At 43.7% G+C, this 72,089-nt stretch overlaps 1 long non-coding RNA gene across 1 annotated transcript; it reads right to left on the bottom strand.

Moving 5' to 3' along the window:
• Positions 1-36,577: 36,577 nt before the first annotated feature.
• Positions 36,578-65,960, bottom strand: LOC143809604 (uncharacterized). Its single transcript, XR_013222353.1, has 4 exons — positions 65,832-65,960; positions 47,428-47,785; positions 46,952-46,994; positions 36,578-36,602 (listed from the first exon to the last, which is right to left on the bottom strand). It is a non-coding gene; the product is annotated as an uncharacterized LOC143809604 (long non-coding RNA).
• Positions 65,961-72,089: the final 6,129 nt, after the last annotated feature.

Genomic DNA, 72,089 nt, shown 5'->3' with positions numbered 1-72,089 from the left:
CCAAAAACATTTTTGTTTCATTATGACGTTCTGTTCCTTTCATGATCTCAATGTATAACTCTGCAAAGCCCCATTTATCAACCATAGTTGATAGAAGCCAAATCAAAACTTAAATGATCCATCCATCCAATTCTTCATCTCAATATTTCCCTGACTTGACTCTTTTTAAAACAGCACCTTTGTAACTTTTTTAAATTGTCCTAAAGCATTTAAAAGTGCAAATAGTTTTGATTAAAAGTTTCCTACAGTTCTATATACAGTATACAGCTAATGTGCAGTGTGAACCAGGCGAATGCTGCGCCATTATTATAGAGTGTGAATTTGTATTTATTTTTGCTGAGTTTTTGGAGCAAAACAAATATTCAAAAAACAGAAGTCTTGAGTGTAGAGATGGAGAGTTTCTGCTCTAAAAGCTCATAAAAAAAGTAAACAAAAAGCAAACAAACATAAGGGTTGGTTTATATGGACCAACTGGCAGCATTAAACGACCTCCAATTGTTAAACATTACTGATGAAATGCCAGCTGTAATATCCATGCGGTATGTTATACTGTATATCCCTAAGGAAATTTCTGAGCTGCATTTTACCACCTAAATCTTTGTTTGAATAGTTAATGTTAGAGAGGGAGAAGAGAGGAAAGAGAGAGAGAAAGGATTTAACATAATTCACAGGTAACACCCACTGAACACTGAACCTGCAGCTGCACAAGAAATTGGATTACAAAGGGAGGTGCTAGAGGAAATTTCTGAGCAGCATTTTACCACCAAAATCTCTGTTTGAATAGTTAATGTTAGAGAGGGAGAAGAGAGGAAAGAGAGAGAGAGGGATAACATAATTCACAGGTAACACCCACTGAACACTGAACCTGCAGCTACACAAGAAATTGGATTGGAAAGGGAGGCATTATACTGTTACGTCTTCACTCCAACCTTATCCAGGTGCACCATGTAGAAGGATATAGTGGATGCTGTGCACATATATGGCAATTGTACAAAGGTTATGTTTGCCCCTACATGAATAAACTCATACCTCCCAACATTTGTATCCCTATTCCCCAAACACTATAGACCAGAAAGTCCTGGAACACTCAAAAAACAATGTGGAACGTTCACTTCCACCTAAATTCGCAAAAGCTCCACCCAATTTGTGGCGGTCAATCCAGTGGAAAAAAAAAATCAGACCAGTTGAGGGATGCAGAGAAGAACAGCTGGTCAATATGGTAACAATGTTTTTGGTGTTTTTTTCATGGCATATAAACATTTTTGTAGCCTATGGTAATGCTGGGAAATCTGGGTGAAAAACAATATGATGTCTCCAACATGGGGTAGTACCACGTTTTATTTTTCTCCCAGGTCACAGCGTTCGCTCACGCTCATCCTTACAGAACAAAGCAAGTTTGCTAGGGAAAAAGATTAAAACTCTGCTGTTATCATTTATGTTTTTATTTCGAGTACATTGGGCAATGACGAGGAATCTGGAGCTTGCCCTGCGGCACAAAGACTCGCGAGCTTCAGGTTCCTCATTACAGGTGGTGGGAGTGTCGGAAAGTGAAAATTAGGTCAGAACTGATGTGATGTGGGATATTGCTGCATTATGATAACTCATGCTGATCACATGCTCATCTAATAGTTTAATTGTTCTTAGTAGCAAAAATATAATCCGTTTTCTTAGAATATAATAACTGACATGAGAGCGAGAGAAGTTCACAGCGGAGAGTGTAATGTTGCATGCAGCGGGCATTGATTGCAAACTTTTCAGTAATTGGAATGTTTGGTTGTTTTAGCTTCTTGTCCGCCCTCCTGACCCTCTTAGTCATCCTCTATGTAATTTATGTGTCGAGGAAGTGATGGTCGACTTTGTGTTTTTACATCTGGACTTGTAAGTTGTATGTTCCCACTTCTTGCTTGTGACTATGCAGTGGTGTGAAGGTATTTGCCCCCTTCCTGATTTCCTATTCTTTTGCATGTTTGTCACACTTAAATGTTACCAATCAACAAATAAATTTAAATATTAGACAAAGATAACACAAGTAAAGACAAAAGGCAGTTTTTAAATGAATGTCTATATTATTAAGGGGAAAAGAAATCCAAACCTACAGGGCAAAGTGTGAAAAAGTAATTTCCTCGTAAACCTAATAACTGGTTGGGCCGCCCTTAGCAACAAAACTGCATTTAAGCGTTTGCGATAATTGGCAATTAGTCTTTTACAATGCTCTGGAGGAATTTTGGCCACTTATCTGTACAGAATTGTGGTAATTCAGCCACATTGGAGGGTTTCTGAGCATGAACCACCTTTTTAAGGTCATGCCACAGCATCTCATCTCATCTTGGATTAAGGTCAGGACTTTGACTAGGCCACTCCAAAGTCTTAATTTTGTTTTTCTTAAGCCATTCAGAGATGGACTTGCTGGTGTGGTTTGAATCATTGTCCTGCTGCTTAACCCAAGTGTACTACATTTTCAACTTCATTAAAAAATTTCTTCACGTCATCAAGCTGAGTGCCAAGTTTATTAATTTCTAGTGATGAGCGAGGGTGTTCGTTACTCAAGTTTTCCGAGCATGCTTGGGTGGTCTCCGAGTATTTTGGGAGTGCTGATAGATTATGTTTAAGTCCCCGCAGCTGCATGATTTGCAGCTGCTAGACATCCTGAATACATGTGTGGATTCCCTAACAAACAGGCAATCCATGCATGTGTTCAGGTTGTCTAACAGCGGCCAATCATGCAGCTGCGGGGGCACAAACATAATCTATGAGCATGCCCAAAATACTCATAGACCATAACGAGCATACTCTCATCACTATTAACTACACAAACAGATGGCCGGACATTTTACTTCTGGATTTTTTGGTAGACAGCAGAATTCATGGTTCCATTTACCACAGCAAGTCTTTCAGGTCCTGAAGCAGCAACACAGCCTTAGACCATCACACTACCACCACCATATTTTACTGTTGGTATGATGTTCCTTTTCTGAAATGCTGTGTTACATTTACGCCAGATGTAATGGGACATACACCTTCCAAAAAGTTAAACTTTTGTCTTATCAGTTCACAGAGTATTCATCCAAAAGTCTTGGCGATCATCAAGATGTTTTCTGGCAAAACTAAAATGAGCCTTTATGTTCTTTTTGCTCAGCAGTGGTTTTTGTCTTGGAACTCTGCCATGCAGGCCATTTTTGCCCAGTCTTTTCTTATGATGGAGTCATGAACTCTGACCTTAACTGAGGCAAGTATGGCCTGCGGTTCTTTGGATGTTGTTGCGGGGTCTTTTTGTGACCTCTTGGATGAGTCGAGGCTGCGTTCTTGGGGTAATTTTGGTCGGCTGGCCACTCCCGGGAAGGTTCACTACTGTTCCATGTTTTCGCCATTTCCAGATAATGGCTCTCCCTGTGGTTTTCTGGAGTCCCAAAGCTTTAGAAATGGATTTATAACCTTTTCCAGACTGATAGATCTCAATGACTTTGTTTCTCATTTGTTCCCGAATTCATTTTGATTGCGGCATGATGTCTAGCTTTTGAGGATATTTTGGTCTACTTCACTTTGTCAGGCAGGTCCTATTTAAGTGATGTTTAAATTGAGAACAGGTGTGCCAGTAATCAGGCCTACATGTGGCTAGGGAATTTGAACTCAGCTTCCCAAAGATGTGATAAATCACAGTTAATTTATGTTTTAAAGGAAGGGGCAATCACTTTTTCACACAGGGCCCTGTAGGTTTGGATTTCTTTTTCCTTAATAATAAAGACCTTCATTTAAAAACTGCATTTTGTGATTACTTGTGTTATCTTTGTCTAATATTTAAATTTTTCTTGTGATCTAAAACACTTAAGTGTGACAAACATGCAAAAGAATAGAAAATCAGGAAGGGTCAAACACTTTTTCACACCTGTTCTGTCTCCGCCATCTAAATTGTTACCTCTATTATCTGTTTGTATAATTTGCAGTTTCTCAGCCAGTATTCAGGACTTGATATATTCATACCTTTATCTGTAGTGCTTTGGCTCCCTCTAGCGGTCAGAGATATGTTGACTGTTCTATTTTTCTGCTATGTATTTTTTATGTCTGATCCTCCTTTGCAATGCATTATGGTAGCTCAGCCCACATTTCCCTCCAGTTTTCATTCACTTCCTCTAGTTTGCCTTCCAGGGAAGACGCTTACACTTCATTCCCCTTGCGATTGCATTGCCGGTATGTCTTTATGTTTTTCTCTAGATAATTCATGCTCTATATTAGCCTAGCCTAACCAGTTGCACTCCTAGTTCAGTTACTAGCCTTCTAAATGTAATGCATAACGTTTATCATCTGTAGTATGTATTTGTTCCCTACCATGCACTGATTCTATGTATATCATTGTTCACAGTTTCACCGCATCAATATACCAATACGTTTAATAAAGCACAGACTCAACCACAGTCTCCTTATTGGACCCGGTATAGCGGTTTAGCTGACTGGATAGCTACATGAGCCTGCCTCATTTAGTGAGGACAGAACAGTGAAACGGCAGCCATCCAACTAGTGGGATTCAAGTCACCGGCTACTCAGAGACTAAATACAGCTACAGCAATCTCTGCACAGCCAAGCACTTTCCCAAGACACCATGTCTCACAAATCGCATAGAACAAGATCTGTTACTTCCGTTTCCTCAAAGACAACATCCATCACCAGCGCGGTTGCCATTGCCCGCGCAAATGCTGAAGCCGCCAAAATACGAGCGAGCTTTGCTGACCAAGAGATGCAACTTAAATTAGAAAAAGCACGCCTAGATGATGAAGAGAGAAGGTCACGCTTAGAGAGAGCACGCATAGATCATGAGAGAGCCGATCAAGAGAGAAGGATGCAGTTAGAAAAGGCACGTGTGGATGCCGCCTTAGAAAGCCTAGCAGCAAAAAGGGAAGCTGCCGCAGCCCTCGCTGAAGCGGAATCGCTAGAAGCCGCGCAAAGCCCCAAGCTGCATAGCCAAAGCAGTACGTCAAGTCTGGAGTTTCCACTACAAGACACACCACAACGCACATCTCAGTATGTTAATGAACTTCCTGATCCAAACTATAACCCTGAACCAGCACCAGAACGAGAATACGACGTCTCCAGCGAAGTGAGCGAGAGTCACCACGAGGCTCAGCTCCAGGACAGAAACAAACTCGAAAACGTGAGACAAAACGACTCTGCTAATGACTACCTTGCCCCTCACCAGGTAACCAACGTGGATCACCCTGCTGACACACCGTACGTCAGACCGAAGCAATACGACACCGGCTGGCGCCACCCTGAGGACACTAACAGGTATGAACGCACCTCACATCACTATCAGGGCGATCCATCACCAGTGTACTCCACCGACAACCGGTTCACAACAGAATTTGCCAAGTTCTTCACACGACGTGAACTGGTTGCCAAGGGACTCATGAAATTCACTGACCAAGCTGAAGGTTACAGAGCTTGGAAAGCTTCCTTCCAAAATGTCATTAGAGACTTGGGGCTACAACACAGGGAAGAAATAGACCTGTTAGTCAAATACCTGGGAGGAGAGTCAGTCAAACACGCAGTAAGGATCAGAGACATTAATATAAACCGCCCTGAGACCGGCCTCAAAGAGATCTGGAAGAGGCTGGATGAGTGTTACGGCTCAGCAGAAGTAATAGAAAGAGCCTTGTTCAAAAGAATCGATGACTTTCCTAAAATTTCTAACAAAGGTCTCCAGAAACTTAGAGAGCTAAGCGACCTACTAAAGGAAGTCCAAGTTGCCAAATACGAGGACGACCTACAGGGACTTGCATTTCTCGACACAGCCAGAGGTGTTAACCCTATAGTCCAGAAGTTGCCCTACAATCTACAGGAGAGGTGGCTCACACATGGTTCCACGTACAAATACAAACACAGTGTTCCATTTCCCCCCTTCTTTGTTTTTGTAGACTTTATACACCAACAAGCGAGAATTAGAAACGATCCCAGCTTTGACTTTGCAATGCCATATGCCACACCGTCACCACCTGCAAATCCACGCAGAACATCTGTGGCAGTACACAAGACTTATGTTTCTTCTCCAGGTTCTAATTACAGGTCTGCTGGCTGCTCCCAATCAGAGACAAAGGTGCAGGACCCTGACAAGCAGTGCCCACTTCATCAGAAGCCTCATCCTCTCCTGAAATGCAGAGCCTTCAGAGGAAAATCTATGCCAGACCGCAGAAGCTTCCTGAAAGAGAACGGTATCTGCTACAAGTGCTGCTCGTCCATAACTCATCTCGCCAAGGACTGCAAGGTCAGTGTAAAATGCACAGATTGTGGCACCACAGACCATAACACTGCTCTACACCCAGGCCCAGCTCCATGGAGTGCACAAAACACGCCAGCTGACAGTGAGCATGGCGGGGAGGAAAGGAACACTGATACAGCTACGCCAGAGATCACTTCACAATGTACCGAGGTCTGCAAAGGGACAATAGACAGTAGGTCCTGTTCAAAAATATGCCTTGTCAGAGTATACCCAAAAGGCCATAGAGACCAGGCTGTAAGACTGTATGCTATCTTGGATGATCAAAGTAATCGATCCTTGGCTAGATCAACTTTCTTTGACCTATTCAACATCAAAGGGCCAAGCACTCCCTACTCATTAAAGACATGTGCAGGTACTGTGACAACAGCGGGCAGGAAAGCTACAGACTACCAAATCGAGTCATTAGACGGACAATTCTGCCTACCACTACCTACGATCATCGAATGTAACCAGATCCCAGACAACAGATCTGAAATCCCTACGCCAGATGTAGCAATCCATCACGCTCACTTAAAGCAAATAGCACACCTTATACCAGAACTCGACCATCAGGCCCAGATAATTCTGCTGTTGGGGAGAGATATCCTGCAGGTTCATAAAGTGAGACGTCATATCAATGGACTCCACAATGCTCCCTATGCCCAAAAGCTAGACCTAGGATGGGTCATAATTGGCAACGTATGCTTGGGACACATGCACGCCCCATCTTCTGTGACAAGCATGCTGACAAATACATTGGAGAAAGGACGACCATCTCTGTTTCAACCTTGTAACAATGAGTTCCATGTCAGGGAACTGCCACACAGCATCCAACTGCCCAATCATTTAATAGACTTTACTCACGACAGCAGTATAGTGTCGGGAAGCTATGAGGATCAGTTAGGGTGCACAGTCTTCCAGAGAACTAAACAGGACAACCAAGTGGCAATGTCGGTAGAGGACAAGTTGTTCTTAGAGGTAATGGACAAGGGACTCGTTAAAGATGAGACCAACAGCTGGGTCGCACCTCTTCCCTTCAAAACCCACAGACCACATCTACCGAACAACAAAAATCAGGCATTACAACGTTTCTCCTCTCTCAAACGTAATCTGCAAAAGAAACCAGAGATGAAAGATCACTTCTTCTCCTTCATGTCAAAGATTTTTGAAAACTGTCACGCAGAACTAGCTCCCACTCTCAAAGACTCTGAAGAATGCTGGTTCCTACCCATGTTCGGAGTATACCACCCTAAGAAACCAGGCCAGATTAGAGTCGTGTTCGATTCCAGTGCCAAATTTAATGATGTCTCCCTAAATGACGTTCTACTAACAGGACCAGACCTCAATAACAAACTGCTGGGAGTACTTATGCGCTTCCGTAAGGATTCCATTGCCTTCATCGCTGACATCCAGCAAATGTTCCATTGTTTCCTTGTGAGAGAGAGAGACAGGAACTTCCTAAGATTCTTCTGGTACAGAGACAATGATCCTACTAAAGAAGTCACAGAGTACCGCATGAGAGTGCACATCTTCGGCAACAGTCCTTCCCCTGCCGTCGCCATTTACGGACTCAAAAGGTCAGCTCAGGAAGGAGAAGCAGAATACGGAGAAGATGTCAGAAGATTCATAGAAAAGGACTTTTATGTCGACGACTGTCTCAAAGCAATGCCTTCAATTGAGACTGCCATCAGTCTTCTCAAGAGAGCCCAGGACATGCTTGCCTGCTCGAACCTTAGGCTTCATAAAATAGCCTCAAACAGCCAAGAACTCATGGAAGCGTTCCCTTCTCAGGACCTATGTAATGGTCTCAGAGACCTGGACCTGGGGTCAGACCCCGCACCAATGCAACGCAGCCTTGGGCTTCTCTGGAATCTACAGTCAGACACTTTCACCTTTCAGGTCAACCAGGAAGAAAGGCCTTTCACACGTAGAGGCGTCCTGTCTACCATCAACAGTCTGTACGATCCCTTGGGTTTCGCAGCTCCTGTTACTATACAAGGCAAGGCCCTACTAAGAGACTTAACTAGGGAAACATCTGACTGGGATGCACCTCTGCCACCTGATAAGAGGATCCAGTGGGAAGAGTGGAAGAACTCGTTAGCGGCACTCTCCAACCTGAATGTGCCAAGACCATACGCCCCTGTGCCATCTACTGAAATACAAAGCCAAAGACTGTACGTATTTGCAGATGCTTCTGTCAAAGCGATTGCCGCTGTTGCCTACCTGAGAACTGTAGATTCCAAATGTCAGTGCCACATTGGTTTCATTATGGGAAAGGCCAAACTCGCACCACAACCAGAGCACACTATACCCAGGTTAGAGCTTTGTGCCGCAGTCCTAGCCATTGAGTTAGCAGAGTTCATCACATCCGAAATGGATATCGACCTGACACAGGCCAAGTTCTACTCGGACAGCAAAGTAGTCCTGGGATATATCCACAACGAAACCAGGCGATTCTACGTTTATGTCAATAACAGAGTGCTACGAATCAGGAGATCAGTTCATCCAAAGCAGTGGCATTACATACCCACAGACCAGAATCCTGCAGATCATGCAACTAGAGCAGTTGACGCAAGTCGACTAGGAAGCACAACGTGGCTGTCAGGACCAAAATTATTGCACATTGAGGAATGTTTTCCAGACACCTTTGAACTAGTAGGAGAGGACTCAGATGTTGAAATCCGCCCTCAGGTGTCTACACTTCATACAATGACCTCTGTCATCCAGCTTGGATCTTGCAGGTTCGACAGATTCTCAAGTTGGAAGTCACTTACTCGAGCTATTACCTGCCTGACTCATATAGCTCGCTCATTCAAGACCACCAGAACTTGTGGCACAGAAAAATGTAAAGGTTGGCATCTTTGTAAAAATACCTATGTTACCTCCGACTTAGAGTTCTCTAGAAATCACATCATCCTCACTGTTCAAAGAGAATCCTACTTTGCAGAAATCCAATGTCTTATCAACAAAGCTCCAATACCAGTGAGCAGCGTATTGAGAAAACTCGACCCATTCATCGACAACAGTGGCCTACTGAGAGTAGGAGGCCGACTCAAAGAAGCTGAGATGGGGTTTGTGGAGAAATTCCCTCTTATACTTCCCGGAAAATGTCATGTTGCCTACCTAATCGTACAACATTACCACAATCTGGTCAAGCACCAAGGAAGACTATTTACTGAGGAGCCCTTGTTATTGACTCCAGCTACTCTACTTACCCAGAAAACGGGACTGTCCAGTGCCCCTCCAGGAGGATTCGACGCTAAGGACCTCTACAAGCGCCAATGGAGACAGGTACAAAGTCTTGCAAATACTTTCTGGGACAGGTGGCGCAAACAATATTTGTCTACTCTGCAGCCACGTACGAAGTGGCAATCTACTAAACCTAATCTGAACGTAGGTGACCTTGTTCTTGTGAAGGACTGTCAAATTCACCGGAACCAGTGGCCACTTGGTCTAGTTACCGCAACGTTCCCCAGCAAGGATGGCAATGTCCGCAAAGTTGAACTAAGGATGACCAAAGGGAATGAACCTAAGACATTTTCCAGACCGGTATCTGAACTGGTCCTATTGTTGCCTTCGGAAGAAAGGAGTAGTGACATCCGTTGATGTCAGACGGGGAGTGTTCTGTCTCCGCCATCTAAATTGTTACCTCTATTATCTGTTTGTATAATTTGCAGTTTCTCAGCCAGTATACAGGACTTGATATATTCATACCTTTATCTGTAGTGCTTTGGCTCCCTCTAGCGGTCAGAGATATGTTGACTGTTCTATTTTTCTGCTATGTATTTTTTATGTCTGATCCTCCTTTGCAATGCATTATGGTAGCTCAGCCCACATTTCCCTCCAGTTTTCATTCACTTCCTCTAGTTTGCCTTCCAGGGAAGACGCTTACACTTCATTCCCCTTGCGATTGCATTGCCGGTATGTCTTTATGTTTTTCTCTAGATAATTCATGCTCTATATTAGCCTAGCCTAACCAGTTGCACTCCTAGTTCAGTTACTAGCCTTCTAAATGTAATGCATAACGTTTATCATCTGTAGTATGTATTTGTTCCCTACCATGCACTGATTCTATGTATATCATTGTTCACAGTTTCACCGCATCAATATACCAATACGTTTAACCCTTGTCAGGCTGCATAATTTTACAACCTTAACAGGCTGCATAGGTACAATTGTACCTTCACATATACCTCCACTGTGGGAAGACTTTACTTGGTTTCAGAAACTAAAGTTCATTCAGCTACAAATGTTATGCTGATATCTATTGTTCAGTGTTGTTACTGGTCACTTATGTTGCTGTCAATTAAGTTAATTCAAAGTGGGAGTGGCTTCTACTTGTCTTCCTGCCTCCCTCCTCTCATTAGCCATTTTGCTGTTCATCTCATTGCTGTGAGCACACATTTCTAGGCTTGTGAAGTCTTCAATTTCTTGGAAACGAAGGTAGGAAAGTCTCACAGCATCTAACAGCCAGTTATACCTTTATTCTCATTATGTGGGGACAGAACAGTCAAATTGTCTTTCAGCCTGGACTTGGCTTACATATATTTTGTATGAAACTTATCACTATAGGTATAATTTTTATACGAAAAATGGATAATAATTAGTATCTACATATTGTTTTACGATGTTTTATTTATATTCAGCACAAAATACGAAGCCAAAATTCATCTAGCAAGTCATCATGAGTGATAGTAATGCTGGATCTAGTTTCCGCCATAATCCAAGAAAACGTGTTTGCAGGTTAGTATAATTTTGTGAAAAGCCAATAATGTAGTATTTCGGAAAATTATTTATTTTACATTTTTTCATATTTACAGATTTACGTCTGACGAAATAATGCGAATGCTAGAAGAATCTGATTCTGAGCATGAGGATGAACCATATGTTGCATCTGATGATGAAAACTATGTACCACAAGTGGATGTTACTGAAGAAGATTCAGACATTGAACAAGAAATGGTCATAGAGCATGAAAATGAATACGAATCAGACGAAAGTGTTGAGGATGATTCTGTGCCTCAAAGTGCAGGCGACATTTGGACTGCTAAGGATGAAACTCAATGGTGCAGTAATCCACTGCCAAATGCACAAACAAAATCTCGTAATGTCCTACGACAAAGAGGTGGCCCTGCAGCAATCAGCAACCTATATACAGCAAAAGAGCTATTCAAGTCCATCATGACTCCCGAGATGTGTGACATCATATTACGGGAAACGAATCGAAAGGCCAAGAGAGTTTGTGATGCTTACAACAACGAACTGGTACAACGTTTTCCTGATTCTTCCAAACGGCCACCACAAAAAACATTCAAGCAATTTACTGAAACTGAACTTCATGCATTTTTGGGCATACTGATTGCTGCTGGTGTGCACAGAGCCAACAAAGAGAATCTGGAGGAAATGTGGAATGTTGCTGCTCTGCCTCTTATACGTGCAGCCATGTCTCGTGACCGCTTCAAGATGATACTCAGATTTATCAGGTTTGACAACGAAAATACACGTGCAGAACGTGTGCAAACAGATAAAGCTGCACCAATACGGGACATCTGGACAATGCTGAACAGTAATCTGGAGAGAGCCTACAAGCCATATCATTGTATCACCGTCGACGAGCAATTATTTCCATTTAGAGGTCATACTAAATTTACCCAGTATATACCTTCAAAACCAGCTAAATATGGCATAAAGATTTTCTGGGCTTGTGACTCATCAAATGCCTACCCTTTACAAGGTCAGCTCTACACTGGGAAACCAACTGATGGTCCTCGACAAGTAAACATTGGAGAACGAACAGTATTGGACCTAGTGAGCTCGTATAAAGGCTCTGGAAGAAATGTCACCACCGATAACTTCTTTACAACCATGGAACTAGCTAAGGTATTGAACTCCTGGAACATGACACTAGTTGGTACAGTGAGAAAAAACAAAAGGTTCCTACCTAACAACATGCAGCCTGCCAAAGAAAGGCCTGTAAACTCGACCAATTTTGCCTACAATCATGATGCAACAGTCTGTTCATATGTACCAAAGAAGAACAAATCAGTCGTGCTTCTATCATCTATGCACATGACGGGAGAAGTTGAAGAGACACTAGCAGCCAAGCCAGAGATAATAAAATACTACAACATAACAAAAGGTGGCGTTGATGTTATGGATAAAATGTTGGGAGAGTACACTGTGAAACGACGAACATCACGTTGGACTTTGGCATTTTTCTACAATATGATTGATGTCAGTGGGTTAGCATCCTACATCATCTACAGAGAACACAATCCAAGCTTCAGGGCAAAGGATCAACGAAGAAAGTTCCTGAAAGATCTCGCAAATCAGCTGTGTATGATTGCAATTGAAGATCGTAGTACAAACAAAATGATAATGAGAAACCATTTTCTTCGAGGTGCAGTAGAAATGGTGCTTGGACGATGCATTGTGGTAGCATCGCAGCCAGCAGCTGGCCCCAACATACCTCATGGTAGTCGTGGACCCTCCCCTGTTGTTGGTAGTTGCTATGTCTGCAGAGACCTGAGGCGAAAACAACGCAAGACTAGAAAGTCTTGTGTGGTTTGTGTGAAACCCATTTGCGATGAACACTCTGTAGCAAAGCCAACATGCATTACTTGCAAAGAAAATCAATAAAAAAAAGTTTCTTACATTTTCTTTTATAATGTAAATGAACAGTTTTTTACTTGTTTATAATAGTTAAATAGCATTATCATTAAAAAAAAATTTATGCTTTTTCCCTTGCATTATCTTCATTCAAAATATATGAGGTACATTTGTACCTATGCAGCTTGTTATGGATGCAAAAAGATCTCGACCCCTTATCTCGGAAGCGGGTGGAGATATTTTATTGAAATTTGGCCAATATATTCTGGACCAAAAATGTAGAGATGTCACGAAATTTCAGCCCTCTACGTCTTTTCAAAAAAAAGTTATTGCAATTTTAAAACGGAATAGTTACAATTGTACCTATTCAGCCGGATAAGGGTTAATAAAGCACAGACTCAACCACAGTCTCCTTATTGGACCCGGTATAGCGGTTTAGCTGACTGGATAGCTACATGAGCCTGCCTCATTTAGTGAGGACAGAACAACACCACTGTATGGGATGTCATGAACCGAGAACTTGTTGTACAGGCAGGAAAGTGTTTGGCCGCCTTCTTAATGGACTTTGACCTTTAACTAATAATTACCCTATAAAATGCTCCACTACTTACAATGCTGCTTATGAACGTTCTTCGATCTAATGAAAAATGATACATGATTTATGTCAACTGAAACTAACTTACAGGATGTTAAAATAATTTTTGGGAAATTGTGCAGTGAGCGATAAAATAAAAACAAAATTTGCTTCCTCTCTATTCCCCCTCCCTACACCAATTTGGGGCTCTAGAGACATCTGTCAAAGACTTCTCACCCAGCCAACCAGTCTCCTACTTTGCGCCAATGAAGGGCAAGAATCCTGAAACGGCTTTCTGCAAATTGATGTTTTGTTGCCTTTAATAGAAGGTTTGGCTTTATAGATTGTCATGTGGAAAGGCTCTTTAAAGGGTCAAAAATTGACTTATAGAATTTCTACTTTAAATAGTTGGCATTAGGGACCAGGGGCGGACATATAGCTGGTGCAGCCGGTGCAGAGGCATCAGGGCCCAGAGGTGGAGGGGGGCCCTTGCAGGGCGGTAATAAGGAGGGCAATCTGGCCTGTTGCTCGCAGCCCAAGGCTCTGGGGGGCCCATTGCCAGATTGCCCTCATCATATGTGGCGGACAGGGAGCGATCCTTGCAGCTCTGCTGCCTACAGGAGAAAATGGTAGTGGAGCTGCAGGGATCCGTCCTCTGCTTCCTGCCAGACCCTTTCCTCAGACACAGGCGTGTGGCTTGATGACATCAGCATGCAGCACGCGCCTGTGTCAGAGAGAAAGTTGCCAGCGATGAAGAAAGAAGCAGCGATGCCTCGGGGGAATGTACGGATAGGTGAGTGTGTGAGTTGTTTTTTTTAATGCACTGGGGAAACTGAGGGCATTGGGTGTGGGAGAGGACAATGAGGGGATGGGGGGGTGGGAGAGGACAGTGATGGCATGTGTGAGAGAGGACAATGATGGCATATGTGGGAAAGGACAATGATGGCATATGTGGGAAAGAACAATGATGGCATGTGTGGGAGAGGACAATGATGGTGTGTGTGGGAGAGGACAATGATGGCGTGTGTGGGAGAGGACAATGATGGCATATGTGGGAAAGGACAATGATGGCATGTGTGGGAGAGGACAATGATGGCGTGTGTGGGAGAGGACAATGATGGCATGTGTGAGAGAGGACAATGATGGCATATGTGGGAAAGGACAATGATGGCATGTGTGGGAGAGGACAATGATGGCGTGTTTGGGAGAGGACAATGATGGCATGTGTGGGAGAGGACAATGATGGCATGTGTGGGAGAGGACAATGATGGCATGTGTGGGAAAGGATAATGATGGCATGTGTGGGAGAGGACAATGATGACGTGTGGGAGAGGACAATGATGGCCTGTGTAGGAAAGGACAATGATGGCATGTGTGGGAGATGACAATGATGGCATGTGTGGGAGAGGACAATGATGGCTTTTGTGGTGGGAGAGGACAATGATGGCATGTGTGGGAAAGGACAATGATGGCATGTGTGGGAAAGGACAATGATGGCATGTGTGGGAGGGGACAATGATGGCATGTGTGGGAGAGGACAATGATGGCATGTGTGGGAGAGGACAATGATGGCATGTGTGGGAGCAGACAAATTCATTATGATGCTATCAAGGACTTATTTTGAATGGGGGGAACAGAGGACAGGGCCTAAGGCTATGTGCACAGGTTCAGGATTTGCAGGAGAAAATTCTGCTGTATATCCTAATGTGTTGGCAGGAAACAGCTGCATATTTATTTATTTTTTAATGGGGGGCACAGTGCTGCTCATCACTTTATATTTTGATCGATGCGTGACTAATAGCATATTAATGGTGGCGTATATATCTGTATTCAGGAGCGCAGTGCAGGGAGACATATGTATGTATACAATGTATGTGACCTTGCTATTTTCAGGGCTGCAATGATCATCGTGGCTGGGAGATGTCGACATGAAGGTCTGACCAGATGGAGAAGAATCTGCAGAAAACGACTCTAATCAGACGAGACGTCAGCAGTCACTGAATGTAAATATTATTCTCTATCTGCACTGTGTGACGTGGAGTGATAATGTTATCCAGGTACGGACTGGAGCTAAAATTCAGTCCTGACATTTGAAATCACACAGGCCCATGTTGTCCCCGGCCCCATGAACCAGATAGGATATATTACTAATATTACCCTGGATGGAGGAAAGGAAGATTTTCTACAAGACCAATATTTCTAATGATATCCGTGGCCTGCTGGGGTAAGTGACGGAGTCAGCAACTTTGTGCTCCATCACAACTCTTAACAGTATGGGTGTCTGGAGAACATCGATTCTGTTAACAACGTAGCAGACAAGGCCGCCCATGACCAGACAGGCCCTTCTGGCATTTGCCAGAATTACCAGATGGCCAGTCCGGCCCTGATGTTATCTATAAAATCGCTTAGGCCACATTCTCACATTCATTTGATATGTTTGTATGATGCCAGATTTTTTTTATCGGACACACAAACTCGTAAAGTTTTATAGATCCATTCACACATCCATGAAAATCACGGCTCTAAGCATGAGAACCGTGAGGGTCAGAGAATGTTCTGTTCTGATCCAATTTTGAGGATCAGACTAGGATATGCTTAATGCGTCTGAAAAGTGCACAGCACACAACACTGCACATGGATACAGGAATGTAGCCTTATTATAGCGCAGTCCCTTACTATATAGTGTACTCACTTATTATGTATAGCACACTTCCCTAGTACATAGTGTACTCACTTATTATGGATAGTGCTGTCCTATGTATAGTTACCTAGTTTCCTCTTTTATTATGTATAACACCATCCTTTATTACGTACCATCCTCTCTAGTTATGTATAGGGCAGTCCCTTACATAGCGTAGTTTTGTTACTTTTGTTAATAACAGCACCCTCTTTTATTACATAATCCTCTCTTGTTAGATATATAATGACTGCTGATGGGGCAGCATCTGACCAGACGACCAGTGGCCCGCGGGCTCATGATGTGCAGCTCACGGCTGTTTTGTGCACAAGTCCTACCAAACAGTAATGATGAAAAGGTCTCCATATGGGGACTATTGTAAGTAGACCAGCCATGGGGTTGGAGAGATAAATGAAGTGCTAAACTGGATATAGGATTATACTGCCAGATATATGGAGTGATTGATACCAAATGAGGGTAAGGCGGGAAACCATAGATACAATGTGTGAGAGTCTCACGATGTGTAAGGTGATAGAATATAGTTAAAAAAAATGTAAATGACAGCTACAATTTAAGGCTACAATGAAACACAACGGAGCCAATTCATTAAAACTGGTGTTCATACGTCTTCATGAAGGACTCGCTGAAGAAGGAGCAAATTTATTAAGGGCCAGTAGCCATAAAACGTCGCATTTTTTTTGCAACTTCGCATTGGGCCTGTCCCACACGTCCAAATAATTCCGGTACCGGAAAAATCGGTACCGGAGTTATCCGTGTCCGTGTGCTCACGTGGCACATCAGTGTGGCACACGTGCGGCAGCCGTGTGCCGCCCGTGTGCCGACTGGGTACCACACGGACCATGCAGGAGACAGCGCTAGAGATAAGCGCTGTCCCCTGCATCTGGTGCTGAAGCCGCCATTCATTTCTTCTCTTCAGCAGCGTTAGCTGGAGAGAAGATATGAAAAATCTTTTTTTTTTGGTGTTTAAAATAAAGATCCCTGTCACCACCCCCCTCCCACCCCCTGTGCGCCCGCCCGCTGGAAATAAAATACTCACCCGGCTCCCTCGCTGCTTACTGTCAGCGCCGCAGCTTCTTCCTGTATGAGCGGTCACGTGGTACCGCTCATTACAGTGATGAATATGCAGCTCCACCCCTATGGGAGGTGGAGCCGCATATTCATCACTGTAATAAGCGGCACCATGTGACCGCTCATACAGGAAGAAGCTGCAGCGCTGAGAGGAAGCAGCGAGGGAGCCGGGTGAGTATTTTATTTCCAGCGGGCGGGCGCACAGGGGGTGGGAGGGGGGTGGTGACAGGGATCTTTATTTTAAACACCAAAAAAAAAAGATTTTTCATATCTTCTCTCCAGCTAACGCTGCTGGAGAGAAGAAATGAATGGCGGCTTCAGCACCACAAGCTGGGGGGACAGCGCTTACTGTAGTGCTGTCTCCTGCACGGCACACGGACTGCACACGGACAGCATCCGTGTGCGGTACCGTGTTTTACACGGACCCATTGACTTTAATGGGTCCGTGTGCGCCCACGAACACTGACATGTCTCCGTGTTTTGCACATGGACACACGGTCCGTGAAAACACGCTGACATGTGCAGAGACACATTGATTTTAATGTGTCTACGTTTGTCACTGTCTCCGGTACGTGTGAAAACTGACACCTCACGTACCGGAATCACTGACGTGTGAAACCGGCCTTGTGCGACTTTTCAAGGCATTTCACTCCAGTTTTCTGGCATAAAAGCTTTAACCCCTTCGCAACCTATGACGTATATGTACATCATAGGTCACCACCCCCTGTTTGATGCTGGCTCCGGTGCTGAACCTGCTTGTTTTGAAGCACATGACATGTGATCTGATCAGCTGTCATGTGCCCCTTACAGCTGCGGGTGGATTCGCGATCCACCCGTGGCTGTTATCATGTTATATGTTGCTATCAATCTCTGACAGCAGCATTTAACATGATTGCGCTGGAAGCACGTCATTAGCTCCTCCCATCAGCGCCCCTGTCACATGATAACGGGGCGCCGATGGGTTGGCATGACAACTCGGGGTCTGCAGAAGACCCCTGTGGTTGTCATTGCCGGTGTTTATAGCCAGGGCCGGACTGGCCATAGGGCACTTCTGGCAAATGCCAGAAGGGCCGGTGCCAGTGGTGGGCCGCTCAATCCGCCGCCCCCGCCGTCGCATTCAACTATACCGGCGTATAGACGCCGGTACAGTTGAATGCAATGATGGAGGAGAGAGCGTCTACAGACGCTCCTCTCCCATCATTCCCCGCTCTGCCTCTGACACTGCGGATGCGCGATGATGTCATATCATCACGCAGCTGCTGTGTCCCGGGCAGACTGCAGCTGCTGAGACAGGAGCAGGAACCAGGAAGCAACGCTGGGCACAAGGAGAGGTGAGGAGAGTTTTTTTTTTTTCTGGACTGTGGGGCCATTCTCGGAGGAGGTGAGGGGAGGAAGAGAAGAGATGTGGGCTGTATATAGTTCTCTGTGGGCTGTGCTCTGTGCTGTATACTGCTGTGGGCTGTATATAGTTCTCTGTGGGCTGTGCTCTGTGCTGTATACTGCTGTGGGCTGTATATAGTTCTCTGTGGGCTGTGCTCTGTGCTGTATACTACTGTGGGCTGTATATAGTTCTCTGTGGGCTGTGCTCTGTGCTGTATACTGCTGTGGGCTGTATATAGTTCTCTGTGGGCTGTGCTCTGTGCTGTATACTGCTGTGGGCTGTATATAGTTCTCTGTGGGCTGTGCTCTGTGCTGTATACTGCTGTGGGCTGTATATAGTTCTCTGTGGGCTGTGCTCTGCTGTATACTACTGTGGGCTGTATATAGCTCTCTGTGGGCTGTGCTCTGTGCTGTATACTGCTGTGGGCTGTATATAGCTCTCTGTGGGCTGTGCTCTGTGCTGTATACTACTGTGTGCTCTGTGCTATATATAGTTCTCTGTGGGCTGTGCTCTGTGCTGTATACTGCTGTGGGCTGTATATAGTTCTCTGTGGGCTGTGCTCTGCTGTATACTACTGTGGGCTGTATATAGCTCTCTGTGGGCTGTGCTCTGTGCTGTATACTACTGTGGGCTGTATATAGTTCTCTGTGGGCTGTGCTCTGCTGTATACTACTGTGGGCTGTATATAGCTCTCTGTGGGCTGTGCTCTGTGCTGTATACTGCTGTGGGCTGTATATAGCTCTCTGTGGGCTGTGCTCTGTGCTGTATACTACTGTGTGCTCTGTGCTATATATAGTTCTCTGTGGGCTGTGCTCTGTGCTGTATACTGCTGTGGGCTGTATATAGTTCTCTGTGGGCTGTGCTCTGTGCTGTATACTGCTGTGGGCTGTATATAGTTCTCTGTGGGCTGTGCTCTGTGCTGTATACTGCTCTGTGCTGTATATAGTTCTCTGTGGGCTGTGCTCTGTGCTGTATACTACTGTGGGCTGTATATAGTTCTCTGTGGGCTGTGCTCTGTGCTGTATACTGCTGTGGGCTGTATATACCTCTCTGTGGGCTGTGCTCTGTGCTGTATACTACTGTGTGCTCTGTGCTATATATAGTTCTCTGTGGGCTGTGCTCTGTGCTGTATACTGCTGTGGGCTGTATATAGTTCTCTGTGGGCTGTGCTCTGTGCTGTATACTGCTGTGGGCTGTATATAGTTCTCTGTGGGCTGTGCTCTGTGCTGTATACTACTGTGGGCTGTATATAGCTCTCTGTGGGCTGTGCTCTGTGCTGTATACTACTGTGGGCTGTATATAGTTCTCTGTGGGCTGTGCTCTGTGCTGTATACTGCTGTGGGCTGTATATAGCTCTCTGTGGGCTGTGCTCTGTGCTGTATACTACTGTGTGCTCTGTGCTATATATAGTTCTCTGTGGGCTGTGCTCTGTGCTGTATACTGCTGTGGGCTGTATATAGTTCTCTGTGGGCTGTGCTCTGTGCTGTATACTGCTGTGGGCTGTATATAGTTCTCTGTGGGCTGTGCTCTGTGCTGTATACTACTGTGGGCTGTATATAGCTCTCTGTGGGCTGTGCTCTGTGCTGTATACTACTGTGGGCTGTATATAGCTCTCTGTGGGCTGTATATAGTTCTCTGTGGGCTGTGCTCTGTGCTGTATACTACTGTGGGCTGTATATAGTTCTCTGTGGGCTGTGCTCTGTGCTGTATACTGCTGTGGGCTGTATATAGTTCTCTGTGGGCTGTGCTCTGCTGTATACTACTGTGGGCTGTATATAGCTCTCTGTGGGCTGTGCTCTGTGCTGTATACTGCTGTGGGCTGTATATAGCTCTCTGTGGGCTGTGCTCTGTGCTGTATACTACTGTGTGCTCTGTGCTATATATAGTTCTCTGTGGGCTGTGCTCTGTGCTGTATACTGCTGTGGGCTGTATATAGTTCTCTGTGGGCTGTGCTCTGTGCTGTATACTGCTGTGGGCTGTATATAGCTCTCTGTGGGCTGTGCTCTGTGCTGTATACTACTGTGTGCTCTGTGCTATATATAGTTCTCTGTGGGCTGTGCTCTGTGCTGTATACTGCTGTGGGCTGTATATAGTTCTCTGTGGGCTGTGCTCTGTGCTGTATACTGCTGTGGGCTGTATATAGTTCTCTGTGGGCTGTGCTCTGTGCTGTATACTGCTGTGGGCTGTATATAGTTCTCTGTGGGCTGTGCTCTGTGCTGTATACTACTGTGGGCTGTATATAGTTCTCTGTGGGCTGTGCTCTGTGCTGTATACTGCTGTGGGCTGTATATAGTTCTCTGTGGGCTGTGCTCTGTGCTGTATACTGCTGTGGGCTGTATATAGTTCTCTGTGGGCTGTGCTCTGTGCTGTATACTGCTGTGGGCTGTATATAGTTCTCTGTGGGCTGTGCTCTGCTGTATACTACTGTGGGCTGTATATAGCTCTCTGTGGGCTGTGCTCTGTGCTGTATACTGCTGTGGGCTGTATATAGCTCTCTGTGGGCTGTGCTCTGTGCTGTATACTACTGTGTGCTCTGTGCTATATATAGTTCTCTGTGGGCTGTGCTCTGTGCTGTATACTGCTGTGGGCTGTATATAGTTCTCTGTGGGCTGTGCTCTGCTGTATACTACTGTGGGCTGTATATAGCTCTCTGTGGGCTGTGCTCTGTGCTGTATACTACTGTGGGCTGTATATAGTTCTCTGTGGGCTGTGCTCTGCTGTATACTACTGTGGGCTGTATATAGCTCTCTGTGGGCTGTGCTCTGTGCTGTATACTGCTGTGGGCTGTATATAGCTCTCTGTGGGCTGTGCTCTGTGCTGTATACTACTGTGTGCTCTGTGCTATATATAGTTCTCTGTGGGCTGTGCTCTGTGCTGTATACTGCTGTGGGCTGTATATAGTTCTCTGTGGGCTGTGCTCTGTGCTGTATACTGCTGTGGGCTGTATATAGTTCTCTGTGGGCTGTGCTCTGTGCTGTATACTGCTCTGTGCTGTATATAGTTCTCTGTGGGCTGTGCTCTGTGCTGTATACTACTGTGGGCTGTATATAGTTCTCTGTGGGCTGTGCTCTGTGCTGTATACTGCTGTGGGCTGTATATACCTCTCTGTGGGCTGTGCTCTGTGCTGTATGCTACTGTGGGCTGTATATAGCTCTCTGTGGGCTGTGCTCTGTGCTGTATACTACTGTGTGCTCTGTGCTATATATAGTACTCTGTGGGCTGTGCTCTGTGCTGTATACTACTGTGGGCTGTATATAGCTCTCTGTGGGCTGTGCTCTGTGCTGTATACTGCTGTGGGCTGTATATAGCTCTCCGTGGGCTGTGCTCTGTGCTGTATACTACTGTGTGCTCTGTGCTATATATAGTTCTCTGTGGGCTGTGCTCTGTGCTGTATACTGCTGTGGGCTGTATATAGTTCTCTGTGGGCTGTGCTCTGTGCTGTATACTGCTGTGGGCTGTATATAGTTCTCTGTGGGCTGTGCTCTGTGCTGTATACTACTGTGGGCTGTATATAGCTCTCTGTGGGCTGTGCTCTGTGCTGTATACTACTGTGGGCTGTATATAGTTCTCTGTGGGCTGTGCTCTGTGCTGTATACTGCTGTGGGCTGTATATAGCTCTCTGTGGGCTGTGCTCTGTGCTGTATACTACTGTGTGCTCTGTGCTATATATAGTTCTCTGTGGGCTGTGCTCTGTGCTGTATACTGCTGTGGGCTGTATATAGTTCTCTGTGGGCTGTGCTCTGTGCTGTATACTGCTGTGGGCTGTATATAGTTCTCTGTGGGCTGTGCTCTGTGCTGTATACTACTGTGGGCTGTATATAGCTCTCTGTGGGCTGTGCTCTGTGCTGTATACTACTGTGGGCTGTATATAGCTCTCTGTGGGCTGTATATAGTTCTCTGTGGGCTGTGCTCTGTGCTGTATACTACTGTGGGCTGTATATAGTTCTCTGTGGGCTGTGCTCTGTGCTGTATACTGCTGTGGGCTGTATATAGTTCTCTGTGGGCTGTGCTCTGCTGTATACTACTGTGGGCTGTATATAGCTCTCTGTGGGCTGTGCTCTGTGCTGTATACTGCTGTGGGCTGTATATAGCTCTCTGTGGGCTGTGCTCTGTGCTGTATACTACTGTGTGCTCTGTGCTATATATAGTTCTCTGTGGGCTGTGCTCTGTGCTGTATACTGCTGTGGGCTGTATATAGTTCTCTGTGGGCTGTGCTCTGTGCTGTATACTGCTGTGGGCTGTATATAGTTCTCTGTGGGCTGTGCTCTGTGCTGTATACTGCTCTGTGCTGTATATAGTTCTCTGTGGGCTGTGCTCTGTGCTGTATACTACTGTGGGCTGTATATAGTTCTCTGTGGGCTGTGCTCTGTGCTGTATACTGCTGTGGGCTGTATATAGCTCTCCGTGGGCTGTGCTCTGTGCTGTATACTACTGTGTGCTCTGTGCTATATATAGTTCTCTGTGGGCTGTGCTCTGTGCTGTATACTGCTGTGGGCTGTATATAGTTCTCTGTGGGCTGTGCTCTGTGCTGTATACTGCTGTGGGCTGTATATAGTTCTCTGTGGGCTGTGCTCTGTGCTGTATACTACTGTGGGCTGTATATAGCTCTCTGTGGGCTGTGCTCTGTGCTGTATACTACTGTGGGCTGTATATAGTTCTCTGTGGGCTGTGCTCTGTGCTGTATACTGCTGTGGGCTGTATATAGCTCTCTGTGGGCTGTGCTCTGTGCTGTATACTACTGTGTGCTCTGTGCTATATATAGTTCTCTGTGGGCTGTGCTCTGTGCTGTATACTGCTGTGGGCTGTATATAGTTCTCTGTGGGCTGTGCTCTGTGCTGTATACTGCTGTGGGCTGTATATAGTTCTCTGTGGGCTGTGCTCTGTGCTGTATACTACTGTGGGCTGTATGTAGCTCTCTGTGGGCTGTGCTCTGTGCTGTATACTACTGTGGGCTGTATATAGCTCTCTGTGGGCTGTATATAGTTCTCTGTGGGCTGTGCTCTGTGCTGTATACTACTGTGTGCTCTGTGCTATATATAGTTCTCTGTGGGCTGTGCTCTGTGCTGTATACTGCTGTGGGCTGTATATAGCTCTCTGTGGGCTGTGCTCTGTGCTGTATACTACTGTGTGCTCTGTGCTATATATAGTTCTCTGTGGGCTGTGCTCTGTGCTGTATACTGCTGTGGGCTGTATATAGTTCTCTGTGGGCTGTGCTCTGTGCTGTATACTGCTGTGGGCTGTATATAGTTCTCTGTGGGCTGTGCTCTGTGCTGTATACTGCTGTGGGCTGTATATAGTTCTCTGTGGGCTGTGCTCTGTGCTGTATACTACTGTGGGCTGTATATAGCTCTCTGTGGGCTGTGCTCTGTGCTGTATACTACTGTGGGCTGTATATAGTTCTCTGTGGGCTGTGCTCTGCTGTATACTGCTGTGGGATGTATATAGCTCTCTGTGGGCTGTGCTCTGTGCTGTATACTACTGTGTGCTCTGTGCTATATATAGTTCTCTGTGGGCTGTGCTCTGTGCTGTATACTGCTGTGGGCTGTATATAGCTCTCTGTGGGCTGTGCTCTGTGCTATATACTACTGTGGGCTGTATATAGTTCTCTGTGGGCTGTGCTCTGTGCTGTATACTACTGTGGGCTGTATATAGCTCTCTGTGGGCTGTGCTCTGTGCTGTATACTACTGTGGGCTGTATATAGTTATCTGTGGGCTGTGCTCTGTGCTGTATGCTACTGTGGGCTGTATATAGTTCTCTGTGGGCTGTGCTCTGTGCTGTATATAGTTCTCTGTGGGCTGTGCTCTGTGCTGTATACTACTGTGGGCTGTATATAGTTATCTGTGGGCTGTGCTCTGTGCTGTATGCTACTGTGGGCTGTATATAGTTCTCTGTGGGCTGTGCTCTGTGCTGTATATAGTTCTCTGTGGGGTGTGCTCTGTGCTGTATACTACTGTGGGCTGTATATAGTTATCTGTGGGCTGTGCTCTGTGCTGTATGCTACTGTGGGCTGTGCTCTGTGCTGTATATAGTTCTCTGTGGGCTGTGCTCTGTGCTGTATACTACTGTGTGCTGTATATAGTTCTCTGTGGGCTGTGCTGTATATAGTACTCTGTGGGCTGTGCTGTATATAGTACTCTGGGCTGTGCTGTATATAGTACTCTGTGGGCTGTGCTGTATATAGTACTCTGTGGGCTGTGCTGTGTATAGTACTCTGTGGGCTGTGCTGTATATAGTACTCTGGGCTGTGCTGTATATAGTACTCTGTGGGCTGTGCTGTATATAGTACTCTGTGGGCTGTGCTGTATATAGTACTCTGTGGGCTGTGCTGTATATAGTACTCTCTGGGCTGTGCTGTATATAGTACTCTCTGGGCTGTGCTGTATATAGTACTCTCTGGGCTGTGCTTTATATAGTTCTCTGTGGGCTGTGCTGTATATAGTTCTCTGTGGGCTGTGCTGTATATAGTTCTCTGTGGGCTGTGCTGTATATATTACTTTGTGGGCTGTGCTGTATATATTACTTTGTGGGCTGTGCTGTATATATTACTCTGTGGGCTGTGCTGTATACTACTGTGTGGACTGTGCTGTATACTTCTACGTGGGCTGTGCTGTATACTACTGTGTGGTCTGTGCTGTATACTACTGTGTGGTCTGTGCTGAATACTGCTGTGTGGGCTGTGTTATCTACTACGCGAGCTGTGCTATAGTATGCAGGCTGTGCTGTATACTATGCGGTTTGTGCTATATAATATGCGGGCTTTGCTATATACTATGGGGAGTATATTATATTCTATGGGGGAGGCCATGTTATGTACTATGTGGCTGTGTTATATACTATTGTGGGGGTATATTATATTCTATGGGGGAGGCTGCGTTATATACTATGGGGGGCTGCATTATATTCTATGGGGGGCTACATTATATATTATGGGGAGGTGGGCTGTATTATATTCTATGGGGGTTACATACTCTGGGGTGGCTGCATTATACTCTGTGGGGTGGCTGCATTATACTCTGGGGTGGCTGCATTATACTCTGGGGTGGCTGCATTATACTATATGTGGGCTGCATTATACTGTATCGAGGACTATGGGGAATACGTTATACTATATGAACAACTATGGGGTGCATTATACTATGGGAAGTGAATTGTACTACATGGATGACTGTGGCGGTGCATTATACTATATGGAGCACTATGAGGATTGTATTATGCTATATGGAGGACTATGAGGATTGTATTATGCTATATGGAGGACTATGAGGAGTGTATTATACTATGTGGAGGACTGAGCAGTGTATTTTAATATATGGAGGACTATAGGGAGTGTATTATACTATATGGAGGACTATGGAGCACATTATAATATATGGAGGACTATGGGGTGTATTTTACTAAACAAGTAAAATGCTGCATATTCGGGTATGTTTTTGCTGGAACAAAAAGCCTTGTTGTCAGCAGCACATTGCCAGTGTAAACTGTAGATGTGCTGCTGAAAACATGATACTGTATGGTGATCTATTAGTGATCGTTCTGTCTCATCATTATTCCTCAGCTGGTGGAAAGAGGCCGGGAAACAAGCGTTGAACAACTTCAGTATTGTCGATCAAACTCGTTTAGCGGCCTGAACTCAGCGCACGTAAATACAACAGAAAGGCTTCTGTGTGATGTGCAATATGTTAGCATTTGGGGACCCATTTTAAACTTTGCCTAGGGCCCCACTTTGCCTAAAACCGGCCCTGCCTACAAGTGTACAAAGATATTATACAGTCACCATGTGACAAGTGGGCCTGTGTAACTTCAAATGCCAGGGCTGAATTTTAGTCCCAGTCCGGCCCTGTTTATAGCAGATGAGCATTTCTTCTGTACATAGCAGGGCTGTAGCTCACAGAAGATCGCAGCTACTAATCTCCAATAGGGACTATTGAAACAGGTAAAAAGAGTAAAAAAAAAAAAAAACTTAAAAAAAAAATATTTTAAAAAAATTTAAAAATATAAAAGTTCAAATCACCCGCGTTTTGCCCATTCAAAATAAAACAATAAAAAATACACATATTTGCTATTGCCGCATTAAGAAACGCCTGATCTATCAAAATATAAAAATAATTAATCCAATGGGTTAACGGCGTAACAAGAAAAAATTCAAAACTCCATATTTTTGGTCTCCGCAACATTGCAATAAAATGCAATAACAAGTGATCAAAACATTGTATTTACCCCAAAAAGGTATAAATAAAACATCAGCTTGGCATGCAAAAAAGTAAGCCCTCACCAGCCCCAAATCACGAAAAATGGAGATGCAACGGGTCTTGGAAAATGGCGCCATCTTTTTTTTTTACGAACTTTGGATTTTTTTCATGACTTAAATAAAAAAAGAACCTAGACATGTTTGGTGTCTGTGAACTCGTAATGACCTGGGGAATCATAATAACAGGTCAAGTTTAGCATTTAGTAAGCATGGTAAAAAATAAAAAAAACAACTGTGGAATTGCACTTTTTGCAATTTCACTTCACTTGGAATTTTACAATAAATGGTCATATCAATGGTGTCATTCAAAAGTACAACTCATCTTGCAAAAAAACAAGCCCTCACATGGCCATATTAAAGGAAAAATAAAAAAGTTATGGCTCTGGGAAAAAGGGGAGCAAAAAAACAAAACACAAAAAATGGAAAATCCCAAGATCGTGAATGGGGTTAATGAATCATCCTCAATGTTTTGCTGTTTCTCTTGTGCCATATTTTCCAAATATTCTAAAAATGCTCCAGGGACTGGAGTAAGATTTCTGGCGTATGGTACGCCACAACTTGTTAGGAATTAAACAAGCCCCCATGATGCCCCCATCATAATACGTCCATTTTGGCAGACCTAGGCAAAACTAAAGCCAAAAGTTGTGATTTATGTCATGTTTCTGGCATAATCGCTTTGATAAATAGGGAGCAAAGTGTTTCCAGATGCAACATTGTTTTTTTTTTTTTTTCATTTTTTCATCTATAGGCTTTTCTATAGAACTCAAAATAAAACATCACCAAAAGCTACTGTTAAAAACTGAATGAAAAAAAAAAAAAAATTTCATAGTCTGAAGATTTTTGCAAGCACTTAAAATAAGCTAAAAAAATAGTGAAGATGAAAACCTTTTTTTAGCCTTTAAAGGAAATCTGTGATGTAAACAAATGCTATTAACCTGCAGATATGGGTTTAACCTGCACTTGTTTTGGAGGTGGTAGTCACCCCCTTACCTCTCGGGCCCCTGGGCGGCTGCACAGATTGCACTAATTATATGTCCGCCCTTGGGTTTTTCAATTTTCATAAACATCCGGTTGTTTGCTCCCATTTTAATCACCTTTTGTGCTGCCATTTATGCTTTATAGATCTTTACAGTAGAAACATTAATAATGAAGCCCATGATTCATTTTTTTTTCTATAGGAAATCAGAAGAGTCGTTCTTATAACATTTTATGTTTTTTATTGTTTTGTAAAATTGCTCTGTGTATCCGCTTCCCCTCCCGGTGGTTGTAATTGGTTACCAGCCATTAAAATTTTACAATTTCGCTGTCAAAGCTTCAGTTCCTTATCTGTTGTATATTTTATTTGTCAGTCTAAGGCTGCCGTCACACTAGCAGTATTTGGTCAGTATTTTACCTCAGTATTTGTAAGCCAAAACCAGGAGTGGGTGATAAATGCAGAAGTGGTGCATATGTTTCTATTATACTTTTCCTCTAATTGTTCCACTCCTGGTTTTGGCTACAAATACTGATGAAAAATACTGTCCAAATACTGCTAGTGTGACAGCAGCCTAATCTTGTATTTCACAACTACTGCCTTTCCTATTTCTCCGTATTTCACTACCATTATTACCTCTGCATCGGTCCTGTTCACATTCTTGTTCTCACGCTCTGTGCATTTATCGTCCTCTGCGATCTCTTCTCCCACATGCCGACATTAGAGTGTATTTTGGATTTTCCAGTTCTGGGTTGATCACACACATTTTAATCATAAAAATTGGGCACAGTGGCTACTACTATTAAAAAAAAAAAAAATAAAAAACCTCAAAAATGCAACAGGACAATCTGGAATGCTTTTATTTTCTAAAACCATCAGGACGTAATCAATTATGGCTCTAAGCATTATTCCCCAAATCAAGCTTTCTCTCCCATCTACAGGATAGAAGATAACTTACTGATCTCGCCAGGGATTCAATCACCAGGACCCTCAGCAATCCCGAAAATGAGGTCTGGTTTCCAAGATCTACAGAAGTACACAAGCTCAACATTTGCTCCATTTGTCATTGGAAATTCCAGGAATGTGCTTTTTGCGGCTCAGTTTCAGGACTTGATCCAGTGACCATTTGCTGTGTGATCTGTTTCCCTCTCTGTTTAGCCACAGCCCATGTCATTTCTGTCTAAATGCTGATGATTCTGTTGCCCTTTCCTTTTCTCAGTTTGCTTCACTTCATTTTTCTTTTGATTCTGTCCTATGACATTTTGGGATGGGCTTTATATAATCACCACTCACTGACTTACTTTGCTGGCTATACTTCTATGTAGATGGAGTTAGGAGCACTAGCTGTTCAATTAGGGATTATCTTAACCCCAGTTGCTTTTCCTGCAGTCTGACTGTGAGTCCTTTTCTCAACACCCTTTCTTTTACGTTTGGGGTCTGGGAGGTTTTTCACTTAAACTGTTTATTTGTTTTGTTTACTGTATCTTTCCCTGCCTGTCCTTTGTGAACGTCTTTAGTTTCTTGCCCTGTGTTCTCGGGTCTCTCTGCATGCCCTCCTTTTCCTTTGCAGGATTTGTATTGCGACTTCCCCTCCGGTTTCTCAGGAGGTACGAGAGACCCCTCTCACTTTTACCTCCCTGCTGTCATGCAGCGCTCGCCCCCGGCTTCTGCAGCTCGCCGGGTGCGCGCGCACGGCGCATTCAGCTCTGCGCGTGCGCACATCTGATTCCTCTGTTGGCACTCCTTCCTGTCCTCTCCGTCATCCTGGAGGACTGTAACCCGGAAGTAGCTCTCATGCTGGTATATAAGCTGCTTCCTGCTGCTCCTCTGTGCCTGATGATCATTTGTGTTTACAAGTGCTTCTGGTCACCTGTGGTCTCTGTGCATTCCTAGCTTTCTGACCTTGGGACTCCTCCTTCCTCTGCAGTACCTGCCTGATTTTCCTGTGTTCCTGCTTTGTTCCTTCAGTTCCTGTTTCTGTGCTGTACCTGCCCGGCTCCTTTACCATTTCCTTGCTCCCGTCAGCCTCTGTGTCTCCATATTGTCTCGTCAGCCTCCGTGTCTCTGTAGTATTCCCATCTTCTCCCTCGTCTCAGTAGTTCCTTGCCATTCCCTCTGTTTCCTCCGCTGTTTCCTTCGGTCCCTGTGTTCCTGCAGTGTACCCTTCTTATCTCAGTCGACCCTCCAGCTTCCGTGGCGATAGTCCCTCACGGGCCTGCCCCTAACGCTCCCTGTATAGGGGGCGGTCCACCTGGTCAGCTCGTCCGAGAGGGGTTCGTCGTCACGGTCCAGTGGGTCCACTCTCCGTTGTCCCTGTTTGAATCCACTCTCTCAAATGGAACTGCACTCGGATGACATCTGAGTGCAGCCCGATTCTTACAGCATCACAGTATCATCAGGCCATGGACCCCGTTGGAGCTTCCGCTACTCAAAAAGACTTACTCTTTTTGCGTGAAAACCAGACTAGGATCATGTCGTTTTTAAAAAATATGGAGTCTCGCCTAGCGGCTTTACAGCTTTCTGATCCTGGTATTGCTCCGCAGTTGGTTGCCCTTCAGCTGGAGCTAGGTCTACAATGGGACACTCAGTCCCATATTTCAAATTTTTTGGCCTCTATTAATGATCGGCTTCTCGCCCTCCAGAATGTGGCCTCTGTCTCCACTCCTGTCTCAGCGCCACAACCCTCACCCCGACTTGCTAGACCTCCTCGGTATGGTGGGGATCCTAAAGCATGCCGCGGCTTTCTTATTCAATGCCAGTTGCATTTTGAATTGTCTCCGCTACTTTATCCCACCGATCGAGCTAAGGTTGTTTTTATAGTATCCCATTTGGAGGGTGAGGCTTTGGCGTGGGTTAATCCCCTCTGGGAGCGTAATGATCCTTTGGTCTCCCAACTCAATCCGTTCCTGGATACCTTCCGCAAGGTTTTTGATGAACCTGGACGTCTGGTCTCTACCACAGAGTCCCTCTTTAACCTTAGCCAGGCCACTCTCTCTGTAGCTCAGTACGCCATCCGTTTCCGGACTCTGTCTTCAGACCTTGGGTGGAATAATGAGGCTTTGGTTGGAGCATTTTGGCGTGGTTTGTCTTCACGGATTAAGGATGAGCTGGCAGGACGGGACACTCCCACCTCTTTGGATGATCTTATCTCCTTGGCCATACGCATTGATCTGCGCTTTCAGGAGCGCACTCGCGAGCTTGCCAGAGAAAAGAGACCTCTTCGCCAGATCACTATTGCTCGAGGGACTTCTTTTTCTCAAACAGCCCCAGTGGTTTCTTCATCTTCTCCTGAACCCATGCAGGTCGATCGCTTTGAGTCTTCCGAGCAGCGCCGCAAGGAGAGACTCGCACAAGGTCTCTGTTTTTACTGCGGTAGTGCCTCTCTTCTCTTACACGCCTGTCCTCAGAGGCCGGGAAACGCCTCCGCCTAGGACAGGTAAGAGAGGCCTTCCTAGGTGGTTATGACTCCTCTCCACCTCTGGTTTTGTCTGTTATTCTACATTTAGGTCCCCGTCACTTTTCTCTGGAGGCTTATGTTGATTCAGGAGCGGCTGGGAACTTTGTTCAGCTTGAGGTTGTAAACAGGCTTGGGATACCTGTTAGACCCTTGGAGACTCCTAGACAAATAGCTTCCGTCGATGGTCAGCCTTTGCGGGAGACCGTCAACTTAGTTACGGAGGAAGTTGAACTTCAGATTGGAGCTCTTCATCGTGAGAAACTGGCCTTTTATGTTTTACCTTCATTGTCTCATTCTTTCCTTTTGGGTCTTCCTTGGCTGAGAGATCACGAACCCACTCTGGACTGGCGCACTGGAGATGTTCTACGGTGGGGACAGTCTTGTCTGAACAGGTGCCTGCTTCCTGTCAAGCCTGCGTCCTCCTTTCGGTCTGCTTCGGAATCCACGGGAATTCCTCCAGCCTATTGCGCCTTCTCGGATGTCTTTAACAAGAAGGAGGCGGAGATCTTGCCGCCGCACCGCTCTTATGACTGCCCGATAGACCTTGTTCCTGGTTCTACTCCACCTCGAGGACGTATTTACCCATTGTCTCCTACCGAAACTCAAGCCATGTCCGAATATATCCAAGAGAATCTGGCCAGAGGCTTCATTCGAAAGTCCTCCTCCCCTGCAGGAGCTGGGTTCTTCTTCGTCAAGAAGAAGGACGGTTCTCTTCGCCCATGTATAGACTATCGGGGTCTCAACACTATCACGATCAAGAACAAGTACCCACTTCCTCTCATACCTGAACTCTTTGATCGTCTACGTGGAGCACGAATCTTTACCAAATTGGATCTCAGAGGAGCTTATAATTTGGTCCGTATCCGTTCCGGTGACGAGTGGAAGACTGCGTTTAATACCAGAGATGGTCATTATGAATATTTGGTTATGCCATTCGGTTTATGCAACGCACCCGCAGTCTTCCAGGAGTTTGTAAATGATGTTTTTCGGGATCTACTTTACACCTGTGTTGTAGTGTACTTGGACGATATCCTTGTGTTCTCTCCAGATCTGTCTACTCACAGAAGAGATGTACGGCAAGTACTTCAGCGTTTGAGAGAGAATCGGCTGTACGCAAAACTGGAAAAATGTGTCTTCGAACAGTCATCTCTTCCCTTCTTGGGTTTCATCATTTCCGACGCTGGTTTGTGTATGGATCCAGGAAAAGTTTCTGCCGTGCTCAACTGGCCACGTCCTCTTGGAGTGAAAGCAATTCAGCGATTTCTTGGATTTGCTAACTACTATCGGCAGTTTATCCCTCACTTTTCCTCTCTTTCTGCTCCAATCTCCTCCATGATTCGGAAGGGTGCCAATCCTCATCTATGGTCGTCTGAGGCCGAAGAGGCTTTCCGGTCCATCAAGCAGGCCTTCACCTCCGCTCCTATTCTTCATCGTCCTGTGGCCAATAAACCCTTCATCCTTGAAGTAGATGCTTCTGCAATTGGAGCTGGAGCTGTGCTCTCGCAGAAATCCTCTTCTGGTCGTCTTGTGCCCTGTGGTTTTTTCTCTAAGATCTTCTCCTCCTCTGAAAAGAATTATTCTATCGGTGATAAAGAACTTTTGGCAATCAGGTTGGCATTGGAGGAGTGGCGGTACCTCTTGGAGGGGGCTTTACATCGTTTTGTAATTTACACAGATCACAAGAATCTGGCATATATCCGCTCTGCGCAAAGACTAAATCCTCGGCAGGCCAGGTGGGCCTTGTTTTTCGCCAGGTTTGACTTTGAACTTCGTTTCCTGCCAGGAGATAAAAACTCCAGAGCCGACGCTCTGTCTAGGTCATTCCAGGCGGTGGATATGGAGGAAGAACCTGCGCACATCATCGATCCTGCAAGAGTCATCACAGTTGCTCCTCTCTCTCTTTCCTCGTTGCCTCCGGGTAAGACCTTAGTTGCTGAAGAGAACAAAGAACGCGTCTTACTTTGGGGTCATGCCTCCAAATTAGCTGGACATGTTGGTCTCAAAAAAACCCTCCGTCTGATCTCTCGCTATTACTGGTGGCCTACGTTGTCCAAGGACGTCCAAAGTTTTGTCGCCTCTTGTCCCTCCTGTGCCAAGAATAAAATTCCCAGGCAACTACCTTCCGGGCTTTTGCATCCTTTACCGGTACCCTCCACTCCGTGGCAACATTTATCGATGGACTTCATCACTGACCTGCCTTCTTCATCTGGTTGTACCGTCATCTTCGTGGTCATGGATCGTTTCTCCAAGATGGCTCATTTCATTGCACTACCTGGTTTGCCTTCTGCTCCCGAATTGGCAAAGATTTTTGTTCACCATATTTTTCGTCTTCATGGTCTTCCTTTATATATTGTTTCTGACCGAGGTGTTCAATTCACCGCCCACTTCTGGAAATCCCTCTGCAAATCTATGAACATTTCGCTTGACTTTTCTTCAGCCTACCATCCGCAGTCCAATGGCCAGGTGGAACGTACTAATCAGACCTTGGTAACTTATCTCCGTCATTTTTCCAATTCCCATCAGAATGATTGGTCTGACTTGCTGCCATGGGCTGAGTTTTCTTACAATAACCATTCCAGTGAAGCTACTAACAAATCTCCATTTTTTATCGTCTACGGTCAACATCCTGGTCTTCCTCTTCCGGTTCCTCCTGTCTCTACTGTACCAGCGGCTGATCTTCTGTCTAGAGAGTTCTCCAGGGTCTGGCAGGAGACCAAGTCTGCCCTTGAGTTGGCTCAAGTCAGGATGAAGAGACATGCGGACAAAAGACGCCTCGATTCTCCTATATTCCATCCTGGGGACAAGGTTTGGGTTTCTTCTAAATTTATCCGTCTCAAAATTCCTTCACATAAGCTGGGGCCTCGCTATATCGGTCCATTCGAAGTTTTGTCTCGTATTAATGACGTTTCTTACAAACTTAAGTTGCCTGCCTCTCTGCGTATTTCTAATTCTTTTCATGTGTCTCTCCTTAAACCCGTAGTTTTTAATCAGTTTCATTCTTCTAACCTTTGTTCTCCTTCGCCTGTTTCCGAGGATGATGTCTTTGAAGTTAGGGACATTTTAGCCATGAAAAAACTTAGAGGGAGAACTTTGTTTTTGGTTGACTGGAAAGGTTTTGGTCCTGAGGAGAGGTCCTGGGAGCCTCGTGAGAACATTCAGGCCCCTCGCATTTTGTCCCGGTTTCTTTCAAGTCTTAAAAAGGAGGGGCGTAAAGACGGGGGTACTGTCATGCAGCGCTCGCCCCCGGCTTCTGCAGCTCGCCGGGTGCGCGCGCACGGCGCATTCAGCTCTGCGCGTGCGCACATCTGATTCCTCTGTTGGCACTCCTTCCTGTCCTCTCCGTCATCCTGGAGGACTGTAACCCGGAAGTAGCTCTCATGCTGGTATATAAGCTGCTTCCTGCTGCTCCTCTGTGCCTGATGATCATTTGTGTTTACAAGTGCTTCTGGTCACCTGTGGTCTCTGTGCATTCCTAGCTTTCTGACCTTGGGACTCCTCCTTCCTCTGCAGTACCTGCCTGATTTTCCTGTGTTCCTGCTTTGTTCCTTCAGTTCCTGTTTCTGTGCGGTACCTGCCCGGCTCCTTTACCATTTCCTTGCTCCCGTCAGCCTCTGTGTCTCCATATTGTCTCGTCAGCCTCCGTGTCTCTGTAGTATTCCCATCTTCTCCCTCGTCTCAGTAGTTCCTTGCCATTCCCTCTGTTTCCTCCGCTGTTTCCTTCGGTCCCTGTGTTCCTGCAGTGTACCCTTCTTATCTCAGTCGACCCTCCAGCTTCCGTGGCGATAGTCCCTCACGGGCCTGCCCCTAACGCTCCCTGTATAGGGGGCGGTCCACCTGGTCAGCTCGTCCGAGAGGGGTTCGTCGTCACGGTCCAGTGGGTCCACTCTCCGTTGTCCCTGTTTGAATCCACTCTCTCAAATGGAACTGCACTCGGATGACATCTGAGTGCAGCCCGATTCTTACAGCATCACACCTGCTAGGTCGACATATATCTGTTGCATCAGGCACCAAAAGCATCAGTTGCCATCAGGCTTTTTCCTCACTCGGTAGTCCGTGCCAATCGGTCCGAGCACAAATCACAATGCAATGACTGGCCGCCGGTCTTTTCACCTGAGCATGACAGCCTCATAAATTTACATGAAGCTGTCACGTTTGGGTCAGCGGCCAGTCAGTGCATTGTGGTCCATGATCGGACCGATTTGCATGGATCTCTGCATGCGCTCTTATTCCCAGTTTCTGATCCGGGGCCCAATCACATTACATGGAGGATTATGATCAGATCTTCAAACCAGCACCTGCACCTGTCCAGTGCTACAACTGATGCTCTGGAAAGTTGGGAATGATCCCTTTGAAAACAATAGATTCAATTCCCACCTCCATTTTCATCCAGCATTTTTGTTAAATTGTAGTTGGAAATGTTATAATTTGACAGTCTAATGTGTATGGGAGCCTCCCTACTCTCCCCTGATAGATATCGTTGAGGATAGAAGGATTTGGCATGTCCAATTTTGGATTTTCCCTTGGAAATATGCCACCGTCAGAGGAGAACACAGGAGCACTTGCCCGACATGAGAATTCCTGTACATGGGGGAGAGATAGCAGTTGACCGAACAATCGTTTGCTCATCTGACATCTATATAATTTGTATAGGGGGGGTTTTACACTATCAAATGTGTTCAGCTAGCCCACTCTCCCAGAGCTGATTGATAGACAACTTATTATTGTGCACAAGAAAGGAAATGTCAATCAGAGGCGGAGGGTCGGGGTAGCCCACAGTCATTAATACACAGGACGACACATCATAGGGAGGACTCCGCATTGGATAAAGTTACATTTCATTAAATTACGGGACACAGTCACACAAAAGATAGAATGCTGATATCAGCGCCTCTGACACTACCCATTGCTGCTCTCAGACAAGACAATATATAGGTGGCGACAGATTGCAAAACCATTATTGTCAAAATGTGGTTGTTAATCATAGAAACAAGTCCGAGAATTTCTTGGACCCAAAATTGGCTTCTAATCCCGCAGCTTGCACTGAAACATGGACACGTCTGACAGTTTGTAACATTTTTGCTTATCTAGAGGAATTCCAAACCCGATGATTAGCAATCTATTAACTACCTCCAAAGTAAGGCATTTCAGGAGCAAAGAGTACAGAGAAAATGAGGACCGGTGGGGAGGCAAGATATACATTTTACCTCTACAACTCCCACTTCTATAGGGTGACCCATAAAAAAACCATAATCCTGTTTCCCTTGTGTGGTTCGTACTTACCCATTATCGGGAACATTGGAAGTTGGCTTGCAAAGTGGTGGCCCATCTTATTTTTAAAATCACCTCCTGCAAAAAAAACAAAGGTTAAAATCAATTCAGAAAGGTGAGGTGATGTAAATTTCCCAGCTTTGTAAAAACCCAGCCTCCTCCAATCTCGTGCCAAAAAAAAACCAAACAGTCATGGGGTTTGGTAAAAACAAAATATGTTCCAGCCAAACAGAGAAAGATATTGTTTTATGAGACAGCACCGAAAAATACTCAATTTTTTTTAACCGAATCCGATATGCACGACGGATTCCAATACTGATCCGGCTAAGAGTCCCATTATTGCTCTATGTTTTTTGGAAAAAATATGTATGTGGTGAATGTAAGGAGTGCTATGGCTATAGATCACACTGCAATAGATTAGTGGTAAACAAACCTTTTATTATACCGCTACGCATTTCGGCAGCGGACTGCTACCTTCCTTCCGCATTATTGCTCTATGGCGCAGCTCACAAGGTGAGTATATAGACATTTACCCATCCTGCTAGGGCTCATTCAGATTTCAGCATGTTCCATGTACAAGACAAATGGACCCATTATTCTAATCAGACATTGATCAGAGTGTTATAAGTTTTTCTTGTAAGTGGAGAGAAAAAGAAAGTTTCTGCATCTTGCGGTGAAAATCAGACGGCAGTTGGATGTCACCCTAGTGCGGTCCAATTTCCTCACAAACAAATAGTCTTGAATTGTTAATTTTCATCCGACTCTTGAATCAAAATTGGACATTATGATATTTTCCGTCAGATGACAAAAATCGGATATTGGCACAGCCCCATGGACTATCATAGGTACGAGTGCTATCCAAGAAAAGAACGGATAGCACTCGTCCGAAAACATTGAACATGTGAACGAACCCTTATACTACCATATAAGGGCAGTCTCACACGTCCAGATAATTCCGGTACCGGAAAAAATCGGTACCGGAGTTATCCGTGTCCATGTGTCCGTGAGCTCACGTAGGCCATCCGTGTGGCACACGTGCGGCAGCCGTGTGCCGCCTGGGTACCACACGGACCGTGCAGGAGAGACAGCGCTAAAGTTTAGCGCTGTCCCCTGCATCGTGCTGAAGCCGCGATTCATATCTTCTGTGCAGCAGCGTTTGCTGTAAAGAAGATATGAATAATCCATTTTTTTTGTGGTATTTCGTGTTTAAAATAAAGCTCCATGTCCCCACCCCCTGTGCGCCCCCCGCTGTTCTGAAAATACTCACCCGCTTCCCTCATTGGCTGTCGCTGCTTCCTGTCCTGGCCACACCTTCTACTGTATGCGGTCACGTGGGGTCGCTCATTTACAGTAATGAATATGCGGCTCCACCCCTATGGGAGGTGGAGCCGCATATTCATGACTGTAATCGGCGGCCCCACGTGACCGCATACAGTAGAAGGTGCGGCCATGGCCTAATAGGAATACTACCCAGGGGAATGCCCTTGTTCCTTTCATTTTCTCTCCCGTACCAATTTAGGAAATCAAGACAATGAATCATGCCTCACTCCAAATTGCAGAAGGATCAGAAAAAGAAGGTATATATAAAATTCACTCATATATTGGATGAGTTATTCCCTTTATTGGAGATCTTACTACCCCATTCAAGTTCTCTTCTCTAAATATCTTTTTATTATTACTTTTCTAAAGCATTTTGTGTACAACAAGTGAAGACTCAAAGGAAGCAGGTGAGCACTACTAATATGCCATTCCACAGACATGTGGAAGTTCTGGTTCTGGTGCCCGACCCAAACTTTATTTCAACGTTCGGTTCTGGTATCGGAACTATACCTGAATAACAACCTGAACCCCATTGAAAACAATGGCGAAACAAACTTTCAGCTAGGAAAAGTCTATCTCTCTCCCCCGGAACTTCATACATTGCAACGGAATTCCGGGAGAAGTCAGTGTTCGGCTTTTAGCATTAGACACTAACTATCCGGTAAGAACTCAGAATTTTTAAGTTCAGGTACACTAATCTCTACCAAGTGAAATGGGCTTTTCTCCCAACTTTCAGCTCTACTTTGGCATGGGAAGAGTTACACGTTTTTGCCTCTTGAATATTTTCTATGATTTATCAGAGTTGAGTAATATAGACATGACTAAGATCTGACGATTGCCTTCCGGGTCTCATTACTCATGAATATTTACCGGATGGGTGGATTGTATTGTCCCTAATCCCAGATAAGAGGGAACAACAGAGAACAGCTAGTTATCGTTATGTTACACATCAAAGCATAATGTAACAATGTATATATACTACACAGGAATAGTAAACTTTGTTTTTTAACATTATCAATAGTGATGAGCGAACGTGCTGGGTTAAGGTGTTATCCTTCCATGCTCGGGTGCTAACCGAGTGTCTTCGGCGTGCTCGAAAAATATGTTAGAGTCTCCATGGATGCATGTCTCATGGCTGTTCGACATCCACCTTATCCCAGCACGTTCTCTCATTCCTAATTATCAACTATCTCAAGTGATCTATGATGTAATAAGTTTGGTTTAGATGTTGATGACCTATTAATACAAATAGGTCATCAATCTCAGATTGGTGGGTCTCCAACACCCAGGACCCCCATCGATGAACAGCTGTTAGAGTGTTTTATTTTTGGTAACTGTAGAATAAAGGTGTCATACAATGCACATTTACATGCAAAATATAGGAGCCACATATGAATTGGAATCTGGTAAACCAGATGTAAGGAAAACTTCAAAGAACCAAAGAAAACATGGGCTGTATCACTCAATTTCCACCAATGATATTATAGCCTGGAGGTGTCAGTGTTTCCTATGCTGTATGGGAAGAAATCTGGCTTCAAGGAGAATAAGAGAATCAATGAGTTTCTTTATAGAGGATCTGACAATAAATGCATCACTGAACCCCATCTGCCGGCACTATGTCCTCTTACCATCAGGCCAGCTCTGGTCATGAACTGGTTATGCTGCAGACGCCGATGGTCGCTGCTCTTCATCTCATCTGATTCATATTGGGATGAAAAAGTAATTTGCTAATCACTTTATTGAAAAATGACAAGGCCAATTCATCAGTTTGCATCAGAAATCTGCTGTAAAACTGATTAAACGGTTGTAAAAATTGGTGCAACTCACAGCTATGCAAAAATGTTGCAACTTTTTGGAGATTTTACACTGGATCTGACAACTATTTGAGCAAATTAATCCTACTATACCCCAGAAAAGTGGCAGCACATATATTAAAAATGTGCTCTAAATTGTGTATTACTAATGCTGGCACCTAAAAGATAAAAATTCACCAAGTTTCAGTAACTCTTTTGCAATGTTTATGTTTGCACTTTCATTTTTACCTGCATTTCTTCCAAGAATCATTAATTGTAACAGCTGATAAGTGGGGCGCTCAGTGCCGGTCCACCACCACCGGTCTGATTTTCGTAAACTTTCCTAGGGATGGGTCATCAATGTGAAAGTAGTGGACAACGCCTTTAATTCTCCGCTTTGTTCTGCACTTTAAGGGCTTGTGCACACAACCAGTTTTCTTGGGCGAGTGAAATCTGGGGTTTTCATGGATAGCACTCGTACCTATGATATTCTATGGGGCTGTGCACGTGTCTGATCTTTTTTTCTCGGATCCAGTGGTCCATTGGGCAAGGAAAGACTATGGGTGCGTGGAAAAAATCAGACTGCACACGGATGACGTCCAAATGCGGTCTAATTTTCATGGGCTAACAGAATGGAGAAACTTTTCTTTCTTTCTCTCCACGTACAAGAAAAAATGATGACAATGATCAAAATGATCTGATTGTGGAGAAATCGGTCGTGTGACCCTGAGGTGCACATAGGTCCCTATGTTCTCTTCCATTATCATCATGGAAGTTTTAGTTCATGTGATACTAGCATCAGGGCTAAGAAGGTTGAACTTGATGAACCGTCACCTAGGTCTTTTTTCACCCTATGTAACTCCCGCTATGTAACTATGACCTGTAGACCTTATGTCTCTAGTGACGAGTTTTCTATTGTTTTTTTTTATTAACTAATTCCGGCATATTGAGGTTTGTTTTTCAAGCAAGATGCTGGGACTGACTCAGGATGAAACACCATTATAAGTGACTACTAGGATTCCTGGAGAGATGTAGTCATGTCAGGCGTTCTCCCAGACCTGCAGGAATTCTGGCCTCATATCCTAAAGCCACCAACACGGATAATGTTCTTGGATTGAAAAATGTGGCCATCTATAACAGAAAAACATTTACATTTTACATTATTCTCTTATGTGTGTAAGGGCTCGTTCACACCACCGTATATCCAGTCTGAGTGCTATCTGTTACCAAAAAAAATCATCACACAAGGACCAAAGTTATTTAATGGGACAGTGCAGATGAACGATTTACTTCACTGACTGAGTCGATTGGATCTGAAAAAATTGCACAATGCACAATTTTTCTGTGAAAATTGGATGAGACACACTCATTTATGATCAGCATGGTGGCTCAGTGGTTAGCACTGATGCTTTGCAGCGCTGGGGTCCTGGGTTCAAATCCCACCAAGGACAACATCTGCAAGGAGTTTGTATGTTCTCCCCGTGTTTGGGTTTCCCTTGGGTTCTCCGGTTTCCTCCCTCATTCCAAAGATATACTGCTAGGGAATTTAGAGCTGCAGCCTCTTTTTTTGGATGCAACTGTGACTGATGTTTTATACTGTCGTATGACCTTAGTGTAACACAGAATCTAATATAAAGTGTATTATCATTGTGTTTCTTAAATGACAAATGTTTGGAAAAGCAAAATCAAACAAAAAAACAAGCAAATGAAAAACGTGATTTTGTATTTTACTGGATGAACATTTCAGCATGCACCAAAACTAATGCGTTCATTTCCCCAAGTTAAAATTGTAGTTGTAGTGCAGTCAGTTTTTTCCTGCTTGTTGCGGCACAAGCCACAAATCATAGCTTTTGGCATTGCCATGTTAGCCTTGTGTTCCTTGCATAAAAAGAAAAAAAAATTGGACGCAACAACCCGATCATTTTCCTATAAATACATTTATACCTTCATTCTTAAAAGAAAACATGACATGTAAGACAAGTGACATATAAAGTGTAGTTAACTACACCTCCGCTGCCTGGGATCAATTACATGTAAGAAATGTATTCATGAAGTTTTAATTAATTAACTGCTCTATTACAAAACTAACATTGCATTATCTTTATTCTCATAAAGTGAAAATACTGCTCTAGTAACAATCTAAAAAATATTGCTCTACTAAAAATCAGCCTAGATTCCCCATAAAATGCTAATTTTACACCTCTGCAGTCCATGTGTACATAATAACACCTTTACTCAAAAACAATAAATCATCCGCGACATATAAAGAAACATGTAACATCATGAGTCACGTAATAACACAATAACATTACAGATACAAAATATCACATAAACTCCATGTATCAGTCAGTCGTACAAACTATCCTCCCGTATATCCCAACTTACAACTTACGTCTCACCATGGAAATCTCTTTTCACATCTATATAAAAACTCTATATAATAAAATATAGCAACAAAGTATCTTTTAACATATGAACTGGTGAATATATAGAATTTTTATAATATATAGCTATTCAGCATTCCCAATATATACTCCATTATATACTTCAGAATTGTTCTCATTCCAAGGGATAAAGACCAATAAGTGCCTAATTTCCGGGGGAATGAAATCCAGGAAGCGAGGGGGGAGTTTGAGACAGGGAGCTTTTGAAATGTACCTGATGCTTCTAAAATACTGTAAACTCTCCAGTATAGGTACAGAGTTATTGCAAAAGTGTTGTAAAAAGTATTATTCAGTAAAACTTCCTCTTTTATTAGGCCAGGTTCACACGGTGAGAATTTAATGCAGATTTTATAATCAAATTTTTCATGTGTAAAATCTTTAATCAGTGTATAGAGATGTTTGCCTTCATTATAATCCTCCCTCTTATGATAAAGAGACTTCTGAAAAGTGTTCTGCACAAAAGAGGGAATTAAATAGCCCCAATTGCAACTTTGAAAATTGCAAGTTTTCAACATTTTTTTTAAATATATATATATACTGCTCAAAAAAATAAGGGGGAACACTAAAATACCACATCCTACATTTGAATGAATTAAATATTCTCATTGAATACTTTGTTCTGTTGAAGTTGAATGTGCTGACAAAAAAAAATCACACAAAAATCATCAATGGAAATCAAATTTATTAACCAATGGAGGTCTGGATTTGGAACAATACTCAAAATCAAAGTGGAAAATCAAATTACAGGCTTATCCAACTTCAGTGGAAATGCCTCATGACAAGGAAAAGATGCTCAGTATTGTGTGTGGCCTCCACATGCCTGTATGACCTCCCTACAATGCCAGGGCATGCTCTTGATGAGGCGGCGGATGGTCTCCTGAGGGATCTCCTCCCAGACCTGGACTAAAGCATCCGCCAACTCCTGGACAGTCTGTGGTGCAACGTGATGTTGGTAGATGGAGCGAGACATGATGTCTCCGATGTGCTCCATCGGATTCAGGTCTGGGGAACGGGTGGGCCAGTCCATAGCTTCAATGCCTTCATCTTGCAGGAACTGCTGACACACTCCAGCCACATGAGGTCTGGCATTGTCCTGCATTAGGAGGAACCCAGGGCCAACAGCACCAGCATATGGTCTCACAAGGGGGCTGAGGATCTCATCTCGGTACCTAATGGCAGTCAGGCTACCTCTGGCGAGCACATGGAGGGCTGTGCGGCTCTCCAAAGAAATGCGACCCCACACCATTACTGACCCACTGCCAAAGCGGTCATGCTGAAGGATGTTGCAGGCAGCAGATTGCTCTCCACGGCGTCTTCAGACTCTGTCAGGTCTGTCACATGTGCTCTGTGTGAACCTGCTTTCACTGTGAAGAGCACAGGGTGCCAGTGGCGAATTTGCCAATCCTGGTGTTCTGTGGCAAATGCCAAGCGTCCTGCATGGTGTTGGGCTGTGAGCACAACCCCCATCTGTGGATGCTGGGCACTCAGACCATCCTCATGGAGTTGGTTGCTAACTGTTTATGCAGACACACGCACATTTGTGGCCTGCTGGAGGTCATTTTGCAGGGCTCTGGCAGTGCTCCTCCTGTTCCTCCTTGCACGAAGGCTGAGGTAGCGGTCCTGCTGCCGGTTTGTTGCCCTCCTACGGCCCCCTCCACATCTCCTGGTGTACTGGCCTTCTCCTGGTAGCGCCTCCAGCCTCTAGACACTACACTGACAGACACAGCAAACCTTCTTGCCACAGCTCGCATTGATGTGCCATCCTGGATGAGCTGCACTACCTCTGAGCCACTTGTGTGGGTTGTAGAGTCCGTCTCATGCTACCACGAGTGTGAAAGCACAACCAACATTCAAAAGTGACCAAAACATCAGCCAGAAAGCATTGGTCTGTGGTCCCCATCTGCAGAACCACTCCTTTATTGAGGGTGTCTTGATAATTGCCAATAATATCCATCTGTTGTGTATTCTATTTGCACAACAGCATGTGAAATTGATTGTCAATCAATGTTGCTTCCTAAGTGAACGGTTTGATTTCACAGAAGTTTGATTCACTTGGAGTTATATTCTGTTGTTTAAGTGCTCCCTTTATTTTTTTGAGCAGTGAATATATATACAGTGGGGCAAAAAAGTATTTAGTCAGTCAGCAATAGTGCAAGTTCCACCACTTAAAAAGATGAGAGGCGTCTGTAATTTACATCATAGGTAGACCTCAACTATGGGAGACAAACTGAGAAAAAAAAATCCAGAAAATCACATTGTCTGTTTTTTTGTCATTTTATTTGCATATTCTGGTGGAAAATAAGTATTTGGTCAGAAACAAAATTTCATCTCAATACTTTGTAATATATCCTTTGTTGGCAATGACAGAGGTTAAACGTTTTCTGTAAGTCTTCACAAGGTTGCCACACACTCTTGTTGGTATTTTGGCCCATTCCTCCATGCAGATCTCCTCTAGAGCAGTGATGTTTTTGGCTTTTCGCTTGGCAACACGGACTTTCAACTCCCTCCAAAGGTTTTCTATAGGGTTGAGATCTGGAGACTGGCTAGGCCACTCCAGGACCTTGAAATGCTTCTTACGAAGCCACTCCTTCGTTGCCCTGGCGGTGTGCTTTGGATCATTGTCATGTTGAAAGACCCAGCCACGTTTCATCTTCAATGCCCTTGCTGATGGAAGGAGGTTTGCACTCAAAATCTCACGATACATGGCCCCATTCATTCTTTCATGTACCCGGATCAGTCGTCCTGGCCCCTTTGCAGAGAAACAGCCCCAAAGCATGATGTTTCCATCACCATGCTTTACAGTAGGTATGGTGTTTGATGGATGCAACTCAGTAAGTTGTGTTTCTACCAAACAGTTCCAGTTTGGTTTCATCAGACCATAGGACATTCTCCCAAAACTCCTCTGGATCATCCAAATGCTCTCTAGCAAACTTCAGACGGGCCCGGACATGTACTGGCTTAAGCAGTGGGACACGTCTGGCACTGCAGGATCTGAGTCCATGGTGGCGTAGTGTGTTACTTATGGTAGGCCTTGTTACATTGGTCCCAGCTCTCTGCAGTTCATTCACTAGGTCCCCCCGCATGGTTCTGAGATTTTTGCTCACCGTTCTTGTGATCATTCTGACCCCACGGGGTGGGATTTTGCGTGGAGCCCCAGATCGAGGGAGATTATCAGTGGTCTTGTATGTCTTCCATTTTCTAATTATTGCTCCCACTGTTGATTTCTTCACTCCAAGCTGGTTGGCTATTGCAGATTCAGTCTTCCCAGCCTGGTGCAGGGCTACAATTTTGTTTCTGGGGTCCTTTGACAGCTCTTTGGTCTTCACCATAGTGGAGTTTGGAGTCAGACTGTTTGAGGGTGTGCACAGGTGTCTTTTTATACTGATAACAAGTTTAAACAGGTGCCATTACTACAGGTAATGAGTGGAGGAAAGAGGAGACTCTTAAAGAAGAAGTTACAGGTCTGTGAGAGCCAGAAATCTTGATTGTTTGTTTCTGACCAAATACTTATTTTCCACCATAATATGCAAATAAAATGACAAAAAAACAGACAATGTGATTTTCTGGATTTTTTTTTCTCAGTTTGTCTCCCATAGTTGAGGTCTACCTATGATGTAAATTACAGACGCCTCTCATCTTTTTAAGTGGTGGAACTTGCACTATTGCTGACTGACTAAATACTTTTTTGCCCCACTGTATATGTATATATATATATATATATATATATATATATATATATATATATATATATATACAGTACAAACCAAAAGTTTGGACACACCTTCTCATTTAAAGATTTTTCTGTATTTTCATGACTATGAAAATTGTACATTCATCACACTGAAGGCATCAAAACTATGAATTAACACATGTGGAATTATATACTTAACAAAAAAGTGTGACACAACAAAAATTATGTCTTATATTCTAGGGTCTTCAAAGTAGCCACCTTTTGCTTTGATGACTGCTTTTCACACTCTTGGCATTCTCTTGATGAGCTTCAAGAGGTAGTCACAGGGAATGGTTTTCACTTCACAGGTGTGCCCTGTCAGGTTTAATAAGTGGGATTTCTTGCCTTATACATGGGGTTGGGACCATCAGTTGTGTTGTGCAGAAGTCTGGTGGATACACAGCTGATAGTCCTACTGAATAGACTATTAGAATTTGTATTATGGCAAGAAAAAAGCAGCTAAGTAAAGAAAAACGAGTGGCCATCATTACTTTAAGAAATGAAGGTCAGTCAGTCCGAAAAATTGGGAAAACTTTCAAAGTGTCCCCAAGTGCAGTGGCAAAAGCCATCAAGCGCTACAAAGAAACTGGCTCACATGAGGACCGCCCCAGGAAAGGAAGACCAAGAGTCACCTCTGCTTCTGAGGATAAGTTTATCCGAGTCACCAGCCTCAGAAATCGCAGGTTAACAGCAGCTCAGATTAGAGACCAGGTCAATGCCACACAGAGTTCTAGCAGCAGACACATCTCTACAACAACTGTTAAGAGGAGACTTTGTGCAGCAGGCCTTCATGGTAAAATAGCTGCTAGGAAACCACTGCTAAGGACAGGCAACAAGCAGGAGAGACTAGTTTGGGCTAAGGAACACAAGGAATGGACATTAGACCAATGGAAATCTGTGCTTTGGTCTGATGAGTCCAAATTTGAGATCTTTGGTTCCAACAACCGTGTTTTTGTGCGACGCAGAAAAGCTGAACGGATGGACTCTATATGCCTGGTTCCCACCGTGATATCAATGAAAACCTTTAGCACAACTATGAGTGGTGCTCAAGTAGGGGCCCAATTCGTGTCAAGTTATTTACAGACTTGGCACACACTATGTAGATGCGGTGGAAAAAATTTAATAAAGTGCAGTACTTACAGTAACAGTAGACGTTTCGGGCACAACGACCTTCATCAAAGTACTGAAAAAATAATAATACAAAAACCAAAGTATATACAAATTCCATATTACAGTCCAGGAAACATCTTTAGTATAGAAAATAATGGCGTATAAATATCATGTTCATTATAGCCAAAATGAGTAATAGATTATTGCAGTATAGATCAACAAAATGAGAGTAGCATATGATAACCACCTACCTAGAGTAGTGTACCGTATAGGATGGTGGGGCAATGTGTCCTACAAAAAAGGACATGCATATAGTGCATAGAGTGGCTAATGAGAGACATAGGAGTCAGTGAAACACCGCAATGATGAGGTACATACCCCTAATTAGCGCTTGTTTCTAGAGTGATTCTATGGATCTGTGGGTATAAGTATTAACATTATAGGTTGTTAGACCGATTATAGATCGGTGCCTGGAGTTGCTGTGAATGAAGGGTGAAAACACTTACCGATCTCGGTATGGGATGTGGAGTGAGGACGCGGTGTCCACCGCTAGTCACGTTCATTGTGCAGCGTCCTGTGCTGGTATCTTTAAAATGCAGTAGCGTGGTGACTTGGAATCGCGCTGCCGAAAGTCGCCGACCGGAAGTGCCATATTGCGCTTACTAGTGACGCTGGTTTGCCTTCCACAGAGCCAGAAGTGGGTGGAGAAAAGTGGTAGTGCGTTCAAGTAATGCTGAATAGTGTTCCATAGGCCTGAGATAGCTAGTGGGTGTGTAACACCGAGAATATAAGGCTGGACTGCTATGTGAGAGGTGGATCCGAAGATAGAGGGTGCTCTTTCCATGTCAGTTTTGATTAGTAATTCTGCAATAAGAGATAAAGAGAGTTAGTATTCAATGCATAAACTCTATGGTAGCTATAACTAAGATTTGGTTATCAATGTAGTAATACATTTTTAATATTCCAATTTATACATGATCTCCATATATAATATAATATTGTATACAATTACAATACCAATATAATTTTACGACTGTGGCAAAAATGATTGAATTTCATAGTCCTTATTAAGGCCTGGTTCCCACCGTGAAGCATGGAGGAGGAGGTGTGATGGTGTGGGGGTGCTTTGCTGGTGACACTGTTGGGGATTTATTCAAAATTGAAGGCATACTGAACCAGCATGGCTACCACAGCATCTTGCAGCGGCATGCTATTCCATCCGGTTTGCGTTTAGTTGGACCATCATTTATTTTTCAGCAGGACAATGACCCCAAACACACCTCCAGACTGTGTAAGGGCTATTTGACCAAGAGGGAGAGTGATGGGGTGCTACGCCAGATGACCTGGCCTCCACAGTCACCAAACCTGAACCCAATCGAGATGGTTTGGGGTGAGCTGGACCGCAGAGTGAAGGTAAAAGGGCCAACAAGTGCTAAGCATCTTCGGGAACTCCTTCAAGATTGTTGGAAGACCATTCGCAGTGACTACCTCTTGAAGCTCATCAAGAGAATGCCAAGAGTGTGCAAAGCAGTCATCAAAGCAAAAGGTGGCTACTTTGAAGAACCTAGAATATAAGACATGATATCAGTTGTTTTATACTTTCTTGTTAAGTATATAATTCCACATGTGTTAATTCATAGTTTTGATGCCTTCAGTGTGAATGTACAATTTTCATAGTCATGAAAATACAGAAAAATCTTTAAATGAGAAGGTGTGTCCAAACTATTGGTCTGTACTGTATATAAATATATATACACTACCATTCAAAAGTTTAGGGTAATTTAGAAATTTCCTTATTTTTGAAAGAAAAGCACAGTTTTTTCCAATGAAGCTAACATTAAATTAATCAGAAATTCACTCTATACATTGTTAATGTGGTAAATGACTATTCTAGCTGCAAACGTCTGGTTTGTAATGCAATATGTTCATAGGTGTATGGAGGCCCATTTCCAACAACCATGACTCCAGTGTTCTTATGGTACCTTGTGTTTGCTAACTGTGTAAGAAGGCTAATGGATGGTCAGAATACCCTTGAAAACCCTTGTGCAAGTATGTTAGCACAGCTGAAAACAGTTTGGCTTATTAGAGAACCTATAAACCTGACCTTCCTTTGAGCTAGCTGAGAATCTGGAGCATTACATTTGTTGGTTCCATTAAACTCTAAAAATGGCCAGAAAAAAGGAATTTTCATGTTGTAGAGATTAGACTGAAAGAATCCATTGTATCTTTCTCCTGAAACATCTGGCTCATATCAAGAAACTTGAGCAAGTTGACATTTCCTTTTTATGCACGCATTCCTTCTGTCATTATAGCCTTTTACCTACATACTAGAGGTTGTAAATTTCACAGTATAGATAAGCTTTGTAAGAGAATGTGAAATAATGAGCGCTTGTGCGCATGTCTGCAAATGCATAACTCTTTTTCTTTATAAAGGAGGGGTAAAGCCCAGAGAGTCAGACGCGCTCCTGAGCTTCCCCTGTATATGATCACACAATACTTTGTTTGCGTGTCATTTACCTGGAAGCTTACCTCCAGTAAGCCAGGGACTGAGAAGGACTTAACACATGTGAAACTCAACAATCTATTCTTGTTCTTAGAAATGAAGGCTATTCCATGCGAGAAATTGCCAAGAAACTACAACGGTGTGTACTACTCCCTTCAGAGGAGAGCACAAACAGGCTCTAACCACAGTAGAAAGAGAAGTGGGAGGCCCCGCTGCACAGCTGAGCAACAAGACAAGTACATTAGAGGCTGTAGTTTGAGAAATCGATGCCTCACAGGTCCTCAACTGGCAGCTTCATTAAATAGTACACGCAAAACTCCAGTGTCAACGTCTACAGTGAAGAGGCGACTCCGGGATGCTGGCCTTCACGGCAGAGTGGCAAAGAAAAAGACATATCTGAGACTGGCTAATAAAAGGAAAAATTGATATGGGCAAAAGAACACAGACATTGGACAGAGGAAGATTGGAAAAAAATGTTATGGATAGACGGATCCAAGTTTGAGGTGTTTGGATCACACAGAAGAACATTTGTGAGATGCAGAACAACTGAAAAGATGCTGGAAGAGTGCCTGACGCCATCTGTCAAGCATGGTGGAGGTAATGTGATGGTCTGGGGTTGCTTTGGTGCTGGTAAAGTGGGAGATTTGTACAAGGTAAAAGGGATTTTGAATAAGGAAGGCTATCACTCCATTTTGCAACGCCATGCCATACCCTGTGGATAACGCTTGATTGGAGCCAATTTCATCCTACAACAGGACAATGACCTAAAGCACACCTCCAAATGATGCAAGAACTATTTAGGGAAGAAGCAGCAGCTGGTATTCTATCTGTAATGGAGTGGCCAGGGCCGTCACCAGATCTCAACCCCATTGAGCTGTTGTGGGAGCAGCTTGACCGTATGGTACGCACAAAGTGCCCATCAAGCCAAGACAACTTGTGGAGGGGCTTCTGGACGCATTGGGTGAAATTTCTCAGATTACCTCAGCAAATTAACTGCTAGAATGCCAAAGGTCTGCAATGCTGGAATTGCTGCAAAGGGAGCATTCTGTGACGAAAGCAAAGTTTCAAGGAGAAAATTATTATTTCAAATAAAAATCTTTTTTTCGAACCTTGTCAATGTCTGGACTAGATTATCCATTCATTTGGCAACTCATTTGATTAATAAAAATATGAGTTTTCATGGAAAACACAAAATTGTCTGGGTGACCCTAAACTTTTGAACGGTAGCGTATATACGGTATACTGTATATATATATAATTACCATTTTATAAAATACATGTAGCACTAAAATTTGATTTACACAACAGGTCATTTTCTGTGGGCACGTTCCCTTTAGGGAGTTTGCGCCTACGTTTACCGCCTCGAGGAGGAGAACAAACACATTCCACACCTTGGATTGAAAGAAAAGAAGTGTCAAAATCATAAACGTTCAAACAATGCGCTGACACCATGAGTATATTTTTGTTTTCAGAGTTAGAGACATCAGAGAAATGTTGTCTAACATGAACTTTCCGATTATCGGTAGTTTAGGTTGTACATGATGCAAGAAAAATAAAATAAAAATAAAATATTAACTACAATAAAGCAATTTATATTCTCATCTGGTTATACAATGATATGTGGGAAACCACTATAATAATTACTACCGGTAATAGATCCTGCGGGCTCTGGTCGTCTCACCCAGCAGAACATTGTCAATAGTGTGTATAGGACGACATTACCAAGTATGAATAGTGGCGTCTCCCACTGTATTTCATTGGTAGGTATGAGAATTGACTACAAGGTATAGTGAATTCCGTATAGATTTAACAGGCGGTGGTCCGTCCCCTTACTGTCCGCAACTGCTACTATGGGTGCAGAACTCTTTAAAGGGTTGTCCAGGCTTGGGGTTCAAGTCTGCAGTCACTCTGTGTGGCTGCAGACTTGTGAATCCTCACAGCGTGCAGTCACATACCGACCTTGCATACATGCAGTCACATACCGACTAGACATGCATGTCCTCACTCAATACAAGTGAATTGAGCGAGGCCAGGCACGTCTAGTAGGAATGCGTCCGGAAGCATTCAAATTTTTAGGACTTATATGAAAAATTAAAGGGAATCTGACTCGCCAAAAATCGTATATGAGCTAAGGCCACTGGCATCAGGGGCTTATCTACAGCATTCTGGAATGCTGTAGATAAGCCCCCGTTTGTTTTTAAATCCGCCATATGGTTCCAGAGATTATTAATTTTTTATTTATTTATTTTTAAATCAGCATTGTTTCCATGTGGCTGTACATGTGACAAGGGGTTTAACATACAAAATACATATATAAATTACAGTGAATAAATTAACAGTGACAGACTGGTACAAAGTATGGGAGTGGACTCTGCCCTCATGGCCTTACAATTTACACAGGAATATGAGCCTTTTTATTTAGTGTGCCCAATATACTAATCAATATGGTCTTTACAAGAGGCATGGCTCACGGGATCCTCAGGGGCGTGGCTTTACGTTTCTCTGCATAATTACTCTGTGAGCCACGCCCCTTTACTAAAGACCATAAAAATCAGCACTAAATATAAAGGCCTGTATCTTTGGAACTGTATGGTGGATAAAAAAAACAGGGGAAAAAAGGATATCTACAATGACCATAATAATTCCAAGGTCGACGATTATTAATTTGTTGGTTTCCGCAAATTACCACTTACGTCTCAGTCTTATGTCTTGGCATACATTTGTAAATCAGTGATTATAGCTCTTTAGTAAAATACAAAAAATAGTCTAATTCCGTAAGTGCTTAATTATAGGAGGACAAAAACGATCGTGTGTGGTCCTTTTTTTTTTTTTAGAAAATTCTAATAACATGATTCCGGTTTGCACTCAGCAGAATGAAGAGTAAACTAAATAATCCTCTGGACAAGATGTGAGCACTTGGCAGAACTATAAAGCTTTAGAATCAATTTTTTACTATTGTACATAGGCATAAAAAATAGTCGATGACAAGTGGCTAACTGATGCAAAGCTGGACGAAAACCACAAGACTTTCCCCAGAAGTCAGAACATTTAACAAAGTGCCCTGGCATGTCTCCTGTAGCCGCACTGCAGGGGAAATGTATATTTTTTGCCTGGTTTACTCATCAGGTTACAGGAGATCATTGGGGGTCCCAGCAGGGGACACTTTCTGATCGTTGGGGGTTTCGAGCAGGGGACACTTTCTGATCGTTGGGGGTCCCAGCAGGGGACACTTTCTGATCGTTGGGGTCCCAGCAGGGGACACTTTCTGATCGTTGGGGGTTTCGAGCAGGGGACACTTTCTGATCGTTGGGGGTCCCAGCAGGGGACATTTTCTGATCGTTGGGGCTCCAGGCAGGGGACATTTTCTGATCGTTGGGGCTCCCGGCTGGGGACACTTTCTGATCATTGGGGTCTCAGCAGGGGACATTTTCTGATCGATTGGGGCTCCCGGCAGGTGACACTTTCTGATCGTTGGGGGTCCCAGCAGGGGACATTTTCTGATTGTTGGGGCTCCTGGCAGGGGACACTTTCTGATCGTTGTTGTTCCCAGCAGCGGACGCTTTCTGATCTTTGTGGCTCCCAGCAGGGGACACTTTCTGAGCATTGAGGCTCCCGACAGGGGACACTTTCTGATCATTGGGGCTCCCGGCATTGGACATTTTCTGATCGTTGGGGCTCCTGGCAGGGGACATTTTCTGATCTTTGTGGCTCCCAGCAGGGGACATTTTCTGATCTTTGGGGCTCATGGCAGGACACCTTTTCTGATCTTTATGGCTCCTGGCAGGGGACACTTTCTGATCGTTGGGACTCCCGGAGGACATTTTCTCATTGGGGCTCCTGACAGGTGATACTTTCTGATCAGCTTATTGTTAAAAGGGACCTTTCCTTTTTTAACCAAAAGTAAGCATTGTCCAAAGATGACAACCACTTTAATGGCCGCCTTTTATGACATCTGAATATTGGTTCAATTCTCTTATTTTATCATCTATTATAGCTATAAAGGAAAATATACAGAAATACTATGAAACAGAAAAAACCCTTCTAAATACAAGAACCATATCTGAAGTGCTAGTAATTCCTGGAACTATAACATGTTAAAGGGAACCTGTCACCCCGTTTTTTGAAGATGAGCTAAAAATAGCGTTAAATAGGGGCAGAGCTGGGCGTTACATTAGTGTCTTTGTGTGCCTTTATTACCCACCTATGCTGCCGAAATACCTTTGTAAAGTCGCCGTTTTCTGCTGTCACTCACGCTGGTCTGGTCCTATGGGCGTGGTGACAGCGCTGTTTCTCCCCCAGAATCCTGCTCATCATTACGTTGGTGGCGTAGTGGTGTGCGCATGTCCAAAAGGCTAATCCACTGCCCAGGAATATCATCAGAACATTACTTTTTTTTTTAATAATAATAATAATGATATTTATGAATTGTTAGGACTATATTTTACATTTTTTTGCTCTTTCTAGATTTAAATAAAAAATCCTAAAATCTTGCAGGTTTCTCTGTGACTAATGAGCTTGATAGTAGGCTTACACTTCCTTTCCTGCAGATATAATCTTATAGCAGTCATGTCATAATCTTCCCAGCCAGAGGTAAGGTCTACTATTAAGATCCATAACTGATAATAGAAAGTGGTCACAGCTCACCTACTCCTCCCTCCCTGCACAATGTCCTCGGCACTTGGAAAGAGGTTTTTTTTAATGGTTTTCCATTTTACTTCCAGATTATTGGGAACGTAAAAGACAGAATGCCTAAAAATGTAAGTATTGAAAGGAGCAGTGAATATGATGCAAGAAGACAGGAGCCGGTGATACGTTTTGTCTGGTGATTGCAGTTCTTCACAACATCACGTGGGTCACAGTTCTTCTGGGATTTTGCTTCCTAAGAGCACAGCTCCTTTATTCCAGGCGTTTGTTGCTCCCTGCGGCAATCGCTTGCACTACAGATTCTGGACTAATAGGCGAGTCCAGATTACAATGACATGTGATACTTTGTTGACAGGACATCATTAAATTGGACCAAATTACTATAATGCTGGGCTGTATCTGTGCTGCACGCCAGCTGTCTGGATGCAGTTTGCCTCAAGGGCGAAAAGAAATGATTTTCTGGATACTGTCTATGATGAAGACTAAATCCTTTGTTTATCATTGTGATGGCGATTCTGGGTCTTTTGGGGTTGAGGTCATGATAAAATAATGTATGATGACTATATACACTTTGATTATTACCTCTTCTCTTATATAACGATATACGACAATTCTATGTTACGGTATTTGCTCACTTTTTCTATATATTTGTACCCAGTTATACTGTTAGTAGAACTCCTATTTGCTGCAGCCTCAATTTTGAGAGATCTTTTTTTTTTTTTTTTTTTTTAGCAAGGACAAGTATTTAATATATGGAGAGTTAATATTGTATAACATTTGGACATTCTCTTTCTTTATGTTTAAAGATTACACTTGCAAAAAAATCAGTAATATTTTTCACTAGTTCTACTGAATTTGACACAGTTTTTTTTTGCTCCTTTGCTGCTCTGTTCCTGAGATATGACCCCCTTTTCACTTTTCGCACTCTGTACACATGCCTAGGGTTGAGGACCATGCTCACTTGGACAACAAGACTAGATTTAAGTACAGAGAATAGATAATGGAATGAAGAAGGAAAAAAAAAAATCAAAACCAACTACTCCAGATTCTGAAGAACAGCGGCATTTAGTCCATGTAAAAAAATTACATATTTGTGTCAATTAACTGTTCCTTTACAAGAGAAGTAGAAATCTACTGTTATGTCATCTATATGATTAGGTTAACTCTGTAAAATATTGTATAAAAACAATATTTTTCTTTTTATTAATCATTTCCATCGCCATTTGATTTCCGACTATTTCTCCCTTCACAGTTCATCTGCCTACAGCCAAAATCTTAATTACAATGCATGACTTTTTCGATACATTTTCTAGTATTTTAGACAAAATGTTTCCAAATAAGAGATGGATTTTAAATAAATAGTTCAAATAGTTTACAGGAATTGTAGAGGTTGTCAAGCACTTAAGTATTGCTAGAAATTAAAAGGGTTTTCCAGGACTATGTTATATTTTTACTATGGGACTAAAAACTAACAGAGGTAAGCACCTGCCTGTTCTAATCGGCGTCATGTCAGAGCAGTCACTGACCGCTCCTGCTGGCGATTCAGCTGCTCCACGTCAACAAAGCAGCTCTTCTTCTCTTTTCTGTTGATGGGACATGACTGATAATGCCCTACTAATTGATAGGTGGCTCTCCGCAGTTGGGCAGCGGGGAGCTGGCTGTCAATCAGCATGACGCTGGCAATCACACCCCATCAACAGAGCAGAATGGAAGAGGAAGAGCTGCTCTGTTGACGTGAAGCAGCTGAATCAACGGCAAGAGTGGTCGGTGACCGTTCTGATTGGAACCAGACAGAGAAGGTAAATAGTTAGCAACTAGCTGCCTCTTAGTCCTTATAAAAAGAAAGATAATCCTGGACAACCACTTTAAATAATCTCCACAAATCTGAGTTCTGAGACCCCACTGATGGACTGTAATCTTTGGGAGAAGTGAGTGGTTATAAATCCTTGAAGCAGCAGCTATTAAAAATGATTACTTGGCTGCTTTCCTCTGGCTCATATTTGGGGAATCTCCTAGGAGTAAGTGAGAGAAGTTTGTAAGAGGAAATGTTTGTGAAGTTTTCATTCTTCTGGAGATTTTGGCATGATGTAATCTGGAGTCGTTACTTTGGCACCATGTGTTCCTAGATGCAGGTTTTTTTTTCCTAATTCCGTCTCTTTCATTGTAGATGTACATTTGTATCCGTTCTTTGATATTTTGTTTCTTTACTTCTTGACCATATTGTAAAGTTCTGCAGAATATGTTTACAGAGTACAAATAAAGATTAAAAGGATATGGACACCATATGTGATCATCGGTCCGATCTCGGATCACATCGCACGGACTGTCCACGTATCTCCCGATCCGTGTGCGACAGCTTTTTCATGCTCGGATCTGGAGACGCGCGGCCAGTCTGTGTCTTGCGATCAGAGATCAGACTGATGATCACAAATGTCTGAAAGAGCCCTAACTCTGTATTTTACTCAGCTCATTTACAACCACAGACTACAAAGGAGAGCTGGTCATAAATACGGTGAGAGAAGCTGAACACAAGGCAGATAAAAGCTAAAAACTCCCCATCAGAATGGTGTCACTGATGGGTCCTTAGTTTACTCATTCTGCAGCTAGAATTAGTGCAATACACAGGCTATAGAAAGAAAACGGAGCAAAATTTTTAATGGAACCCAGTTGCAAAAATAATTTTAGCCCAAAATTACATGTATTTACCATTTAATAAAAAAAATTCCACCGAAGGTGTAAATATTCTTTAATATGTTAGAGATGTGAATGCGCAATTGCAATGGAGGCAGGGATCATAAATAACAGAGGGTCCTTTGATCCCACCACCTCACGTGACAACCCTAAGGTCACTCACTTCCCAGCACCCAAGGCTGATACTTCCTGCCATTTAGTACTATCATATGAGGAGGACACAGCCAGAAAATGGCCCCTGGGCAAGAGCGGTGAAGGGTCCCTTTTCAGTCTAGTAGCTCATCATAATGCACAATTCCTCCTGCTTTGGAGGCGATAGTGGGCACCTTATCTTTTGGGCGTCCGCACAGATTGCACCAATGATATGTTCCTCTCTGGATCTTATACCATCCATGAAAGTCTTGCTAAAATCTGCCTAAAATTTGGTTGTGTTTTTTTTTTTATTGCAGCAGTGAATGCAGTTAAGATCAGATCTGAAATAACGCTCCAGGAGAATGGAAAACACCCGCATCCCACAGCGATACTTAAGATAAGAGCAACAACTATCTGCAAGTCTTAGAAGGGCTCACGAAATGAGAGGATGGGAGAAGAGCACAATAGAGACCTCACTTGGAAGAGTTATTAGAAAAAACCTCAGTCAATGTCAGGAAAGACTCACGTCCTGCCTGAGGCAAACAAGTAAGGCAAAGAGCAGAAAAACAAAAGTGACAGGACAGAAGATCATGACCTGGGGCTGGACAAGTGCCAGTGGCAGAAGAACAGCAATCTTTGGCTTTTGGAGGGTTGTTTTTCCTTTAGACATATATAGTGTTCATGTTTTAGGGGTTCGCGCTCTTTGGTAGGTGCGAGGATACAACACAGGCACGGATGTCTAATAGCAAAGTAAAGCTTAGTGTTCTTCATAAACTTCAGAAATTAAATACAGCTTTTCTTCAGCCCAAACCGAATAACAAACAAAACACAGTCCTTTCTCAGGCTAGGCAAAGAAAACAAGACAGTCTCACCCATACATCAGTATAGGCACTGCTGAGGCTCAGTTTGATCACCATTAATGGTCAGTCTCCAGCTCCAACACATCAGACACAGCTGAGCCAACCCAGCTGCCTATTATTGGATCTGCAAGCCCTGAACTGGAAGTATGGGAACGACCTTTCCCACCCAATCTCTTTTGGTCGCTCCTAAATCCCAGACCTAAAATCAGGTCCCAATAAAAATCCTCTGACTAACGTACCATTTCTGATGTATTCTCTTTCGGGAGTTACATCACTGAGGTCAGCCTCGTCAGTGACACATATCTCCATCCATGCCTTTACCACCTGTTTCCTTACAATGTGCATCTGAGGCCTCCCACTAGGCCCCAAAATAGTAAAGTATTCATGAATCCTGAGGCGCCAGACTTAAAGAGTTAGATCTTTATTCCAGAATATTAAAAGATCACACTAGGCACAAAGGCAATGTTTTGATCATATCTGGCCTTTCTCAAGCCTCAGCTGTATTTTTGTAAGGATTATCCTCTGCTGCCTCAGGATTCTTGGATATTCCAAGGTTTGGGAATCCATGTGCTTGTTATGGCCCGGAATATCATCAGTCCTTTAAATAATGATATTCATCTCAGTATGAAGAACTGACTATACTTAGGTCCACAACAAGTAACCATGATGTTCCATAGAAAAATGTGGAATGGGATCTCACTTCACCAAGAATAATCTGGTCTCCGCTCTGTTTGAGGTTTATTTCCTTAAAGGAGTTCTCCATGATTTAACCCCTTAATGACCGTCAATACGCCTTTTAACTGACCTGAGATATAAGAGAATAGCCTCCCCATGCAGGTGACAATCCAGCAGCTGTTGGCTTTCCACTATAGCTGACAACTTCCACCAGCCACGATCAGTGTGGTCACCGTCCATATCTGTTTAACCCCTTAGATGCTGCTGTCAATAGTGACTACATCATATAAATGGTTAACGGAGTGTGGGGGCTTCCTCTTTATCCCAATTGGTGCCCTCAGATCATCATTTTGTGGTCCTGATGTTTGCCATGGCAATTCACGACCAAATAGCGGCCTTAGAGTCGGATGGCTGTTGTAACCTGTTCAGAAGTTAGAGCCATTTAGGTGGTAAAAATGCACATTTTCATTCCTATCATGCCACTTTGCATTAATTCCTGAAAATCACCTGAAGAGTTAATAAACTACCTGACTGCAGTTTTCAATATGTCAGGGGGTGCTGTTTTTATAAGGTATAATGGTATACGTTTTGGGGGTTTCCCATATATGGGAAGCCTAAAGGCACTTCAAACATGGATAGGTCCCTAAAAAAATAAATTTTGTAAATTTCCTTGAAAAAATGAAAAATTACTACTACATTCTTTAACCTCCTAAAATGCTAACAAAATAAAAGAACATTTTACAATTGGTACTGATATAAAGCCGACATGTGGGAAATGCTATTTATTAATGTTTTGCTGTGGTATGATTATCTGGATTATAGGGATAATCATTCAAAGTTTGAAAATTGCTAATTTTTTTTACATTTTTCTCAAATTTCTGATACTTTTTATAAAAAAAAAACACACAACATATCGACCTATATCTATAATTGTCATAAAGAATAATGTGCCATGAAAAAAAAATCTCAAAATCACTGGGATTTGTTGAAGCGTTCCTGAGTTATTACCACATAAAGTGACACTGGTCAGATTTCAAAAATTTGGCTCCATCACTAAGGGGTTAAAAGACTGTCAAATGTCTTGTTCACGTGGCCGTATTTTCAGTCCAAGTGTGATCCGATAAAATAATGGATTGCACACGGAACAATGTAATTCTATGGGGCAGAGCAACATGTTCAACTCACTCTAAAGAAAAAATGACAACATTCCCGAGTTGGATCCGATTTTTAGAATGCAATCAGCCATGCGAGTCAATGAGTTTATGGAAAACATTGGCCTGCACTCGGATGACATCTGAGTGCAGTCTGATTTCCGTGGATGGACAGAATAGAGAAATTTTGTTTATTATCTTCTCCTCATCCGAGAGAATCAGATCACACTGTGTTTGGTGCACCCTAGGTGTGGCTCAGCGAATTGTTCTGCCCACTGGTTTTGCATGTCCTGCCTCCCTTACTGGTGACTGACAGCACTGGCTTGCCTAAACTTTTCTTTGCAGACAGTATTTGCTACAGGAAAACTAGAACTGTCAATCATCAGTAAGTGGGACAGACGCAACGACTGGAACATAAAAGGCATTTTTATATACAAGGCCATTTTTTTAGTTTATATTTATAGTTTCCTGACAAAATCCATTTAAGTAATGTCTCTTTCTTTTTTCTTTCCCATTCCCAACCTTATAGTAGATTTTCAAAAATTAAAAAAGAAACTATAATGCACAAAGATAATGCACACAGTAGGATAACGCACTGTCATAAGTGTGTCAGAGGCTGCAGACTGTCGCTCTCCATCTGACTGAAGAAAGTCTCAGCAGTTTGCTTTGTAGACTTCTTCCTGGGCCTTCTGACTTTAGGACCCAGTGGCAACCTCATCCAGCTCTAGTTGATACACCTGGACCAGGGTGTATATAACTCCCAGCTTCCTGCTAGAAGGCATGGTTGATATTTCTGGTTCCAGTTCCCTGTTGCGGCTTGGAGCTATCTTGGGCTATCTTCCTCCTTGGTGTTGCTGGAGGATGTCTGTGTTTCTCTCTGAGTCTACTCAAGCTAAGTGTTCCCCCTTGTTTGTGCATCCCATCTGTCTTTAGTGGTAGTAGGGAATGAATAGTGCATCCTGTCCTCCAGGTGCAGGGCTTATCTTCAGGGTCAGGCAGGGATTCGGTATCCTGCTCGGCGATAGGTGCGGAACCAATATAGGGACAATAGGGCAGACACGGTGACGTTATATCTGTCTAGGGGTCTCTATTCCCCCCTTCCCTAGTGTTTGGTTCCCTTTCCCTTATCCCTTTCTGTTGCACTTAGCCTTTCCTACGCTGTGCACATAGTAATGGCACAGTAATAAACAGCACATGAAGTATACGCACTTAGTAGTAGAATGTGAACATTGATATTATATTCAGCAAAGTAACACTAGGAGTGTAGTGAAGGTGCTTGCACACGGTGCTCTTGAAGCACACAAATAATGCACATAGTAATATCACAGTGAAGGAGAAATTCACACAGCGTTATCACCAAGCACATGATTATACCACTGCACAGAAAAGTGCACTTAGTCCCTGATTCATCCTGATGTTTACGTCAGAATTCTGGGGTTCAGAGCTTGGGCTATCTTTTTATAACCGAACCCTGCTTTACTCTTCTCCACAACTTTATCCCTGACCTGTCTGGTGTGTTCTTTGCTTTTCTTGATGTTATTTTATCACTAAAGTTCTCAAACAAACCTCTGAGGTCTTCAGAGAACAGCTTTAGTTATACTGAGGATAAATTACACAGAGGTGGACTCAATTCACTAATTATGTGACTTCTGGGGGTCATTAGCCACACAGAATGTTATTTAGGGGTATCAGACTACAAGAGGCTGAATACTAATGCACATCACAATTTTCAGATTTATATTTTTAAAATAAGTAGAAAACCATGGAGCATTTACTTTATACTTCACAAATACTTGCTACACTGTGTTGGTAGATCACATAAAATCACAATAAAATACATTTAACTTTGTGGGCGTGACGTGAAAAAATGTGGAACATTTCACAGGGTATGACTAATTTTCAAGACATTGCATATGTACACATGTATTATATACTTATACATGCACACACAAATAACTTATTGTATGTAAATATACAGTATATGTGTATATATAATGTATGAGTATATATATATATATATATATATATATATATATATATACACACACATACATTATATACATATACACTGTATATATTGTATATACTTGCATCTCTCCATATATTTTATGCACCCTTTGTGGACGGTAGACTTCAGTGATCATTTCTGGCCTGTACATAGCAGCTCACGTCCTGTAATATTGTCCCTAGTGTATGTCTAAGTGCATAGGAGAAGGAAAACTAGATTTTATAGCTGACAGAGAGCAGGAATAAATGCGAGTAAATACGCCCTGGGGCACGTTTATAAATAATAATCACATAGATGGTTTTGATACTATATAATTTACATGATGTATACAAATATATGTGAAACCTGCACGGATGCCGTACCCATCGGCATAAAAAGCTGTAAGCCAGGTCTGATTTTCTGGTCATTTCATGGATCCTATAGATACAACTGGTTTAAAAAAAAGTGACTGGAAAACTGTTGCAGAAATATACATTTTAAGGGGATTGTGTAATCAGAAAATGACCTGTTATTTACATCAGGTTTTACGATTAAGTGTATTTTTTTTTTGGGGGGGGGGCTTTTTTTCCCCATATCACAATCTTTCTGAAAAGTATAAATATTGCAATATTCACTCTGAGCACCGAGGCTTTTTTAGACTGTAACTTCCAGCAGTTTCAGTAAATTCACATGCACATTAGCCACAATGCATAGACTGACTATCTTTTGTGTTGAAGCATTTAATGAGCGTGTGCAAAGGTGATTGTGAAGGGAGGGGGAGCTGGTAAATTGCCTATTGTTATTAGTGGATTATGTGGGCAGCACAGTGGCTCAGTGGTTGTCACTGCAGCCTTGCAGTGCTCTAGTCCTGGGTTCAAATCCCACCAAGGACAACACCTGCAAAGAGTTTGTATGTTCCTCCGGGTACTCCGCTTTTCCTCCAACATTCCAAAGAATCTAGGGAATTTAGATTATGAGCCCCATCGGGGACAGCGATGATAATGTGTGCAAAAACTGTAAAGCGCTGCGGAATATGTTAGAGCTATATAAAAATAAAGATTTAATATTATGTGTTAAAGTTGTTATCAGTTATTATAATCCTGCCTCTGATGATCAAGAGCCTGCTGAAAAGTCTTCTTAAAACTCTAAAAATAAACCCTAGAGAATGGTGTGAAAATGGTTCCATCTGATCGACAATTAGGATCAGGATAAAAATAAAAAATCTGTTTCTCAAGAGAAGATTGGTTAATCAATTCTGGTTATCCCTACCCCTTTATCTTGCCCCATCACTTAGCGGACCTTGATGGACATGTGTATTTTTTCAACTGTACTATGTAACAATACAAAACAAATTTCACATAATAAATTATTAAATATTATTATTTGCTAATACTATTTAGACTGAGAGCGTGTAATGGTATCTGATTTACAAAACTCTGCGGAGGTCCTCGGATACGTTCCCCGTCCCCCCGCCTCTGGGTGATCCTCCATATTTGACAGTGCGCTGCGCGGTGCTGACAGGGGCTGATTAGCTGGCTGCTTCTCGGGGTGACAACCTCTAACAGCTCATTTTGTAGCATAAATCCTCTAAGCTCCCATGCTTGGGGAATCATTAATTGCGGGCACTGGAGGGGATCAGAGTTCTGCCTGTTTCTTAAGGGTCATGATAATGAGATTCCTGCGTTCTCTACCACCAGGACGGCTTAAAGACTTAAAAATGAACTGTTGACAAGAAGCCTGGAGAGTGTGTGAATCTAAAGACGTCCAGCTCCTTCCATCATGGATCGACAGGCTGCACTACATTCTGCATTCACACAGGCACATCTGTGCATCCGTATTTAGATAAAATCAGTATTTTTAGACTGGTATCAATAGTATTCGAGACTCCTATTGATTAGAGAACCACTTTGTATACTCTCAAAGGTCCTTTAGCACTAAATTAAAGGGAATCTGACAGCGGGATTTTTCTACTTAATCTGAGAATAGCATAATGTAGGGATAGAGACCATGATCCCAGAGATGTGTTATTTACTATGCTGTGTGCTGTTGTTTCAATACAATCAGTGTTTTATCAGCAGGAGATTATCACTACAGCACTAGCTCTCACGTGCAAGCCAGTCCAGCTAATCTATGTAACCCCGCCCCCACCACTGATTGATAGCTTGCTGACAATGTACACAGGAAGCTGCCAATCAGTGGTGTAGGCGGGGTTATGCACAGCTCAGCATTCAGAGCACTGCTACATCTACAAATGAGAAAACAAGGATTCTTTCAAAACTGCATGAAGCAGCCTAATAAGTGACTCATCACTGGAATCAGCCTCTCTGGTCCTACATCATGCTGCTCTCAGATTGCATAGCAAAAACCTGAGTGAGGATCAGGCTATAAGCCAATGTAAGAGACATCTGATGAGGGCTTGTCTTGGGAAACAAAAGGCTCTGACATTGTCGAAATCCGTGACTACCAACATATAGAGCAGCGTTCCCCAAATCCAGTCCTCATGAGCCACCAACAGGTCGTGTTTTCAGGCTTTCCTTAGTATGGCCCAGGTGATGGAATTGTTGCCTGTGTAGATGATGGAATTCTCACCTGTGCAATACTAAGGAAATCCTGAAAACATGACCCGTTGGTGGCTCTTGAGGACCGAACTTGGGGAACTCTGATATAGAGTATGTGCAAATAGTTATTAAAAACACACCTGAACTATGAATACCACCCAAAGAAAAATAGGTGCATATAGTCTGCTGAAAAAATATTTCTTTAAACCTTATTGAAAAATTGAACAATTTAAAATACATATAAAGTTCAACAGCGAAATTCAATGGAGGACCACGTGTTGCATTTGCATAGTTATATCTAATCAATATGGTATTATACAAAGTAAATAATGAAAATGTGGATTTCTTAATAGATACAAACTTAACCTCATGAACTATCATATATATTTGCATAGTGCATGGGTACAGTCATATATATTTGCCCTGATGAAGCAAAGGGTGAAACGTACGTCGGGGCACCAGGATCACATTCCACATTGGTCTGCAAAAATATGTGCGTTATCTTGTTGTTAATGGTTTATCATTCAAGACAGGAGTTTGTATCTGTTAAGAAATCTATATTTTCATGGGAGAACTGACACTTTTAAGTTGCCCACTACCTGATAACAGTTGGCACATCCTGCAGACAATCTAATGTGCACAGGGGTTCTACTGATATTTTCGGAGATGGCTTTACATAGTATTACTACACATAAATCTGAAATCTCTGAAGAAAACTACAACATAAAACAGCATAAAGGGCGGATGTGGATACAAGGTGACACAAGGCCAGACAGATATATTATATCAGAGCCTGTAACTTTATTAATGGAGAAGAAACAAAGGATTGCGTCAAAAGATGGGAGGCCGAGCGATCAGAAGAAAAGGAAAAAATGAGAAAACTAATCTCTTAGCCTTAGAAGAAAGGCGGTGATGAGCCAATGATGTGATAATAAGACCATGGATAATAAAACGCTGGAAATGATGGGGTGATAGGATTATAAAAAAAAATGACAAGGAAGGTTGATGAACCATTTGGAGGCCACATGTTCTTCCTCCAGACAAGGGGGACATATGAGAAAGATATGTTCTACAGCAAAGTACAAGTACACAAACTATTCGGGTCATATTGGGGGACACAGATGGAAAACTCACCAGGTTCTATGATCCAAGTGTTGGTGTATGCAAATAACTCACATCTAGTAGATATGGGCATGGGGAGCAATTGTGTCTGCGCAAGAACTTCAAGTACCTCCTAGTCCTAATTTACCCACGAAAGGACCAAACTAGATTGTTTAGTATTTATTTTACCCGCTTATATAGCACAATCATACTCTGCAGCACTTGAAATAATGGGTTTGTCTGGCCTTAGAGTGGCTACAGACTTGTGAGTCTTCACATGAAGATTCTCCGATGTCGGCATTGGGAATGTCAGATAGTGACCCCATTTATGACTTGCATACATACGGTCACATGCCAACTAGACGGTCGCGGCCAATACACTTGTATTGAACGAAGACAGACACAATCTAGTTGGAATGTGGCCGCAAGAATGCATATTGCACACTTTCAGTCACATGACCGACCACTCCTGAAGCTGACATTGTGCGCAATGCGCGGATTCACAAGTTTGCAGTCACATAGAGTGATGGCAGACTTGTAGCTTAAGGTCCGACAACCTCTTTACCATCATCTATACAAAGCATGTGAAATGTTGATGACGACCATACCTTTTTATTAAAAGTCTGCGCCTCTGTTTTCAAAGATTCCATTGGCAAACGTTTCGGCAAATGAGCCTGCAAATGCAAGGACTTGTCCTGCGCTTCCAGCTCGTCCAGTCTCTCCACGCTGGACTCCTGACAGGTCACTCTTCTCTGTGACCCGCTCCCCTCTGGAGCTGCAGCCATTTCCATAAGTGGTGCATGTGGAGATATAGGTTGTAAGCTTGTGTGCAGGGCCCTCACTCCTCCTGTAACTGTAGAAATGTGTCACATTGTGTCGCTTTTATTGTCTGTACATGGCCCAGCTAAATTGTAAAGTGCTGCGGAATATGTTGGCGCTATAGAAATAAATATTATTATTTTTATTAATAGTTCGTCTCTCACAATGTCATCAGGACTCACTGCGCATGTGTAACGTGGTGCGGGGGTGGTACTCGTCTCCAGCGCCCTGGCACGCTACATGAAAGTGTAGGTCCTGGCTGGGTGTGTGGGGGGCATTACGCCCATGCAGGCCACATGTAACCAATGTTGCTGGTTTGCCAGGACCAGATGTTTCTCAGTACAATGAGGGAGCCCACCAGTCATAAATAAACTCTTTACTGAACGGTGACTTGGTAGGGTTATACACATGGGATAGCGGGTACACAGTATTATGGACGTGTCCTTTACAGTATGAAGCATTTTCCACGCAGTATCCTTCCTCTGTAGTTCACTCCAGGGCTCTCTATGTCCGCTAGTTCTCCCTACTTTACCACAACCCAGCTTTAACGCTACAGTCCTGATCAACAAGTCTCATTTACTTGCTCTGTGGTTCTGCGTCCTCTTTCTCACTATGGCGCCCTTTAACTCTGATTCTGGACCCTTCACTAGCCCCAGTCTCTCGGTCCTGTTAAGGCTCGTTACCTTCTGCATTACAAGCCTAAGGTCCTGTGGTTAGGTGTCCTCTCCTAGGACCTGTCTGCAGACATCTCTGTCACTTATCCTCAGGATCTCTCTATCCCTTCTCTTCAGTCTCCTCTCATTTAGGATCACCCTCGAATGTGGCACTGTTCACCTCGGACCTCTTTGTCCACTCACCCAGCACTCGAGGCCCTATCTGTCTTCCTAGCAGGAAGCAGTCATTTTTCTCTTACACTCACCCCTCCCACTGTGGGCTAGTCCCAACTATTTACTGTAACTGTTCCTATAATCAACTAGACATATTTCAACATCATTAACACTTATCATATTAAACTATTCACACAAGAGACGCAGGACACAATTCACATGGCATTATACACATTGAAACTTGTCTCAGTAAGGGGGAAACGTGGGCAGCATGCCTATAGTCTTACACATGCGCTGTCCCAAGGAATAATGGCGCCCGCATGAGATTTCGGGCAGGGAAGCAAGTCACAGAGAATAGTGTCCTGTCAGTCAAAGACAGCAGGTGGTGGGAGGAGAAAGATGTCGGAGAGCTGTACGTGCAGGACAAGTCCCGGTCCTTGCACACTCATTTGCATAAATATTCGCCAACGGATTCCAGTAAAAAACGAGGCACTAACTTAATACAATAGTCTGGACGTCATCAACATTTCTGATGCTTTACATATATGATGTTAGTTTAGGGTTAGTTTAAGAATCTGCTCATATGTACCGACTACTGAAGCTCATTAGATGAACTGTACATTCCCACGTGTGCAGCCAGAGGTCACTAAAAAAAAAATGTGATGTGAAAGCCGATGAATTCAGAACTTGCCTAATTATGTAAAAAGGAACTTTATTTTCTTCATAAAAATTACCACATTTGTTTCATGTCCTATGGACTATTTTTTAAACATAAGCCGTGGTCACAGGCAAAAAATGTAATTTACCCAAAGAGAACAAGTTGCTTATCTTGTACAAAACTACTAATCCATTAAAGTGAACCTGTAAGCAGGTTTTTGCTATGTAATCTGAGAGTACCCTGATGTAGGGGCAGAGACCCTATTCCAGGGATGTGTCACTTAATAGGCTGTTTGTTTGTTTGTTGCATTTTTTATATAATCAGTAGTTCATTAGCAGGAGATTATCCCTAGAGGACTAGGTGTCTTGTGCCTCCTAGTCCAACCCCGCCCCCACCACTGATTGGCAGCTGTCAATGCACAGTGTAGACAGCAAGCTGCCAATCAGTGATGTGGGCGGGGTTTTACACAGATAAAAACAAACATACCCAAAGATGCTGCTTTCTAGTAAGTGTTTTATCTCTCCACAGATGCAGGAGAGCAGGAATGCCTCATATTTAGGTGTTGACAAAGATCCTGCAGAAGATTTGGTGAAAAAATAAAGAATACAAGTCATGTGATGGCTAGAAATAGTGATAATCCTCATATAGGCACACGTGACAACTTGTTCTAAAAAGTCACCTTAAATGATGGTATGTGTCAAAAAACTGTATGCAAATGGAATCCAAATGCAAGATGTGAAGTAAGACCCAGTTTTGGATAAAGCACATAGAAAACATGCACATGAACTGCACTGTATGAACACGGCTTTACAAATGCAAGACATTGGGATTTCTAGGTTGCAGCATACAATGCCATGTTACATCCACACCAGCCCGCTGTATTTTTGCCATAAGCTGCCATCTAGCACATCACCAGTGTCTCTCACTAAGTATAAGATGTCCTGCTTGGCTTCTCTAAGGATGCAAACCTCCAATGACTCCCAGCGATTGCCGCCTGATTTATTGAGATCGATGCAGTGACATTCCGTGTGACAGCCATGCGCTCCTGTCTGTCTCCATCAATCACACTGGGAACCGAAGAAGTTATATTGTTGGCGGAGACAGAAGTGTAAAGGCGATCAAATGTTTTGGGTTGTCATTATGATTTAAAAAGAGAAAACACAGTAGTTTGACAATAAATGGCTTCACCCAACCACTAACCATGAGAGGAGAAAAAGTTATGGTGTTATCATTCATATTCTCTGAAAAAAGGCCAAGAAAGCAAAAATTCTGCCGGAGTATGAAAACGTTTGAGCACAACTGTACACAATGTGTCTCTATTCATCCAAAGTATCTAAGATCAAAGATCAAAGCATCCATTGTACATTGTCCATGAGATTCTACTGGGAAAACATATATGAAAAGAGTGTCCTTAAGGCTGGGGCTACATGTTGCGCGGCCAAAGATTGCTAGGAGTCGCTGCTACATCTCAGTGCCATACAAGTCAATGGTGTCGTATTATGACCCTGAGTGTACTGAGACCACGACAAACAAGTCGTGCTTGTTTTGTGATTTTCTTCTTGTGGTTGCAGTAACCTAAGACTCCACTATGTCGGCTGTGTGTCAGGGACGCCTGTACCAGGGCCGGGCCCCAACCACCCGTCATCACGTGTTCAACTGTATCAGCAGCCTGGATGCCGATATAGTTGAAAGCAATGATGGAGGAAGGAGCGTCAGCTGACACTTCATCCTCCATCATTCTTCCTCAGTGTCTGACGTCTCAGCGCAGCAGGCACAATGATGTCACTATATGACGCCCGCTGTGCTAAGGTAGGCGGCACTTCAGAACGCTCGCAGCAGAGATCGTAGCACTGGGAAAAACAAGGAGGAGAGGTGAGTATTGTATTATTTTCTTTAAATCAGTGAGTACATTGTGGTGACCATAATACTGCATGGAGGACTATGGGGGTGCATTATACTATATGGAGGACTATGGGGAGTGTATTATACTATAAGGAGGACTATGGGTAGTGCATTATACTGTATGGAGAACTATGGGGAGTGCATTATACTGTATGGAGAACTATGAGGAGTGTATTCAGGGCCGTATTTGCCACTAGGCACTTGAGGGCACATGCCTAGGGCGGGACGAAGCAGGGGGGCGGCACCTGAGAAAGTTTTTTTTCTTTTTTTTTAATTAAAGTCCGGGGTCACCTTCCGACCGACCGCCCCCCCCCCCAGCCACCCGCCTGCTCGCCTGCCAGCGATGCCTGGTCTCAGCGCCGGCAGCTTGTCCTGTGTGAGCGGTCACGTGGTACCGCTCATTAAGGTGATAAATATGGACGCATATTCATGACCTTAATGAGCGGTACCACGTGACCGCTCACGCAGGAAGAAGGTGCTGCGCCGGGACAGAGATGGAGGGATGTTCGGCGCAGTGTGGGAAAGGTGAGTATGACAGCCAGGGAGGACGGGGGGAGGATGAAGGAGGATGGAGAGCCGAGCCATGCAAGATGGGAGCAGGGAGCCGAGCCATGCATACAGGAGGGGAGGGGGAGATGAGCCATGCATACAGGAAGGGGGGGTGAGATGAGCCATGCATACAGGATGGGGGGGTGAGATGAGCCATGCATACAGGATGGGAGGGGGGAGATGAGCCATGCATACAGGATGGGAGGGGAGGATGAGCCATGCAGATGGGAGGGGGGTGGTGAGATGAGCCATGCATACAGGATGGGAAGAGGGGGGTGAGATGAGCCATGCGTATAGGATGGGAGGAGGGGGTGAGATAAGCCATGCACACAGGATGGGAGGGGGGGTGAGATGAGCCATGCATACAGGATGGGGGGGTGAGATGAGCCATACATACAGGATGGAAGGGGGGAGATGAGCCATGCATATGGGAGGGAGGGTGAGATGAGCCATGCATACAGGATGGGAGGAGGGGAGGTGAGATGAGCCATACATACAGAATGGGAGGGGGGTGAGATAAGCCATGCACACAGGATGGGAGGGGGGTGAGATGAGCCATGCACACAGGATGGGAGGGGGGTGAGATGAGCCATGCATACAGGATGGGAGGGGGGTGAGATGAGCCATGCATACAGGATGGGGGGGTGAGATGAGCCATGCATACAGGATGGGGGGGTGAGATGAGCCATGCATACAGGATGGGAAGAGGGGGGGTGAGATGAGCCATGCGTATAGGATGGGAGGAGGGGGGTGAGATAAGCCATGCACACAGGATGGGAGGGGGGGTGAGATGAGCCATGCATACAGGATGGGGGGGTGAGATGAGCCATACATACAGGATGGGAGGGGGGAGATGAGCCATGCATATGGGAGGGAGGGTGAGATGAGCCATGCATACAGGATGGGAGGAGGGGAGGTGAGATGAGCCATGCATACAGGATGGGAGGGGGGTGAGATGAGCCATGCACACAGGATGGGAGGGGGGTGAGATGAGCCATGCATACAGGATGGGGGGGTGAGATGAGCCATGCATACAAGATGGGGGATGAGATGAGCCATGCATACAGGATGGGAGGGGGGGGAGATGAGCCATGCATATGGGAGGGGGGGGGGGTGAGATGAGCTATGCATACAGGATGGGAGGGGGGGGTGAGATGAGCCATGCACACAGGATGGGGGAGAGATGAGCCATGCATACAGGATGGGAGGGGGGGAGATGTGCCATGCATACAGGATGTGAGGGGGGAGATGAGCCATGCATACAAGATGGGAGGGGGGAGATGAGCCATGCATACAAGATGGGAGGGGGGGCATTATACAGTATGGATCATCATGTGTGGCCATTATACAGTATGGAGCATCATGTGGGGTCATTATACAGTATTGAGCATCATGCGGGGTCATCATACAGAATGGAGCATCATGTGTGGCCATTATACAGTATTAAGCATCATGTGAGGTCATTATACAGTATGGTATATAATTATAAACATAAGGGTGAATGACCTCGGGGAGATCAAAACATCCAACACCGCGGAGACACCATCACGTGTTTCTCAACGCAGTGATCTAGAACACTGCCCTCATCCCTTATGGGAAATATGCAAATGCATGTAGAAAAGCCGCGGAGACACCATCACGTGTTTCTCAACGCAAGCAATGAATAGCCAGATTTTTCACTGGGAAGGAACAACCACGGGAAGGGCAGCATCCAATAAAGGAAAACTACCTATGCCAAAACATGGTATCCATCCACAGACAACTGTTTCGGGGTATTTGCCCCTCATCAGTGTGGAGTAGGAAACTGGCTATTAGGAGCAGTGCCTGGTGAAAAGACTATAAACATAAGGGTGAATGACCTCGGGGGAGATCAAAACATCCAACACCGCGGAGACACCATCATGTTGCGTTGAGAAACACATGGTGGTATCTCCACGGTGTTGGATGTTTTGATCTCCCCGAGGTCATTCACCCTTATGTTTATAGTCTTTTCACCAGGCACTGCTCCTAATAGTCAGTTTCCTACTCCACACTGATGAGGGGCAAATACCCCGAAACAGCTGTCTGTGGATGGATACCATGTTTTGGCATAGGTGGTTTTCCTTTATTGG

This window comes from Ranitomeya variabilis, chromosome 2 (genome assembly GCF_051348905.1).
Source record: "Ranitomeya variabilis isolate aRanVar5 chromosome 2, aRanVar5.hap1, whole genome shotgun sequence".
NCBI lineage: Eukaryota > Metazoa > Chordata > Amphibia > Anura > Dendrobatidae > Ranitomeya > Ranitomeya variabilis.
This window is presented reverse-complemented; position numbering and strand designations above follow the sequence as displayed.